The sequence below is a fragment of the Aplidium turbinatum genome, chromosome 17, assembly GCF_918807975.1.
Source record: "Aplidium turbinatum chromosome 17, kaAplTurb1.1, whole genome shotgun sequence".
NCBI classification, from domain to species: Eukaryota; Metazoa; Chordata; class Ascidiacea; order Aplousobranchia; family Polyclinidae; genus Aplidium; species Aplidium turbinatum.
This window is the reverse complement of record NC_137488.1, coordinates 3352313-3424401: the sequence shown is the minus strand read 5'-3', so window position 1 is coordinate 3424401 and position 72089 is coordinate 3352313. Positions and strand designations below refer to the sequence as shown.

At 37.0% G+C, this 72089-nt stretch overlaps 1 protein-coding gene and 1 long non-coding RNA gene across 2 annotated transcripts; one reads left to right on the top strand and one right to left on the bottom strand.

Moving 5' to 3' along the window:
- Positions 1 to 4839: 4839 nt before the first annotated feature.
- Positions 4840 to 6638, top strand: LOC145786120 (uncharacterized). Its single transcript, XR_014291278.1, has 4 exons — positions 4840 to 4950; positions 5828 to 5984; positions 6200 to 6291; positions 6410 to 6638. It is a non-coding gene; the product is annotated as an uncharacterized LOC145786120 (long non-coding RNA).
- A 36273-nt stretch (positions 6639 to 42911) lies between these two features.
- LOC145786561 (C3 and PZP-like alpha-2-macroglobulin domain-containing protein 8) lies at positions 42912 to 71706 on the bottom strand. The gene is made up of 36 exons (XM_082598237.1): positions 71603 to 71706; positions 70919 to 71185; positions 68722 to 68899; positions 67665 to 67827; positions 66232 to 66284; positions 65919 to 65936; positions 65506 to 65560; positions 64722 to 64835; positions 64233 to 64429; positions 62763 to 62990; positions 62268 to 62438; positions 61164 to 61292; positions 60279 to 60486; positions 59960 to 60114; positions 59622 to 59771; positions 59038 to 59303; positions 58803 to 58856; positions 58355 to 58580; positions 57281 to 57431; positions 57020 to 57132; positions 56008 to 56152; positions 55191 to 55538; positions 54800 to 54889; positions 54284 to 54460; positions 53776 to 53857; positions 53350 to 53581; positions 52782 to 53037; positions 51773 to 51909; positions 51227 to 51445; positions 50449 to 50560; positions 49945 to 50096; positions 49441 to 49621; positions 49151 to 49252; positions 48471 to 48671; positions 44283 to 44416; positions 42912 to 43516 (listed from the first exon to the last, which is right to left on the bottom strand). Exons 2-36 carry the CDS (start codon positions 70993 to 70995, stop codon positions 43463 to 43465), a joined length of 5328 nt encoding a protein of 1775 aa, XP_082454363.1. The 5' UTR covers positions 70996 to 71185; positions 71603 to 71706; the 3' UTR covers positions 42912 to 43462.
- Positions 71707 to 72089: the final 383 nt, after the last annotated feature.

Sequence of the window (72089 nt, the reverse complement as noted above, 5' to 3'; positions counted from 1 at the left end):
TTTGCAAGCAATGAAACAATTTCATTAATGCTTTCAACATGGTCTGCATTGTGAAAATATACTTATCGTTGCCTTCCACCACCTGCGAGGCGGAGCGATCGTTTAGTGCACTCAGGCGCATAAAAACCTACTTGCAATCTACCATGACGCAACAGCGATTGAACCACGTCCTAATTTTAAATGTTTATCAAGCTGAAGCTTCACGGTTACAACTTTAACAGTTGGATTGACAGAGCTGCTGTTCGCAACAATACTTTTGCCAAATGTTAAGTGTCAGAGCAGCAACGTAACAATAAAATTCATGACATACCTCCTGTGCTTTGTTTTAAAATTGCTTTGTAAATTATCAAGCTACAAATCAGGTGTGAAAGACAGTTGCATCTACGAAACACGCTTAGTAAAGATCAAACAAAAACATGCAGTTTAAAAGTTTTTAGGTTGCCATGTTGTGCTATCCGCCACCTCGTGCAAAAATAAAAGTCGGCGCCTATGGGCTACAGTATACCCAATTTGCTTGGGTGCAACCTAATTTGTACCATAAACAATTCGTACCATCAGTTCGTAGCCTACCTTGAAAAGATCAAAAAAAAAAATTTAAAAAAGCCGAAGTCGCTGTTAGGAGTTTCCGCAAACAAACAAACTGAAAAGATCGAGAGAAAAAAATTGAACAAAGCCGAAGTCTCTGATCGCAGTTTCCGTTTTTCTGCAATTTCCGCTAACATTTTAAAATTTCCGGCAATGATTTTAAGAGTTTGCCGAAGTCGCTGTTCGCAGTTTCCGCAAACATTTTAAAAGGGTTAGGGTTGATCGGAGTTTCCGCAAACATTTTAAAATTTCCGGTAATAATCCTAAGAGTTTGCGGAGTCGCTGATCGCAGTTTCCGCTAACATTTTAAAAGGTCAGGGTTGATCGGAGTTTCCGCAAACATTTTAAAATTTCCGATAATGATCCTAAGAATTTTTGTTTGTTTGCGGAAACTGCTATCAGCGACTTCGGCAAACTCTTAGGATCATTACCGGAAATTTTAAAATGTTTGCGGAAAAACGGAAACTGCGATCAGCGACTTCGGCTTAGTTCAATTTTTTTTCTCGTTCTTTTCAGTTTGTTTGCGGAAACTCCAATCAGCGACTTCGGCTTTTTTTAATTTTTTCTCTCGATCTTTTCAGTTTGTTTGTTTGCGGAAATTTCGGCTTCGTGCTATTTTTATCTCGATCTTTCCAGCCAGAAAATTTTAAAATGTTTGTGGAAACTGCGATCAGCAACTTCGGCTTTTTTTAATGTTTTCTCTCGATCTTTACAAGGTACGAACTGACAGTACGAATTAGGTTGCATCCAATTTGCTTAACCCGGTTTATAAATGGCATACTGCTATTCCTATTTACTTTGCAGACTACCAACTTAGGTCAATGTTATTGTCCACCATTTGGAGCAAGCAATCATGTTAAAAAATGCTCAATTGTGGATAAGGCAAAATGTACAATTGTACATTGTATTATATATATATATATATGCAATAAGAGTCCTTGGTTGTAATGGTAAGAAATACTTTATTTTTATATTGCTACAAATTTTATGTTTATGGCAAGAAGAGCATTTTGTAGTCAATTTCTTTATGACAAGTATTGATAACTTTTGCATCAAGTGAATTACACTGGTCTACAAAAAAAATTTTTTTTGCTTCATGAACTTTGAAAACTGATTTAGAGTAACTTTGGGGTGCTGAATCCGAATCTGACCTCAGATTTATCCTATCACCTCAGGTTTGTGAGATATGATAACAACAAATTGTTACTTTTGTCAAAAGTAGAAGATTTGGCGTTGCGTTTACCACCAACATGTGCAGTGCTATAACGAAAGGTTAGTGTTAGATGGCCAAAACAGCCTAAATAAGGTTACTGGACAAGCATTGACATAGGCCTGCTTAAATCTTTGTGGTTTCATGCAAAGCATTGACGGGGGAGGGGGTCAGTTATACTTTTAGCCTCCCTTTTAGCTTGTTATTACTGCCTTGTTAATAATGTTGCTTAGAAAACAAATTGGTATCAAAATTAAAGTTGGTGGGTGTATTTCAGCTACTTATGCACCGGCATCCAGGCCGGATAGCGACTGTCAAAACAGCGACTGTCATAATGGCGACTTCATAATAGCGACTTCATAATGGCGACTTCATAATTTTTGGATTTATATCATGCCAGTCAGCAGGTTTTGACTTGGAGGCCAAATTTCGAGGTCGCTGTTTTTAATTAATCGAGTTCTTGATGAATCGCTGTCGTGTAGTCGCTCTATTGACAGTCGCTGTTTTTAATTAATCGCTGTCGTGTGGTCGCTCTATTGACAGTCGCTGTTCTGACAGTCGCTATTTGGAACCCGAGCCTTATGCACCACATGGCCTGGCTTTGTGGATATAGCAAAATTGACAATAAAGTCAAAGTTTGTCAAATTATGGCTTTTGACAAACTTTTTTGTGTTTCTTGAGAGTAATTTTTGTCAAAATCCTCGTAGAAGCATTGTTAATCAGGAACTGCGACACAATTAAGCCATATTAACCCATAAAAACAGGAAATATGTCACAATGCCCTCTTAGATCAACACTAACTTTTATCACAAATTTTCCATTGTTTAAGTTATTCATTATTACGTATTTAAATAGTTCTTATAAAACACGTTTTTTCGACAAACGTGGTCTTTTCGAAGATCAACAGTTTGGATTTTAGAAATAGCTTACTGACATTTTGTAATACAGTAGAACTTGGATAACTCGTTTTCGGAAAACTCGTCAGTTTGCCCAAGTCGTCAATGATTGCCAGGTCCCGGCAGAAAGCCTATCTTTTGTACACAATCAAGTTCGGTTAAGTGGTCATCGCATAATTCGTCAATTCGAATAAGTAGTCACTGTTTTTCTTCCCCTGGGACGTAAAATTCGTCTAAGTTGTCATCCACCCAAATGCTGGCGTGGCATTTACAGACTCTTTCGAGAAGAAATTACTGCGCTAAGACGTGTGCACGCACACACTCTATCGAGCCAGACGCACATGCGTGGAGTATGTAGGTCTGGTCGATTGCGGGTGTGCGAGCATCGCACACGTGCTCTGTTGCCGATAAGAGAAGCGCTGTTCACCACGTGCGTGATTCATTTGCGACAGTACCGTTTCGTGTAAACAAAAGTTGCAGCAACGCAGGATGACGAAGAGAAAGGTAAAGTGCTTAAACTTACAAGCTAAGTATGAAATTGTAACGAAATTCAAAGAAGGCGAAATTAGGAACAAGACTAAATTTTCTGAAGAACATGACCTACCAAGGACGACGTTGAACACCCTCCTAAAAAATTCAGAAAAAATTATTGCGGATTATGAATCTGGTAAGAATAGCACCTCAAAAAGGAGAAAAAAACACAACGCTTTCCACTTTGTCTCACTTTACCACTATCGCATTTAATTAGGTCGCGGAGCACCATGAAATTAATGCGACACGAAAAAATGGCAAAATTTGGCTGTTTGCATTGGTCGTCAGTTCGCGTAAGTCGTCACTTTTTCTGTTCCCCCTAGAGCAGTGGTTCTCAACGGGGGCGGTACCGCCCCACAGGGGGCGTTTTGACTTTGTAGGGGGGCGGTATGATTACTTCGGCTTAAGGGGGGGGCGTTTTGATTATTAGGTGGCATTCTGGTTGAACCCATCTACCGCCCAGCGTAACGATTTCATCAAAGAGCTTCTATCTTCGTGGTAGCATTTCCTACCTCATACCTGGTAGAAAAGGGATTCAGCTGTGTTGTTCTGCTACTATGCTACATACCAAACTGCGAAACCCACTTGACATATCCATAAGAGGTGATCTTCGAATGTTTCTCACTGACTTTACACCAAATGTGAAGAAACTGGCACTTTCTCACCAAGTCCAAGGTTCACACTGACTACCAGTAGGCCTATACTGTTTTCATGCTCGCAAATATATATTTGCTTTTATCAAATATAGTTATCGTACTAGTCTCTAAAAAAACCCTTAGTCCTTACAGCCTGTTTCACCCTAAAAGGGGGACCTTCAAAAGGTCCTTATTCTAATAAAAATAGAATTCTATTTGAATAAGGACCTTCTGATGATCCCCCTTTTAAGGCAAAACAGGCTGTAAGGGTTTGGTTTTAGAAATTGGTAACTAGCCTATATTTGATGTAATTCGCTCTGCTTGGCTTTTTGCATGGCATTGAGCACTTTTGTAGTATTAATACTATTTATTCTTTTATATTCACTTTTCGCAATTAATCGTTTTTGTTGGGGGGCGGTAGCATTTTTCCAGTTCATGAAGGGGGCGTTGGACTAAAAAAGGTTGAGAAACACTGCCCTAGAGTGACGAGTTATCCAAGTTCTACTGTACAAAAATGCCTAAGCAAGCTAAATCGTCTTCAGCAAAAGTTAAACAGATTTGGCGAGATTTTCCTGGTGAATTTAATGCAACTCCCGGGGGTGATTTAAGGTAAATTTTTGCGAGTTTATAGTGAATTGAGATAAAAAGTATTTTGTTAAAAGCGACAGGAAAAGTAAACGCTATCAAGCTGGATTGGAGCGACAACTAGCATTGCAATCAAGGCAATTTTTTTGAACAAGTCCCTTTTATTGAACACGTTCGGGTCTGAAATCGACAAAATGTTATGTTTGGGTAACTGGTATCAATTCAAGGAAGAACTGTGGCCTCCTCAAATTTCGTTAGGTCAAAATAAGGTCAAAATTTGATAAAAATAAAGTCAAAAAAATTTTTTTAGGTCAAAATAAAAATGGCCCTATTGATAACCTATATTATTTAGTTTAACCTAAATGTTTATATTTCAGATGACTATAAAATTGCTTTAGCTATGTCGGAGAAAGAAGAATAGGCCTACACTTTGAACTTGGAAAAAGAGGATCAGATCATCAGAAAACGTACAAAGAGAAGAGTAGAAGTCCTAAGTTCTTCTGATTGGGTAGGTTGATAATACACACTTGTTAAAGTAGTTTAGAAAAATTTATTTATGAGATTATAAATTTAATGTAGTTCTATAAATCTATATTTATGGATTAACAGTCACTAAACTAAGATATCAACATATCATATCTGTTCCCCCTGTTAGGGTTCGTCAGTAAATACCTCCCGACGAACCCTCATAGGGGGAAACAGACTGTTGCGATCTAACTTTAGTGATTGTAAATCTATAAGTATTGTTCAAACCTGTATTGTGTTATTACCCAAAAATTTTAAGCTACACAGTTCCATATATGTAGAGAGTGATCAACGTATGTAGCACAGTTGATACTGGCTAAGGGAGAGACTCTAAGAACAATTCCGTGACAGCACATGTACAGTACAATCTCACAGTACACCCATTGTTTGACCATATAGCTGTGCTTAAGCATTAATTGGTTTTGCGTCTCTCTACCAGCGAGTCTCAACTGTGCTACCTAGTACCTACGTTGATCACTTGAAATGTCATAGACTAGCACGGCTGTCTTATATATAATATTATAGAACACTGCTTTGCAGTCAGTGTTGGACCTATTTCTGTCCGGATTGCTTTTTTTTCGCTGAGACTTTGTTCTTTTAACCTCTAATTATTAATCATGAAACCCCGTTTGACAACTGTTTTTTTTCTCGCTGAGACATTATGGTACATAACCTCTATTATAAGCTAATTCCTTTCAATATACATATGCCCCTCTGGGATTTTAGAAATCTCCGAAAAAGGCTGTCTCCGAAATGGATTCTCCCAATAGTACCAGGCCGATTTTTTAATGCTAGATACTACACAGAAAACATGTTCGTTGTAATTGAAATTTACTGTAAACTTTACATTTTTTGTTTAGATAGTGATGATGATGAAGAACATCAGACAAAGAGGCTTGCATTGAACACTTCATTTCCTTTACCGATACCGCCGCAATAGACATCAGCCACATTATATTCCCTTTGACAACAATTTCGAATCTATAGAGTGTCAACCTTTAGCTGTTGACATCAATTGTAAGCGCTCGTTATTTTATGTTATATTTTTTGGTTGTAATACAACTACTGCTAAATAGCTAAAGATATGTATTGTAATACACCAAAGTATATCAAATTCATTTATTCTTTTATTTTTTCGACATGGTACATCATAAACATACTTTGCCTAAATATCTTTGCTTAATGTTATTAATGATAAAAAGAAAGATTAATAAATACCTTTTCTTTTTCAGAATATTGGCTTACACACAACAAAGACGGAAAACTATTTGAACTTTTTGGTGCAATCACAGATTTTTTTTTAATTCCCAAAGGGTCTACACAGGTAAGGATAACAACGTTTATCAGCGATTAAGGAGTTGTCATTTACGCCTATTTATTTATTTGATTAACGCATTGTTATCTTCCCGAGTACACTGTTTGCACTGTTCTTGTTTTTTCAGAAACACAAGAAAAATGAAAAGAAAATCATGTCGGAACAGGACCAACTCTGCGAGCCGGACGGGGGGTAGTGAGCCAATTTGCAGCAAGACCTGGTCCTGCTGACCTGACATTCCAACCTCGTGTAGGCTGGCTCGTCTCTACGCCGACGACATTACCATCACGGCCTCACTCACAAACACTAATACTTGAGTAGTTTTCGCATTATAAATAAATGTTCTTTGATGTGTAGTTTTTGAAGTTGAATACGTAGATAGTTGCAGTTATTAACAAGGACGATCTATACTGCAATTGATAAAAATAATGGCACAGTGACACAATACGCATAAGTTTTATAGATAACAAATACACAGGTGTTAAATTGTTGAATTCAGATATGCGGAAATTAGGTAGAATGTGGGTGTAAAATCCACCACCAAAGATACGTGTAATACACGTGAAATAGTGTCGACACATATACGTGTATTACACGTTAAAATTAACGTATAATACACGACCAAAGGTACGTAGAATCTACGTGTATTAGTGTTGTAAGATACGCGGAAATTGAGTAGAATGCGGGTGGAATCCACCACCAAATACACGTGGAAAACACGTGTATTAGTGTAGTCAGATACGCGGAAATTTAGTAGAATGCGAGTGTAAAACACGTGAAATCCACCGCCAAATATACGTGGAAAACACGTGTATTAGTGTTGTCAGATACGCGGAAATTAGGTGGAATGCGAGTGTAAAACACGTAAAATCCACCACCAAATATACGTGTAATACACGTGAAATAGTGTCGACACATATGCGTGTATTATACGTTAAAATTAACGTATAATACACGACCCAAGGTACGTATAATCTACGTGTAATACACGTGAAATTTCTAGCTGGGATGCTCATTGACTCCTCAAGAAAAGTATTTTTGGTTATACTTGTACGCTGGTACCATCCGCGGGCCGCAGCGATATGCCATGGCGGGCCGCATGCGGCCCGCGGGACGCCATTTGGTGACCCCTGCTCTAGACCACCTGTTCCCGACAATTTTCACCAAATCAAACGTCATATAAAAACCGTTATGGTCTACTTAACCTAGCTGGCATCTTACGTCATGGAAATTGCTAGAAAATGTCCAAATATTGCACCATCGGTCGTAAGACCTGATGAAATATTGCATCACTACCTTTGAACAACGGTTTGAATTGCGTGACAATGTCTTTCATTATTGCGTCACAGTTACTGTCTACGTGCATTTGAGATATCGCAAATTATTCTAGTCATTCGTAAAATTGTTTGTTGGAAGTCAGTCGCAAGTTTAACTGTTTGCTTGGTGCTTGCTAGCTGGACAAATTTTCCGTCTTTTATCTAAGTAATCTGTTCTGTAGTGACAAGTTTTAGTGGTGTACGGCGTTACATCCAATTTCGACAGCCAGGTGGCTAATTTTACAGAAATACAAATTTGAATAGACGTTTCAAAGGAGTGTTTCTTTTTCGGTCATTACATACAGACGAACGGATCCGGGAACTTTATGTTACAATTTTCCCACGAAGAGATTATGGTTTACCGCTGTGACCACCACCACAATTACGCAAGGTGGATTCTAATCTTTATCCGAGACCTGGAAGGTCTTCCACTTAGCATCCAGGCAGAATTTAATATGGGACACTGGACAATAAATCAAAGCAATCACCGTTTCTCATCCTTACCTATCGATCAAGCACACGAGCAAGCCAACAAAAGGGTGAAAGGAGTTGGTGACATTATTGGTATCACTGAGAATCGTGACATGTTATAGAACGCTGGATATTGACTGGCCCAGAAATCAGCCGTGTCTTTGAGGAGTTCAGTGGTGTAAATGCTCACGACGATGATGAAGAAGAATTCCCTCATCATGAGGAAGGATGTGCATCTCAGCACCGATTTCTGCGCCATGTTAAAAACCTGATGGAGGTGTTGCTGAGCAGTGGAAATCCTTTTGAGGAGTTCAGTGGAGACATGGTTACATTAGATGACAAGATGTGTGAGTCGGCGGTTGCTACTGTATCTGTCCATAAATTTGAGTCTTTGGGACAAGAGCAGTACAATAACTTCAGACAGAGTGTGCTTGACTCCAATGACACACCTTTTACAGCGCCGATCAAGCGCAACAAGTTAGTGTTCTTCCATGAGAAGAAAACACAAAAAAAGTCAGCAATTAAGCTGAAAATGCAGCACTTCAAATGTCACGCAGAGCTTATTGGGCAAGCTTTTCTTGTATTAGACAGCCGTGGGGGGAACTTGGAGAAGTTTTTTCAGCACGAATCTTCCCTATACCCACCTGCGTTGTCTTCTGAAAGGTCCCTCAACTCTTGTACCAAGTCAGATTTGCTGGTATATATCACGGAAGCTAGTGCAAGTAGCGCAATTTCTGTCGACGAGGAGTTACTTGCGCCAGATGTTTACGACTTCATTATTATTGACGGTGGAGTACTGATACACTCACTTCCTGGTACAACTGTCCAAGGCAAGACCTTTGATTCATACTTCGAAAAGGTATTTTGCCCAAGAGTTCGCCATGACTTGAACCGATCGACAAGAGTAAACATTGTCTGGGACCAGTATCGTGCACTGACAATCAAAGGAGGCACAAGGGAAAAACAAGGAACAGGCATCCGACAGCGCGTATCTGGTACCGCCAAAGTCCCAGGAAATTGGCAGAAGTTTCTAGCGAATGTTGATAACAAGAAGGAACTGTTCACATTCCTGTCGAAGATAACAGAAGAAGAGTTCCCAAATGACAAGAATGTCTACATCACTGCAGGTTATCAAGTCCACCATGTTGGGAACGGTCCACCAATGAATCAATGCAACCATGAGGAAGCTGACACGCGTGTTTTATTACATCTCCTCCACGCACTCCAATTTTCGTCAATTGGGATGGTGTATACTGGAGACACAGATGTTGTCGTAATCCTTCTGAGTAACTTTCATCGCATAAAGGCTCTGAACCCGGCAGCATAAATTTGGATCTCATTCAAAGCGGGAAAGAGAACCAAAATGATCTCCCTGATTACTATTGCCATAAACCTAGGCACGGCAATATGCAAAGCCATGGCCCTTTTCCATACATTCACTGGATCAGTCAGTACTTCCTTCAAGTTCAAGGTAAGCGATCCTGCTGCGCGGTGATGTACGAAGTTCCATCCCTTATGGAGCAATTTGCAACTATTGCCGACACTCTATTCCAAACATCCCAAGGTTGAAGGAAGTGGCAAAAAAACTTTGTCTGTAGATTGTATTCAAATGAGGACAATGATGTTGACCTCGTCCGAATGAAGTTGTTCTCACAGACAACTAGGGACGTGGAGAGAATTCCCCCAACTAGTGATGCTTTGGATCAACATCTTAAAAGAAGTGTCTTCCAAGCAAGCATCTGGGCAACAGCCTACATGTCCATGATGCTTGTCATGAACCCAATTGACCATAGGTGGAAGGAAGAGGACGGCAAGCTGCTTCCCATTTGGACGACGCTGCCCCTCGCCAAGGATGTGTTCCATCTAGATGTGAAGTGCTCTTGCACAATTACCTGCTCTCGGTGCAAATGCGTAAAGACTAAGTTAAAATGCACACGCCAGTGCAAGTGCACATGCAAGAAATAGCTGGGCTACACAACAATTTTCAATATTGACAATTGACATGTATATAAAATATACAATTATTTCAACATATGGGTCTTCGTTAATTTGTTAGCCATTTTCTTATTGAATGTATTGTTTCGAGGAGTTTTTTCGAGCAATTTTGCAAGCCTTTTGTTATAATTGAGTTTGCTGCATGACCCTAAACCAGGGGTCGGCAACCTTTTGAACGCAGCCTGCCAGTTTTCGAATTATGTGGCTATGTGCTAATGTTAATGACTTATTCGCGTGCCAAACATCTTTTAGGTGCGGACAGTTTTGCCCTAACTGCCCTAAACTACAGTATACGAGCTGAATCTGTAGCCTATTGATGTAGAAATTTGGCATTCTTGCGTGCCTTCGACTAACTGTCTGGTCAACTCTGCATTGCTTCGCTATTTCGCAGTCATTCGTACTTCTAACGCAGAACTAACAAGATTGTTACACATTTATTTGGAACTTAACTCAATATAAGAAAACATATTGCTCTAATCGTGTTTATTTTATTTTAACTGAATTACTCATACATACAAACCTAGGTTTTGAGACCAAAATCACCATTCTAGGTTCAATAATATAATAGTTACGAGGCATAATGTGAAAAAATCTGGAAATCGGCCGCCATCTTGGTTTTTGGCGGCCATTTTGTTTTTTTTTCATCTGACAGCTTGACACTCGAACCAAAATTGTTCCATAGGTCCTAACCTTCAAGTTGGTACTAAAAACAAAACTTTTCCATCAAGTTGAAATGAAATTGAAAAAATGCACAGGCATGGAACCCCACTAATAGGCCTATAGTTTGTGACTGAAACTTGAGGCTTAACATATTTATTTCTAAAATTTTGCAAAAACTTGCTTTTAAATAAACGTTTGATGCTAAAATGTTAGCGCTATTACAAGTTCTTAAATTCTTCATGTCTTCTTAATGTACAGTACCTTTGACTTTCAGTTTTCTTGCATTCTGTAAAAAACGCAACACTGCAGTTTGGTACGAACGCGTCAAAGTTTTCGGCCGCACGTTCCATCCGATTTTCACAAGTATCATCCAGGGACATTCTCGGGTACTGTCCATTCAATTTACATTCTTTGAGTTTTCTTCCTGTTAAACATAGCATCTTTTCACAAATTGGGACTAGGTGGGCAAATTTTCAAAAAAGGGCACTTTTAACGCGAGAGTTATGTTAAAAAGGGCACTTTTCGCGCGTAAATGATGGGAAAAAGGGCATTTTTTTCCCGAGCGTAAAACATGTAAGCTTAAAAATGTAGATTTCTCAGGAAAATTGTGGGTAAAAAGGCATATTATACCTAGACTAAACTTTTGAGACCCATAATTGATTTCTATATTCATGCCCGCCCACAACATTTTATAAATAATAATGTAATAAAATTTAATCTAGCAACATTTAGTTGCAGAGGTCTCTTGTACTAAAGTAAAAAGAAACAACTACAATAATCTATGAAATACAAGTGATAAGATATTATAATGAGTTGAATCTTTGCAAATTGGATCATTCTAAAGAGCTGGTATTTTATTTTGATGAAAATCTGGAAACAAACTTCGGTAATTCAGACATTTAGAATCTCACACAAAATTTGAGGTGGGCTTACCAGGGGCTCCGAGAGGGGAGGAAGTCGGGCAACTTTTCCTCCTAGGATAACATTGTCAAGGAAAAACGAGTAGTTTTTATTGTTTTCACTTTTGAGGGGGGCCCATTTTTGCTCTTAAAATAAAAATGTATGAACTTAAAAATGAATAAATTTTGAGTGAAATGTTTCAAGTATTTTTCGATCATTGTAAATGCTACAATCAAGAACAAATCGTTTTCGTGTTGAGGTAGGCTATATTAAATTTCTTTAAGGCGTAAAATATGCTGCTTTAAACCTATTGATTTCTGTATCACTGAACAGTTTCTGTTGTTTTAACTTAGAAACTGATTTTGTTAAGCGTGTAGCCTATTTTTGCTTGACCAACTGAATCTTGACTCCAAAAACTGCGTTCGCCAGGCATATTGATCTAACATGTCTGGAAAAGGTGTCTGGAAAGGTGAACGATGTTCAAGCAAGATCAAAGGAAGTAAACCTTTCTGCCTATTTTCTGATGGATGGCATTGCTTAAATCTAGCTGGAGTTCATAGTGTAGCCTACAGTGTTGTCCAGATGTCATATCAATTTAGGAGTAATTGATCGACTGTAAGCTTAGCCTATGTCTTTTTCGATAGTAACTCGGCCAGATAGGAAATTCTAAAGAAAGCTGTCCCATAGTCCAAGTTGACTACTTGAGCTTCTTACAATCTATGCTTCTTTACACGATGTGGATTGCAGTTCCAAACGAGATTCACTCGACTAATCAATTCATATAGCGATAAAGAACTGGCAGAACTGTTCAATGGACAATCAGAAGAATTGAATGAAATTATAGGAAAATGGAATCAAAGTTAGAGAAAGCTGGAAAGAGTAGGCTGGACTTGGCTACTCGCAAACTTAAGTTGTTGTAGGAACTATGAAATGAAAAGAATTTTCTTTTATTGGGGACAGAATTATCCAACAACTCCACTTCACCAGCTCAATCATACAAATGATATTTATTCTACCGTGTGCTATGTTGCAAAGGATTCGCTAGCTGTTGGTAGTTTATTAACAAATGTATCAACAAACTCAAACATATTGCCGATAAGGTTGAAGTTTTATGGAAATATCATCGTATGTCTGATGTGTCGTTGCGGGCATGTGGAACAAATTTTAAAAGGTTATCCCTTACAATAATGAAATTTTGAATAAGTTGGTACTTTCGAAAGAAAGTTACACAGTAAACTTAACTGAGCTGTAAACCGGAACGCACCACCTCATCATCTCTACTCAAAGATGCTGTGATCCGTAACGCTGCATTGCAAAAGGTCCGAAACGGATTGAATGATTTGTTGAGCTATTTTCAATGCCTGTATTGTGTGTTTACAATTTTTTATACAATTTCTATACTAAAATTACCCGTTAGAACAAATTCGATTAGCATCATGATCGAAACCAATAGCCTTGGCTACTGGCCTGTCACGTAGATTTGTCAAGGGGAGGAAGCCGTTATCACCGACCCAACAACGGCTCTGTTCCACGCAACAAACAAACAAGAATGTGTCACAGCTAACAAGATCATCAGCAAACAAGCTCGCACTGCCCAAACATTAGATAGCCTACTGGTAGGTGGGGTAGGCTACTCTCAGCAACCCTGGATGTTCACACTGCGAATCCAACATTCAGGACATCGATCACTTGGTCAAGAAATGAGTGCTCAACCACCAAATCAGTGGTGGATATGGAACAGCACATCCTTGCAACGCACATGAGATGTGCACACCATACGACCTTAGGCCTACCAGGCTACAAGTTTTTCTATACAAAATAGTGAGCAACAATAGCAATTTTGCTGCAAGTGTAGTCGAGTGATTTTTGTTGATTTTCACATTGAAAGTTTTTTTTTCTTGACGATACGTAGCCTAGTTAAATTTGAATTTCAGAGGAATTCAATTGTACGCTGAGGAAAGCCAAGTTCAGCTTAAAGCATATGACGCAACGCATGATACAAAGTGGTTGCTTTTATTTTTGCTGAAAATTATTTTTCCGAGGCCCATTTTTTGTATTGTTTCCCGACCAGTCCTGATTTCTCTCGGAGGCCCTGAGGCCTACTCACAACAAATTGCTAATTAATCTGCTTGAATGGAAAATTAAGGATATTATGAGTATAAGGTCAAAGGAAGGCTCATAAGTTCTAAATGTATGCTGAAGCTTTCCATTTAGCTATTCATTCTTTAACTTGAATAAAATTTGGATCTAACTTAAACAAAAATTAAGTCTTAAAAATTGCCCACCTAGTTTTAAACTAGGTGGGCAAAGAAAGGGCTAGGGGGGCAAGCATTGCCCACCTAGTTTATATGTGAAAAGATGCTATGCTGTTAAATAAATTGATATTTTTGAAATTGAGGTTTCTGCTTTCACAAACATTTCATAATAGCAAAGCTGGATAACCAAATTCAACTTGATCGTCTTTTTTTTTTACCGCAGCTGCTATATGTTTAACACTTATGATGAAATCTCTAGTTGGGTAAATATTGCCAATTGCAACATCTCATGGTCTTCTTAAATATACTAGCATCAAAAATGGAAGGACACGATCTCTAGCCTAATCTCATTAAAGTGGTTCGTCATATCGTTATGTATTTTGGTTTAATTGCATTGCAACGATGTACTTTGTTTTCGTTTCCCTCAGGTCTTCTCTTTTGCTTAGTATTCATCCGCCTGCTTTTGTTAATCAGCGCTTCTCGTTTTGAATTCAAGTATATTTTGGTGACACGCCCTTTTTACAGTACAGTTTCTTTCTTGCGAATTAAAATACAAGTAGAAAATCTTTATATGACTCTGGTTGAATGAGGTAAAAACACAACAATAACCTTACCCTCCTATCGCTAACAAAGCAAGTCAGCTTTTTAAATGACCATAGAGTTTTTTTTAGCAGCAACTAAAGGAAGATAGTTACAGCATTGACTGCACTTTGTGACAACTAGAAATTAAATTATTTTATCCTGTCTGTGCCAACCGAACACAACATCAGTAGCAAAGCAAAGCATAAATCAAGACTTGTTGTAGCAATATTTATACGACCAGGACGGATTTAGCTGATGGGGGGCCCGGGGCACTTTTAGATCGGGGTCAAAAAAATGTTTAATCCAGCACTGCACAGCATTTTGCAGAAGCTTCAAAGGATGAAAGATAAAAAATAATAACACAAAATCACATTTTTTCCACGTCGAGGGGCCCTTCAAAAGGGAGCCCGGGGCACTTTCACCCTATGCCTCCCATAAATCCGGGCCTGTATACGACCACCCCTCTTTATAGGGTTCGCACAATAAGCTTGTAGTCTATCCAACTTGTTGTTTTGAAGGAGAAATTAAAATTGCTTTAAAATCTATTAACTACTTTGTAACGTACTGGTGTAGACTTCGCTGAACATAGTGCTCATTTCTTCCTGTGGTTCACCAGCATGTGGTTCGTCACCTTGGGGTTCACCTGCTTGACGTTTCTTACGTCTTCTGACGTCGTCGTCGCAATCTAACGTCTCAACAACTCGCTGAGGGTTCGACTTGCTACTCAATGTAAGTCCAGCATTCTGCAACAATTATGCGGCTTCAACAAACAATTGTAAAATATATGAATGAGATGATTCTAGTGTAAAATAAGTCAAACGACTGCTAGCTGTTTCAGGTGATAACCTACACTTATTTCCACGTTTTGTTAATCAGACATGACTGACTTTTATGGGGTTCAATCAGAAAATGTCTACCTGTCTACCACGGCAGAATATAGAACTATGATTTAAATGTTATCAATTTATACCACCAAATAAAAACTTTACATGAAAGCAAACGGGATGATCACTGACGACTATGATGAGTCATAAAGAATCATCTAAACGCACCACAGCTCAATTTACATTGCGGACTTTCACCTGAACCAGCATGTAAAAATTTGGCTTATTTTACAGCGGAGTAGCGTATCATGCTGTTGAATCAATTGCAAACTATGAAAGCAATACTTTACAATGAAAGCAATACTTTGCAAATTACTAAAAATCACAACTAAATAAAATGTTTATTCCTGTGAAGAGTTCAGGAGTAGGGTTTGTATAACAAAAGTGATGATAGATAAAGGATGCCATTATTATTTTTAATGCTATTACTACCGTACTATTATTATAATTTATAAATAATTAAGTGACACTAAGTGTCAGTTTATGACCGTCTTCATAATAACTTGTATCTTACCAAAAACACTCCTGGCCCATCACTACCTCCGTTCTTAACGCAACCTTGATCATAGCTTTCCATTTTATTGAAGAAATACTCTGAAGTGAGACCGATCTGATTGTTCAGAAAGGAAACACTTTTATCCACCACACTAACACTGACCAAAGCATTTCCCGAACCTGAAAGTGTAAATCGGCTGATTTGTCAAGCATCGGAGGAACAAAAAGTGTAGCGGAAGAACGTGACTTGTGGAAGAAAATGACAGCCAACCTTCGGATCGAAGACGGCACGTGATGATGATGATGGAAGTGAACACAATCATTTAAATGAACGCTTCTGCCAAAAGATTAATTGATGAGATAAATTGTAAACTTCATGTTTTTCAATCATATAAACGTAACATTTAATTGTCCAGCATCCAACTAACCTGCGATAAATATAAATAAGTTTTCTATTAAAAGATTTTTATCAAGTTGGCACACAATAACATCGACGTTGGCACCAGAGGCGCTCTTCAAATGATGTCGCCCGACGCCTACGTTTGATTCAGTTTGTTTTATATCCGACTCGGGGATATAGTGAGCTCACTCTACTCACTATGTCTCCGATCCGACTATAACAACAACCATATAAGTCAAACATTAATAAGATTCAGAAAAAACTTCTGATCAGCGATCAAGTCCAACAACTGAGATATTTAATGGCTTACCTCTAATCTCTACCATAAGGCATTCACCAGGCGAAGCAACCTCAGGAACACGAATAGCAAGGCTCTGTAAAAAATAATGATAAAAACACGTTTGACAAACAGACGCTTGCAACAATTAACAAACCTGATCACATTGAGCCTTCATTGTTAGATTTTTCCCTGCATATGTTGCTGATGGGGACAATTTTCGGAATGAAGTTCTATATTCCCAGACAGCAAAATCCGTCATTTTAATTTTCAAAACGTCTGCAGACGTTGAATCAATGTAGAAATGGCAGATTTTGCTGTCCGGGCAGCCTTATTTGATGACGTCATACCGTGTTGCATCGGTCTTGTACGTCAAACCAAAATGAATCAGAAACCACTTCGTCATTTTTGAGATAGTAAGCCACCACTCTTGCAGACGGGACCATCTTCTCAGTGACTAGAACGGTCTCTGTACTTTTTGTGGATTCTCTGCTGGGTCTGTTGACTCCGACCAATACTATGCTTCCTCTTGCCAGCACCTGAGTAACTTAAATGTATTATTTTGATCTGGCATGATTGTGAGTAAACTTGTAACCGTCTTCAAACTACTTGGATAGAATTATTTGTTGTTTTGCATTTCTAAGCCAATTACAACAATATTGCGGACTTTTCGTAAGAAGAAAACTTTCAGTGATATTTTCACAGTGTTCAATTAAATTTCTTTTGTTAGCTTTTTTGAACTGAATTGTAATGTGAAGTACGACAGCAATTCCTAACCTTTAACGTGGCAGTAGACGATATCAGTTGGATTGCAACTGCTTATGAAACAAAGTGGTTTTTATAAAAAGCGCACTATAGAGTATATTGTTCGTTAATCAAAACGTATTTTGTGTGGAATTCAAAGAAACAACTCAACAAAGCAAGGTTTCAACAAGAGCTTCAGCAACGTCTCGAACCTCAATATACAGTAAGGCATGCTCAATTAAGAAAGTGACAGACGTGTTTTTGAAGCAAGTCTACTGCAAAAATGTTCCCTTGAAGAGCAAAATTTAGATGTAGGACATGCAGGTAGGTGGACCATTACGACAGCTACGGGAGCATGGAACTTGTTAGCCATGCAAGTGACGTAATCGACCTTTTCAAAATTTTATGTAGCATAAGTGGCAACATCAAGGACTCATTCAAACTTAAAGACTAGGAATACAACGTGTGAGAAGAGGTTCCTGTTACACATCCAGTATACAGATCTAACCGTACAAGATGCAATGAAATATACAGAGTGAACATTAAGGTGGTAGCTCTGTAACGATTAGGATAGAAAAAAAAGCTTGTTTTGTTGAAGCGGTAAAGCGTTTGTACGACATCAGAAACAATACAACTAATTTTAATTTTAAGTATTTTTTGCTATATAATGTTTGGTAAGATAATGAAACAAGTCTTTACTAAGGACAAAGTAGGCTACCATTAGCTTGTTTTAAATTTACACAGGCTTACTATGCAAGAAAAGTCAGTATGTAATGTATACCATGAGTATAAATAAATTATGTCATCTTTAATTTTGCAGAATCTGTACATGAATCATAGAAATAACATGCATAACACACAAAATATACATAACATTATAGTAATAAAGAAAGGGAAACAAAGGGAGGCCAAAAATGATTTTGACAACAAACATCTCCAAATGAACGAAATTAAATTATGACAAAGCTGTATAAAGATCACGTAATCGTGAACAATGGCGTGTTGCATCCAATCATTAACAGCAGGAAAAAATGATTTAAATCAGCGTATCTTACTCCTCTGCGTGTTAAGGGTCGAAAAAAATAAATCATGACATTTATGTAGTTGAATGAGTTTCGCTTTTAGCAGCATGATCGTTGCTTACTTCACAGTGTAGATTCAAACGATCTGTTATAGCCTGATGCTGCGGGTTCTTTTTGGCAATATCAAATTACACTAGCTTTCGGAACACAGTTCCCTAGTCATGTGCTATGACGAATGGTGTTGAAGTCAGTGAGTGGTTTTTTAAAACTCAACTCAACAGCCGGCAAACAAAACTCAACAGCCGGCAGCCTCAAGCTAAAACAAAGAGCCATTTTAAAAAACCACTCTTTGACTTCAACACCATTCGTCATAGCACATGACTAGGGAACTGTGTTCCGAAAGCTAGTGTAATTTGATATTGCCAAAAAGAACCCGCAGCATCAGGCTATAACAGATCGTTTGAATCTACACTGTGAAGTAAGCATGACATTTATGTTGCACAAAGACAGTTTTGTTACAAATTCATTTTTACAGTAAAGTCCGATTATTTTTTACTTACATAGTAACGAATTTCTCCAAGAGACAACTCATTAAAGTAGAAGGTGAGTTGTATCTTGCTATTGACTTGATAGACTTTGTTTTCAGATGAAACCTAATAAAAAGTCATTTTATATAAAGAAAAAACTTTAACTGATGCACGTACATAAGTTTACAAAGCTACCACGTGAGCAATTTGTCATGCTATTTTCTCATCAGTTTTCTTTCCTGGTAAGCCTATGAAAAGTACTAACGATTAAAGTTATAACACTAGTTATGTCACTATTCATACCAATTTCTTCTAATTTTATTTTTATTTTAGTTTAAAGTGATTGTATTTGACCTACCTGTAAGTAACGACTGTTTGGAGATGTGTATGGAAGTACTTGGATATCTGTGGTTGCTTGTTCTGCATCTAAGAGGTTGCAGCTCACGGTTTTTACATGGAGAGTCTGTAGATGCAATCAAAGGATGAGCATCAATATCAGCAGTAACTTTCCTCTTGCGTTTGAGACCGAGATTGTGTGTTCATCAAGCGTTGTTAGGTCTACATAGGCTATCTATCCTGGGGTCGGTATACAGGACAATGGTAGATAATGTGGTGTGCAGTTTGAAAATCTGAGCCACATTCACAAGAAGATGGTAAGTAAGCGAGGCCCTATTGGAATATGTTACTATTGAAACGGCCTACCCCAGTTCGCAGGCGATTGAGCTTCACCCATTTTTTCCGAGGTAGTTCTGCTCCTGGTGGGGTAGCCTATTGGTATTGGGAAGGACTGTGAATTGAACTGATCTCGCGACTTCTTTCCATTCACAATTCCTAACTTTGGAAATGTGGAAGTTGCAGATAGCTGCTGCATGGCGGGAAAAAGGGCGTCGCGATTTCAAGCGCTGTGTTCTTTGGAAGTGTTAGTTTTGAATAATCTGGTTGAGAAGGTGGTCATCCCTTCACATAAGTTATAATTTTTAAAAACCAGACTACGTACGTGTTTTCCCTGCACAGTCTAGCTGGGGCAGTGTCTGAGTAGTAATAATTTGTAAAGATGCGCAAATAAATTTACTTCTTTTATGTCTTGCAACCTATTGATAGTTTTGACCATGTGAACAGCACAAATCCTGTGAAGAGAAGGGTTTTGTAACCATGTTCTAAAAAAATATTTAAATTGTTGTTTTCAAGTTATCGTTTTGAAAATTAAAATGTTCAAACCTGGTTTGACATATCCAGTTGTCATGTAAACACTTCAATTTAAATGCATTGACAGAGAATTCAACAATAGTTCTATTTTGACGCTCTTAGTTTGAAGTGCTGAAAACGAAAAGTATCTAAGTCACATTTGAATGAAATAAATTTAGAGCACTGCAAGCAATTGTACCATAAACCTTAAAAGCACTAGCAAGATATCTACACCAAAACAGTACCTTTGAAAACTTAGATACAAATTTTAGGTGCAGATATCTTGGCATTGTGTTCTATGTTCATCGAACAAATGTTTAAAGTGCTCTGAATATATTCTATTCCAATGTGACTTAGCTAGTTTCATTCTTACCTTTTCGTTTACTTTGAACCATTTATGCTTTGGAACAAGAACAAAAAAGCAAAGATTTTAAAATTTTACGTTGATAACTTACTTGTGTCATATTTCCCACAAAACTAATTCCCAAATCAATTTGTCCGCGATCATTGGTCATCACAAAGCGGTCTGCATCATCTCCATCAACTAAACATGATCAATGAGTTTAAATCCTAACAATTTTAGCAGCCTATGGAAAATAAGATCTTACATTCATACCATAGTTGCAACAACAAAATAGTAGAAACTGAAGATTTACTCTGAAAATGAACGAATTTGATTTCTTTTTCTTATGAAACCAATGAAAAGTAATTAGGCCAAAGCTTAGACAAGGCAGCAATTGATACCGAATATTTACCATTGATCTGCACTGGGACATCACTTGCTGGGTCCTCTCCATATGATTGCTTTAAGTCAATCTAAACAAAAAAGCAACAAATATTAAGGCTGTTGGTCAAGCGACAAGAGAATTTAAGAACTTGATTAGGAACTTATAACTCTAAATTTTGCATAAATCTGGTTTTTACTTTGATAAACTCGATTAAATGAAAATTGTACGTTTTTACCGAAAAGATAATGTTTCAAGCCACAAAGTACGGAACAAGCGACTTTACAAAGTTTTTAAAATTTGACAAAGTGTTTTGAAGGGCAAGTTCTTCATACCCACTATCGCACTATCTGTTTTTTCAGAGCTTAAACTTTTTTATGTTTATTTTCCCTAAAAACTTTCCTTGTTTGAAATTCTAGTGCTCTTTCACACCCCAAAAAACTATATGTTTTTTCTAGATCCGATGCTGAAACCAGCGCATTGAAAGATCATGCCATTTCTTCGTCTACAAAGTATGGCGCTTTTACGACTAAACTATCCTTAGACCAGTGGTTCCCAACCTTTTTTGTTGCGTTCCTCCCTTTGCCTATTTTGGAACTATTCATTCCTCCCCATATTACTAAAAACAAAAAAGGGAGTCCTAAATTTTAGAAACCCTAGAATTTTAACTAAAATGGTTTCTCTAGAATTCCCCCAGATTGTAATAGACATCATTATGTTAGGGTTCTAAGACTCTTTCCTCATTCCGATCGGAAGTAAAAACGGGATCAGGGACCGCACAGCCGGCGGTCTATAAAAATTACCAGATATGCCAGTTTTTGGTTTGGCTTATCAAAACCATCGTGTCGATCATCCTCATTCTGCGCAAGCGGAACCCAAGGTATGTGAAGGTTTTTTAGTGGCGTGTTGGCCAGTGGCGTAGCCAGAAATGTTTTTTTGGGGGGGCCAAATATTTGATGGATCGAAGAGAACAACAAAGTGTTTGATTAAAGACATCGCTACCTCATGTGCAGTGGCGTACCCTGGTCGGTTAAGCAAGGGAAGCAATAAAACTGGTGGGAGGTTAGAGCGTGCCGAAGGCACGCGTATTCTAGGGGGGCCCGGGGGCATGCTCCCCCGAAAAATTTTTGCAAAATTACACTAAAATAATGGATTATAGCGCTTTCTGGAAACACTTTTAGGGTAATATTTGTATGAAATTTATTAGCAAATAAACAGCTATTAACTTATTAAATGTAGCTCTTGCACACGAACGGCAAAAACTGAAATTCCTCCCCTGAACTGATGAAATTCCTCCCTAGGGAGGAATTCCTCCCCGGTTGGGAACCACTGCCTTAGACGTTCCTGCACTGTCACTAACAGCATCATTTTGATAGGGTGTTTTTTATTTCAAATAATTTTAATATTTCACTGTCTTTTACAGCACCGTTATATACATAGTGCTGACAATATTGACATAAATAAAAATTAGTAAAAGTTTGTCTAGTGCACATTAGTGAATGGAATAATTCCCCGGCAATAACACTTCAACAATCGGAAACTTCACTCTGTCAATCTCGGTAACCGGCCCTGCGTCAAAAGCCTCTACAAGTATGCGAAACTACCAGGAATAACCAATCAAGGCTTTGTCAGTCCGAGGATAAAGATTCAAAACCAACCAACCAACATTGCAATCACATAGGCTTGTTGCAACACTTTGAATTAAAGAAAAGTAGAAATGTATATTGCTTATAACACCCTTAAGATGTTATTTCCAAAGCTTTAACTGGCAATAAATTTACCCTTCTATTTTAGCCGTAAACTGTAAAAAAAACTAACCCTTTTTGTTTATCATTTTGACAGTGTGCACCAACATAACTCAAATGTTTTTATTCTTAAAAGTTTTTCACTTTCTTGAAAAACTACAATCCCATGATACAGCAAGCAGTTTGGTTCAATCTACAGTTTATTACTGAAAATTGAAAACTTACACGCAATTGGTAGGTCAGCTCTGGTGCGTAATAAGCTGAAGTTCTATCCGATGTGATGCGATATGGTGATGAAACAATTGGAATCTCAGGAGATATTGTAGATTCCAGCTCTCCAGAAGCAGCATCTGCTCATCCGAGCATCAAAATTATAAGTTAGGTCTACCATCGATCTAATAAATGTTTGCATAACGGCTATGGTCTATTTCAGCTGCAAAAGAATTTTAACATTTTTAACACTTCAAGTACAAGCGCAAGACAGGATGAATTACAGTAGTTGTTAGCCCTATAACCAGTAATGTGAAATATTTTGACGTCATCGAATTGCTGGACTGAAAAGTAAATAGTCAACAACCAATCAGCACCAACATAAATTTTCCATGACTCTACGAAAAATTTTAGAGCCTACGTAAAACCGTACAATCGATCAAAATGCAACCTTTTGATAGAATGCGACACAGTTTTTAATCTTCGTTGGACTTAAATTCAAGTAGCCCACAGTGTTGCTTAAAGCGGTGGGATGGCGTAACGGATAAGACCTTGGCTTTCCAATTATGCAAACTTGGTTCAACTTAAGCTGGTTGTTGATAAACACCGCTCACCTCTATCCAGGGTGTAATAAGTTGGGAGAGCGTTAGTTGCTGAAGTAAAGGCGGCCAAGAGAAAGGAACAGGCCACCTTACTCTCGTTAGTGCTAAAGGCTTAGCGTGATTAGAACCTTGATTAGGTTATCTTCATATTTTCCGAAGCTCATTAACTGAGTTTGAGACTATATTTCTTACCATTAACGCTGGCTTCAACGATAATGGAAGCCTTGTTGGAGACTAGTGTGGAAGCGTTTTCGCTTTTATTCAGAATATTCGCGAACGTGTCAATCAGGGGAACGACGAAATGAAATTGTCCATCAGTGAGCTTCTCCTGGAAGTAGATAAAATAATGAAAAGACTCATTGTTATGCCTTTTACTTCAGGTTATGATTTACAGCAGGTCCATACAAACTCTTCCAATTCCGCGAATCTAAACATAGTTTCGAAGCACAAGGCAAAGTAGCCGATTCATGCTGCTACCGTGCACGTATTTGTAATCTGCAAGTCGCTGCAACAGATGAAGTGTTTTGACCGGTGGACACTTTAATCATGGGACAATTTGCTCTATAAACCATCTGACTGCAGTTATTGTGACCCTTCTACATTTAGTCAAAGAGTGGATTGTTGCTTTGAACTTTGCTTGGTAATTAAAGAAGAAAAACACGTAATGTGTCACAATCAATGTGCAAGGCCTCGCGACGGGCTGCTTTGTATTTTGACCGAACGTGCTGTTTTGATTGTGGATTTCTTGAGCGATGCGCTATTATCTGCTACTGTCTTGTAGTAACCTCTGATTGCGAAGTCTTTATTATGTAACGTATTTCCAGAACATTTTACTCTACGTGCAAATCTGGAAGCTTCTTTTGTTTTTCATAATTGTCAAATGTCGTTTGTCATGACGTCATAAGGATGTTTACCAGTAGATCTTTGATTGCGAAATCTTTATTATGTAACGTATTTCTAGAACATTTTACCCTACGTGAAAATCTAGAAGCTTCTTAACTTGCTTGTTGACGAGTAGTGCAACTTGACAGAACAATGAGTTCTTATGATGTAACATTATATAACCTTCTCGAAGTTACTAGACCGAACTACCTGCTATAAATAGTGGTGTAATTTGCGTAAAATTATTATGAGTTGATTATGAGAGATGATTATTATTGTAGTAGTGGTAGTTGGCAATAGACGCAAAGATTATTGTTGATCGAGAGTTGAAGTTATTGAATACGAGTAAACCAAAGCTGATGCTAATATAATTTCTGATTGAAATTAGAATCGTATGAGAAGCTTTGAGTGGATTACGTTAAACTCGATTAATAGTTGTAAGCGTTGGAATCTATTGCTGTTCACTGTTACTATCACTTTGATTAGTTGCTGGAAGTGGTAAACCATTCGTTAAAGTCCTTCAAGAATTTTCATTATCATTTCACTAGTAGACCTATCTGACATTTAATTGACTGCTTTTCGGTGATATCCCATTAAACTACGTCATTAATCCTTTCCAAGTCTCTGTCCTGGTAAGAGATAGAAAGAAATCGTGACATAATGACAGGGGTGAGAATCGAACCCCACTTTATCGAAATGACTACCTCCCTAACCCTGATGCTTTCAAACCGCTAGACCACGCTGCAGACAGCGAAGCGGTCACTTAATTCAATTTCTATCAGAAATATTTCGAGAAGAACGCTCACAAAGTGACGTGCATAAAACACTCCATCTGCTGCAGCGACCAACACAATACAAATACGCCTACAGTGCGCTATCTGTGGCAATCGACGACATGATATCTATGCTTTAGCGGTAGGGAGACAAAAATTGCATTATTTTCACAATGTTTAATAAGGAGATATGTTTGAAAGGTTAAAGATAACAGCAGCAGCAAAAACTATTACGCATGCGCAGATAAAACTAAGCAGCAGCATTTAACATAACATGCACAAATAAACTAAAAACTACAAACGTTTTCGGCTATAGGACCAAATTGATAATGGTAATTGAGGTGATCTTATTTAAATTGTGGTTGTAGGGTAAGAATAACTTTGTTTGATCGTAAATTCTTAGTGTCGACGATCAACTTTCAAATACTTTGCAGCATGATGTTTCAAGTTAAAATTTCGCCGGCATAAACAATCAAATTAACACACAATTTCTATCATTTTTTGCAAACAAGGGCAGAGACTGAAAAAGTTTAACGATATACTGCAGCATGTGTGATACCTCTGAGCCGCCTAATGAATAACAACGTTCAGGTGAGACTGTAACAGTAATTCGTAACATAGCCTACGCTTATTCGAATTGAAAATTACTTACTGTCAAAAAGAAACCTCTCGGTATCTTATAGATTTCGGTAGGTACGCTGTCCGATGATTTCTTTAGCTTTATTGAAATATGCAAGCTTCCTTGAATGGGCTCTCCGTAACTGGCAAACAACAGAAACCTCTTGACAGACTATCATGTGCATGATGACGTAGTATTCTTTAGCAAGCTTTTTTCATTATCAAAAATACAAAATACACTCGACTGTCATTTTTCCGGAATAAATGGTGCCAAAACCGGTCCGGATAAAGAAAAAGTCCGGATAACACAAATGTATTGATGTAATGCAAATAAAATGGGCTTCTCTCTGTTGTATAAGTTCGCTGGCGGGAACCCTGGAAATTGCGTTTTTATACCATTGGATTCTGAGCGAAAGCACAGTGTGCAAAGCAAAAGTTATATGAGCTTAAACAAATATCCAAACCATACCTAATACGCTCCCCCCCGATGCCCTAAATGTGAATAATTTATTGTCATCATCATAATCCATCGTCGGTTTGTTCCCCACTAGTGGGGGTGGCCGATTGTTTCCGCGCAGCAATTTTTGTTGCTGCGCGGAAACTATCAAATAAATAATTTTATAAATAATTACTATCTATAATACTATCTAAATACTATCTATAAATAATTTATTGTCTTTTTAGGTAATTGTTATCTTGAGGATTTACGTCAAGCATGGGGAATACGAGGTCCGAAAAAGAAGAGTTGAGTAAACACAAGTTTAGAAAATACAATACTAAGCATTTGAAAATAAGACAACTTAGAAACGCTTATGGTAAACCTCAACAATCAATCAATCATTTTATTTTTCGTCATTAACGCGTCCGGGACGAAAAAGATACTAACTACAAAAATCGATATAGACCTACTAGCACGTTAATGAACGGAAAAAGGTGGCAAAACCTTGAAAGGTTTAAACAGAAAATATATAGCTTGATGTTTTAAGTACTTAAACCTGTAATTTCTTTTTAGGGTATAAGTTCTATGCGTAGGATAGATTAAAGTTGCAAGCATTATGATGGTTAGATGAGTGCGTAACAAAATTCGCTTTAGATTAATTTTAGAATACTTTTTCACTACTAAGTAGGGCCTATTGGGTTACCACTTCTGTAAAATCTCCTTTCACTATTAACGCATTTCTAACGATGACTCGTAATAGTTGAACAAGTTTTACCTGTATGCAGCATTTATGCTTCCACGGATACTCTCGTCTCGTGCAAGAACAAAAGGCTTGTTCATGTTCACTGTGACTTGGAACGTTGGTAAAACTGCAACCAAATAACTTCAAACGATTTTTGTTTTGAAATGATTGATTTCACATTACATCATTGTTCCATGAGGGCTAAGCAATGACTTCTAGGCAGGGCCGTTTTACTCCCTCCGTATACCCCTCCGCGGAGGGCATGACTGTTTAGGGTTGACTCATGTTAGTTTTTTTAATGTCATTGGGCTAATTGAACAGGAAAAAAATTGTGCTACAGAACCTTAACATCTGATAGGTTACATCAATTGGAATTTGTATTGAATGTCATTTGATACGACTATTTCCAATCAACGAAACCAGGAAATCTATGCTAGTTTGCTTGAGTATGTAAAAGAAGAAATAATAGCGTACTATCCTATCACTTTCTTGGAGAATATCTTTCAACTGTTGATAGAGTAAGACTAGTTCAACATTAAACGCTTATGAAATGGCAAAGATATTAAATATTGGCAGCCAGTATCGTTGACAGGGATGGTCCAAGATATACTTTTATACCCGAGGATGGAGCCTGAATTTGAATGGAAACTCTACAAAACCAATTTTATTGGAGCTACTTTGTTGTGTTAAAGTATTTTGCATTCACCCCAGCGTCTATCTTTTTTAAAGATAAGCATAGCATCATTCCTTTTTCCCATATTTTTAATTTTTGTATTTCAAAAGTGATGCAATTGTAAGTTTGAAGACTTCGTTTTTCATTGGTACTTGGTCCAAATTATCCTCTAAAAATTGCCCCTGTTGACAGTCCCCTGTTGGAACTAGTCACAGAAAGAAAATAAATGTTTAATAGAAAAGATAAAGGGACCTGAAGGTATAGGCCGAATCGTATTTATGAAATTCATGACCAATTTTGTTTGTAGCTGTATCGGTTTGACAAAGCACAAAAAGGGGTTTATCACGGCCTACTAGAACACGGCCAAATATGTTGCTATTTGGAAAAATTTCTAAGAGTCTTAATTGTTAGAATCATAGCCATGACAAACCTGTCATTTTCCCACTTACAGAAGTATGTAAAGTAAGCAATATTTTCATCTAGACATATTTTTGGCTTGTTTTTCTGAAGATTAGATATGCATGTTAAGCACAATTTACGCAATAACAATGTAAAATATGTATTTCCAACTGCATCCTGGTAGTAGTCTCGTCATACAGAGTTGTTAAGTTTTTTTGTATAGCAAGATCTTTCGCCAATAGCCATAGTTTCCTTGCAAAACTAAACTTAGCGAAAAACAAAACAAACTAAAATTTAAATTGGCGGATCAAATGAACAGCTTACAACATAAAATCCACAAAAAATCCTTGGTATTTTAAATGAAACATGCAATTGCACTAAAAGCGACACACCAAACAATGTTACTACCGTACCTCCAGGGTGCAGTTGGAAAGTCTTACAGATTACGTTATTATTGTGTAAACTGTGCTCAACGTGCATACCTAATCTCCGGTTAAACAAGCCAAACATATGTCTAGGTGCAAGTATTGCTTATTTTACTTCCTTCTGGAAATGGGAAGATGACAGGTTTGTCATGGCTATGATTGTAACAATTCAGACTCTTAGAAATTTCCTCAAATAGCAACATATTTGGCCGTGTTCTAGTAGGTCGTGGGTTTATGTAAACCAATAAAATCGTTTTGAAGGTCAGAAAACGTACATATTACCATATCTGCCAAAAGTTACCAGAAAATTTCCAAGATATTAAGAAAGCTAAGGCTAATTCATGTACGGTATTTTCTCCTTTTCAACCTTACAGTTTACCATTTGAAATGATCTCACCACTCGTGGGTCAACGTTTTGTCAAAACAACAGAGAATACTCATCAGTTTGCACATTGCTTTAATCATTAAAAAGATTGATATAAAACCTCAATCATTGTGTGTGTCTAACATTTTGTGGTAGACTTGTCATGCCAAAGGCTGCTAAGTCGGAAAGACTTTGGCGTGCTTTTAACAAAAGTAGGTCTTTTAGCTTTCTTTTTTAGTTAAACTCCATACCCCTTTGCACTTTTATGAAATCAAAAGACTGTGTGAGTTGTGGTTGGCAGACTGTAATGTAAAATACTGCATTCTCGGCATATTAACTATTCTTTTCTAGGAATTGTGAGAGTCGATTCTTTGCTGAAATGATGAAGAAATTTTTACTTTCTCTTTATTGAAAGAGCTTGCGGGATTTTGATTCGTAGGATTTTGATTGCTCTATCAATTCATATGTAGGTGATAATTGCAGCAAGTCTGTTCTCTCAATTGGTGGACACGGAAAGGACCAAGCGGAGGTACTTCGACATGTTATGAAAGCGAGAAAGACCGTTTCTGTTTGGGCGTTGGTTCAAGCCGATTGCTCAGTAGTTGTTTCAGCATCAAGAGGGACCTGGTAGATGCTCTGACGTCATCGTTTTTCAATGTATAGAGCAGACTTCTTTCCCTGGACTTGCATAAATCGAGAGTGGCCGCTTGACTTAAAATCATCATGGTTACATTTTATCTCTCCCTTGTTATTTATTAGTATGACGCAATGTACTTTCCTCATTTAAAGTAGGCCTATTTGAAATATATGTTTTTATGAAGTGTGGCAGTTTTGGTGTTGGAAATATTTCTTTTTCACCATCACATTAATTTTGTTTGCAGCAACAATCAAAAAAGTTCTGTAGACGGAAGTTAGCTCTATTCGTGCTGTTATGCAGATTTTTTGTTGGTTTTGTGCAGATAAATCAATTTCGAATTACCTCTAATCGCATTTAACGGAAGTCAGCAACATAAACTACGGTTAAATTGAAGTGGCAGTGGTTGATCTAGAGGGGGGGGGGGAGATTAGAAGGACCACCCTTCTCTCTCCTAAAACACAGAAAATTAACTATTATTCACGGTGTATTTGCAATGTTGGATTAATGCCAAACTGCACATCATTGTACTTTGTTGAAATCACCTCCTCCCCAAGTCCACTGGCTGGATTCGTCTCTTAGTCGTGGTGTGGTACAGTCCACTTTTAATACAAAACAAAAACGCAGAAGATGTTTTTAGTTAGACACTACAATCCTGCATTTGGGGCTGTGAGGAAAAACTTTACAATGGAGATGTGAAGTGAAGTTTTGCTGCCAGATTTGCTCCTTATAACTTACAGGTGCAAACTTGAAGTTGGGTAATTTTTCTGCACATAACAACTCTCGTTGCCAATTTTCTTGATTACTGTTTTACAGCATGAATGTTCAATGATGTTTGTCGTTTACCGTTAGAACGTAGACAACAGATTTTAGATTATTAGATGTTTTTTATTCGTCTACGTCACTGAAGTGAAATGACACTTCTTAAAACCTTTTCAGTATTCCACGTTAGGCTATGACTATACGATGGCATACCAACTTATAGGAATGACATCTTACCATAATCCTTGACATCAAAGCTTGTTTCTGAAGTGGTTTCGTAACCCTGAAAAAGTCATCAGCAAATAAGTAAAGAAAACAAACTTAAGGCCACACTTTGTGATGAAAAATGCGAAAATCAATCTGTAATGAACGATTACAGATATGTATCGTTTTGTTACGTAAAGGTAATTTTTAAAATAAAAAGTCATGACTGTGAAAAGCTAATAAGAGATTAATTGTGAGAATCTTTAGGCATCCTTCGACTAAAAAAGCTTCTTTGACAGCTTAATTCGGGTAGTTTCGCATACTTCGAGAGGCTTTGAACTACTGAAGCAGGCTCAGCCACTTACAGAGTAAAGGTCGGCGATTGATGTTCAAGTGCTGTCTGTGAATAATTCCATCCACTAGATGTCGCTGAATGGAAAGTTGTCCGTGAAATTGGTTGTTAAAGCACAAACCCGAGAGTCGAAGCAGCCCTGCTTGATCTTGTAGTTACTTTCTGCGCGAAGTCGTGCGCAACTGAGCTAACGGAGCGGAGGAATGTACAAAGCTGCGTACAACTTACATTGGAATACGCTGTTACTTTCCATGCGCCCAGCTCTGAATTGTGGGGAATTTCATAGAAGTCTTTAATAAAGTGGTTGTTGGCTTGAAGGATCTTTTGTTTCTTATACACTCCAATACCTTCGACACCATCAACATCTGGAGTCTATAGGTTTAAAATGAAAAGGATTGTGTAATTATAGTTTGTCTGCACTTGAAACTAAAAAAAAAAGAATAAAAGCTAAAAACGGTAACACACTAACACAGTGATTTAATAACTCCCAGTGACGCAAAGCATGCAAGAATTATTACAATGCCCAGGAAGCAGTGGAAATTGGAAATGTTATATTGAGACTTTACCTTAGGCAACAAGTGCACAACCAGCAGAAATGCTGTTTTGATTTCTAAAATAGAAAATCAGCTAGGCCTACTTGTTTGAGAAAAGTATAGGCTACACACTAAAGCATGGAACAGTTTGATAGCTCAAATGGCCGTTGAAAATGTAAAAAATTGACTTTTCAAGCTCAGCATAAAGACAAGGAAAGAAATAATCATCAAAATAAAAATATATTTACAATAGTAGCGTATCTTGGCATATACATTTTAGCTTGAAGATGATTTACATGAAGAACCCTCTGGTTCAATAATGATTAGATTCAAGGCATGTTTATCTTCTAAGATTGGTTCTTATCATAATATCACTGGTAGAGGTTTGCAAAAAAGCATGAAAGTGTTCAATGTAAATTTAACTTTGTATTAGCTAGGAATTGCAAATCGCAAACGCGGTCTTTACATTTCCTCAGTGGCGTCTAAAACTTAAGAAAAGCAAAGACATTGATCATCACTTTGCTTTGGCAGTGCAAAGTGATATGATGAAATTATATTTTACAAATTTCAGCGCCATTTACATATGCAGCAAGAGAAAATCACCAGCAAAACATCTTTCTGCAGTGTCATTGTAACCCACCTTCACCGTGATTGTAACTGTGGCTTGGTTAAGTCGTTGCATGGATTGTCCAAGAAGAAATACTTTAATGAACACAGTATCGCCTGGTCTAATAAAGGTTGTTACTGGAGCGAAATTTGTTTTTCAACTTTTGAAATACAAGACAAAATAACTGCAAAAAAGGATTTTCTAATATGCTTTGTGGAGCTTATATTTTAACCGTTTGACGACATGAATGCTCGTTTTGCAATTTTGTTTCAAACTTTAGAAGTTTTGAGACTGTTATCCACTGAAATGTTTGTTGTTTAACGATATCCTAAACAAAATCCACCATTTTTACATTGATTCAACGTCTGCAGACGTTGAATCAATGTAAAAATTATGATTTTTGCTGTTTGAAATCTTACGATAAATAGGTTTTTGTACTTCACATTTTCAAAGATTTAACAAGGCCCAGTTTGATTAATTAATTAGTCTTTTACTGTAACAGGAAACTGTCGACATTTCAATTATTCACACTTGCTTTCCACGAAGAAACACTGTTGGCAACATTGCAATCTTCATGTCAGCATTGCCAAATTGTAACAACGTAAACTTTGTCTACTAACGTAAAGCAAAAACATGCCCCGATGCCGTTAATAAGGGAATGATTAAATTGGGAATCAACCTACAGTACACAATTTAAAATTTATAAATACCTTGTTTCCGAAACATTTGCAACAATTAAAAAAAGATTTGTGCTTATGATAAATTCATATGGTGTCGAAAAACTGATGTTCAACACTTTCATTCTTCTAAATATATCACGATTTAGACGAGAAATCAGCTTAGAAATACAACATCATTGCATTGGTTGCAAAAACTTCACTTGTTGTCTATCAAGTCTACTCAAAACAAGCGAACAAGGTTTGTAGGCTACTCACTTGTACACCGGTCGATTTGTGACAACAAAAATGTATCCACTTTCCCTGCTGACGAGAATCTCCAACTCCTTTGTGAAGTCACTGTTGCTATTTGCTACTTCGATAACAAGGAAGACTTTTTGTTGAAGGCCAAATTTAAGAATATCATACTCTTGTACCTGCATTGCAAAAATGTACATCAATAAGCCACAATACAAAAGCCACTTTTCGACTGACACAGACGAAGGATGATCGAGTGATGACGATACTTTTGAAAAGAAGAATCAGATTGCGTCTTCAATTGTGATTGTCCAAGTTGTTCTTACTCTGCTTTTCAGTCTTTTGATTCTGACTGATGGTTATTTGTTCAGATCATAGCATCTTTTCACATATAAGCTAGGTGGGCAATTGCCCACCTAGTCCCTTCGCTTACCCCCCTTGCCCTTTCTTTGCCCCCCTAGTTTGAAACTAGGCGGGCAATTTTTAAGATGTAATTTTTGTTTAAGTTTGATCCTAGTTTTATCTTATAGCTTTGGTAGAGAGATACTTTTTGAATACCACAGACAGATAATCGATAACAGCTTTATAAGATTGAATTGCATAATTCAAAAAATCATACATAAAATAAAATACAGTAGCTACATAACTTCAAACGTTTTCGGCAAAACTTTATGCCCTCGTCAGAAAAATATCTTAATTCATCTAAACAAAAACAAATATTCTATCTCACTATCTTGTCTCATGACCACACTCCCGCATAGTTATGACAGATTGTTACCACCTTTTGTGTTTGTTCATCAGTTGTTGCTTGTACGCAGGTCAGTGCAGTTTTATTTATTTTCAGTCATTTATTATTAACATTTCACGAATATTTGTTTTTGTTTAGATGAATTAAGATATTTTCCTGACGAGGGCATAAAGTTTTGCCGAAAACGTTTGAAGTTATGTAGCTACTGTATTTTATTTTATGTATGATTTTTTGAATTATGCAATTCAATCTTATAAAGCTGTTATCGATTATCTGTCTGTAGTTTTATCTTAAAACAGCAAATCTGTAGTTTTTGTTCATTCTTATGGAACACTTTACTTTTGCGATCTATCAGCGCTACCGAACGTGGGAATTCGTTGTAAGTTATTTCATTGCAGTTATCTTTATATATTTATGCTGTAGCAACATAGGGTGGCATCACTAGATGCCTACATCATTTCTTAAAAACGAAACCTGCCTGCCAACGCAACTACTTCGCGATTCTCACAGCTTTTACCATTAATGACTCATAGACCCAAGAATTTGACTTGAGGGTGTAACCCTTAGTAAAAATAGTGCTTTCCAATTTTGATAAAATTGATTCGGCAATTGCTTAACGAAAAATGATAGGGATATGCTTTGGTACGATGGGAATCGTCGTATTTTTATATTTTTAACTGGCTATCAGGGCTAAAATTGAGTACAGTTTCCCTTTAAGTAGATTTTGTTTTGTAACTCTGTTCATTTACTTCTTTCTGGCTTAAAGCAACTGAATTTTCTTGTTCTTTCTAGGTAGGCCTATGTGTAATAAATAATGATGCATCAGAATTAGCAGGTATATGCTGGACTGAGCAAAAATGTTTTATCAGCTTGTTGATGTCTCGCTGCTAGTTATTCATTATTGTTATTGTATAATATGTGCAGACTGCTCTGAAGTTTGACAAAACTGCAACATGATCTTCTAAATTTCCAAAAGACATGGAAAATGATTTGCAAGACTAAACAACAGCCAGGTACCCAAACCTTAGTTATCAATGACAAAAGAACAAGAAAAGGGATAGGACAAGCTGAATAACACTAACAGGTTCTGCACTATTTTTCTTTTCAAAAATAATTTGTTATTAGGAATAACAGTTGGGAGAAAACTTTGCAGCTTTTTTCGATTGAACTTTTTAGATTATAAAAGTGATCAAGTAACGTTTTTGATACTCTTCACATTTTGAACTATTTTATTTCTTTGGCAGTTAAAGAATGAACAGCTAAATGGAAAGCTTCAGCAAACATCTAGATTCTAGAACTTATGAGCCTACCTTTGACCTTTCCTATAATATCGTGAATGTTCCATTCAAGCAGATTATTAATATGTGTTGTGAGTAGGCTACCGTACCTCAAATTTTGTGTGAGATTTTAAAAGTCTGAATTTTTACCGAAGTTTGTTGCCTGATTTTCATCAAATGAAATAGGCCTACTAGCTCTTTAGAATCATCTAATTCTGCAAAGATTTCAACTCCTTATAATATCTTAGCAGTTGTGTTTCATAGATTATCGTAGATGTTTCTTTTTACTATAGTAGGGGAAGGTGGGGTGAGTTGGAACATGGGGCGACTTGGAACATTACAGTTTTTCAATGAAATGTTTTACTTATAAATCTATGCTGCCACCTACAGACAGTATGTGCCACACCTTATCACACGTGTTGTTTTCGTTTGATTTGTTCAAAGTTGTGCGGAGATAGGAAGGATGATATGTTTTTCAGTGCTGAGAGTAATTTTTGAGGACGCTAAACAAAGTTTAATAAACTTATAGCTGCGTTTGTCAACTGAAAGTTCTTTTGTGCAATGATTAGCAGTAGTCTTGTACTTTAAGTATTGCATAGTCAGTTTTGTTCAAATAAAGTGTAGATTGTAAAATTAGATTTTTTTCAATGCCTCCATTGATGGGGTGAGTTAGAACAGTGGCTGTGGGGCCAGTTGGAACATGTTCCAACTCACTCCACTGTATAAGAACTTAGAAGTTAGTCTAGGAATAATGTTGAACTGACTATGTTCAGTTACAACCTATTATATTCACTACAACCTTTTCAATTTAGAGTCTGCAAAGCAACACAGTTAGAAAATAATGTGTGTTTTTATACGAAACGTTTTTGCAAGCTCATCGCCATGAATAGCCTATATATTATTATGTGACATTGCATGCATGTGATCGTAAACAATGACAGCTATTAGCCGGAACGAATACGGCTCAACTAGAAAGTATAACTTTCGAAAAATATACACAAATAAACACAATAAATTCACGTTTTCAACTCGCCCCATTGCATGCTCCAACTCACACCACTAGTGGGGTGAGTTAGAACATTCAGGTTTGAGATGAGTTTATAAGATTTTATTTTTATGTGAGCGTAATACAACTTTAAAATTTTGCGAAAATGTTTAGTTTCCATTAGTCTCTCCACTTGTGAAGTTTTAAGAATTTTGAAAAAGTGAAAGCGGTTCTAGAGGCAAAACAATAATTTTTGTTCCAACTCACCCCACCTTCCCCTACAAGAGACCTCTGCAACTAAATGCTGCTAGATTAAATTTTATTACATTATTATTTATAAAATATTGTGTGCGGGGATAAATATAGGAATCAATTATAAAAGTTTAGCCTCAGTATAATATGTCTTTTTACCCACAATTTTCCTGAGAAATCAACATTTTTACTTATTTTAAGCTCGGAAAAAATGCCCTTTTCCCATCATTTACGCGCGAAAAGTGCCCTTTTTAACAGAACTCGCGCGTTAAAAATGCCTTTTTTGAAAATTTGTCCACCTCGTCCCAATTTGTGAAAAGATGCTATGGTTCAGATGTCAATTTAACAAATGTTAAAACCTCAGTTGCTTACGTCATATCGGCCCAACTTACAACATTGGATTTTTTTGTATGTATAAAAAAACATGCCCAAATCCAAAAAAAGGCAAATCTTTGTTAATTTAAGGTTGATATATTAGAATAGGCTTGCTCATTATCTTGTAGCTATGGCTAGGTGTATCATGCCTGTTCCAGGCTTAGGCGTTTGTGCACAGTTCTTCCATTTATCCCAGTATTTGACTGCAGGCTATTAAAAATTGTTCTGGTTGTAACGTGAATGAAGAACAGGCTAACAACTATAAAGAATGATTTTAAAACAAAAGGTTTCATATAACTGATTACCATTATTTCCAGTTCAACGGGTTCTCTTGCAGTGATGCCATTCAAAACAATGCCATTGATGTGGCTGAACGTGGCTCTGTCGACTCGTTTCGGTAGATTCTGAAACGAACGTTCACATTGCATCACTTCAAACAATTGGTTTGGTACTTCTACTACAGCAATAAAGTTTGCAGGATGCACCAGGTCAAGGTTCAGTTTCGACGAGAGCAACTCTTTACGACGCTCACGAGTACCGTGAAACTGTAACCACTCGAGACCAGAACGCGTCCGACTTGGATTTTTTTTTAGGTTGCGCTGTTTAGCGATATGTCGTACAGCAAAGTTAATGGTGCCAATAATTTCTTTGGTTTGTTTTCACACATTGAACGCATGTCAGAAATGAATTATGATATTATTTTAACAGCTTTACTTACTCTTAGTATAAGTCTGGCTTCACACAGTTAATATCGTGCCAACTACAAATACATGAACACTAAGACTGCCCATGAAGTTGTTGTCAAGACAGCAACAAAACTAAAAATGCAGGTAATTTCAGGGTAACTGTATGGGGAATTGATGAAAGAAGAAAATTTTTACATAAACTATAGTGGTATATCTGTATTAGATGAGTTGGCCACAGACTTACATAACACGGCATTGCCGTTCTCATCGTTTACTTCATTTATTTTCATGTCAAAATCGTCCTTTGTTGAACATATTTACTTCCCTTAAGTCTGAATATAAGTTGGTTACCTGTAAGTAAGCTGAGACTGTAGCTCTGGTGTATCCATGCAAGTTCAATACAACTTTCTCCCGAACCCCGATCCGAAATGCCTTGGGAGCCACAATGGTATGATCCAATCTGTAATGGATGAATAAGTAATCTTGTGGATTGTGGAAGTTTTATCATCAACGAAACGCTTTAGGTCATTTGGGAAATTCAAACCCTATAAAAGTAAGTTTTGACCACTTTCCGTTGCTGCAGTCTGAAATACTTAGAATCAAATGCTTTAAAGCAATTTAGAAACCAGTGCTGAGTCATAACTGCTTCTAATTTTTTCCATAGTTCTGTGTTGTTCATCTGTTTTACTTTTCATTATTTTAAAAACTGCATGCACTTTGCTTGACAAGTTTTTGTATGCGCTAATAGATTTTTCAACCATTTCTTTCAATCTTTAAATGCACCAGTATCACAGTGCAAGTGCAATGGGTCAAAAGAACATAATATATACAGTAAACAACGTTTTTATAGGTACTATAACATAGCATATAATATATATAATTTATATATAATATGCTATAATACAGTATAACATAATTACCCAAGAGAATTGCCCAGAAAAAGCAAGCATACAAAAATAACTAGCACTTTCATTTTTTCACACGCGTTGCCTACAAAGACCCTGTAATGAAAAGATGGTCATCGCAGACAAGACTATTCTTTATATAAGCACAAACAAATAACTTGATCACGATTTGGAGGGAAACCTTTCAAAAATAATGGCTTCAACAAAAGTGAAACTTGCAAGCAATCATATTTCATGTCGGAGTCGCAGCTGACTTCTGAAATAGTTTAGTATCTTTGTTGCTTAGTGGATACTTTTAGAACGGGTTAGGCTTTTACTTTGCATAACGCCGTTTCTATTTTCATAATATCGATTTGATTTCAGCCATGAAAGTAAAAACATGTGTGGAAAAAATATTTTGGCTAATTGAAAGTAAGTCATCTTAAATTTAAAGCATTAGCCTACTTGTTATATTTACATGCTCTTTAGCCTTTAGTTGGTGTGTTTCATTGAGCCTTACACGAAAGTGGATAAAAGACGTTCCAAAAGATTTTGAATAACAGAAACTCAAACTTGGTTGAGAGAACACTCAGACTCAGAGACATTGAAAGTGCAGCAGCACACAAAGATGTAAAAATACAGGTCGATACTTTGAAGTACAGTACTTGGTGGAAAACTAACTCAACATTTGCTTGTCCTTTTGGACTTTATGATGTTCAGACTAAAATGTTGGAAGTATGTCCTGGATGGTTATTTCAAACTGAGCAGCCTACGTTGGAAGAGCAGTGTCCAACTGCAGAAATCACTTGGACACTGCTCTTCTAACGTAGGCTGCTCAGTTTGAAATAACCATCCAGGACATACTTCCAACATTTTAGTCTGAACATCATAAAGTCCAAAAGGACAAGCAAATGTTGAGTTAGGCCTATGACATGCAAAAATAATTAAGGAATAATAAGGTGGTGCTAAAAACTGCTCTGCGTCTACGTCATGGAAAGAAAACTCCACAAAAGTTTGTACCACTTGTACACGAAGGGAACTTACGTCCAAGTGAAACTGTTGCTTTCTAAAATTGTTTCAAACTGGATGACTTTAATAAAAAAATTGTTCGACAAGAGTACTACAACAATGAAGCTGTATCACTCTTCAGCAGTGTGTTTGGAAATTCATTTGAAAAAAAATCCAAAGAAACTCCTTCCCTCACCGACATCAAAGCCCGCATGCCATCAAGACCATTCTCATATCATCTTCAGTACGCGTTTCATCATTCATCATCATCACTTTAATGTCATGCTCAAAAATATAATTAATGTAAATTCCTGAACCCGTCAGTTAATGAGTTATCGAATCCTATTTCAAAACCATATCACTGTCGTTGTTGTGAACACTTCACTTCATTTTATTTAAAAGCGAAACAATGTAAATAGTTTTTGTATTACAGTATAAGCTATAAGGTTCAATCGTCCCAGCATGGCTTCATCAACTGTCACACCTCCAGTTGCTTTAGGAATGTGGAGCCAACTGGTTCTTTCAACTAATTCATCTATTTTTAAACTGTTGGGTTTGGTGGCCCTGCTTAATTTACTTATCTATGTGACTTTTAAATCTGCATCGCATGCACGTTTTAAACTTCTGTGGTTTTGCCACTTTTTCCTTTTGTTGGTTTGTTCCTGTAAACTATTAGTAACTTTATCATTGGTGTTGTTTTCCGACAAAGAAAAATAAATTGAATTGAATCGAAAGTATTGACATTGTGCTAAATGCTTTTGATGACTCTCAAAGCCAAAGTTCAGGAAACTGTTCACCTTTTGAATTTCTTTATTGTGTAATAAAGTTTAATCGCCCTTGCACTTGTAAGTGTTAATTGTAATTGTAGGACCATTTTCACAAAAAAATGTTTTATTTTTTCTATCTCGCTTCTAGGTTTGGTGGCTGTGCAATTTTAAGATAGTGGCAACACTGTTTTGTCGATGCATATTTTAAACTTTTTGGGTTTTGCTATCTTTCCCTTTTGTTGGTGTGAAATTCGTATGTTTACTTTGCCGTTCTGTACATTCTTGCGCAAGCACCAAAAAAATGAATAAATAAATTGAAATTGAAGGATGAAGGTTTGTAATGCGATGTTTTAGATACAGTTCGCTTGATCACCGCATATGTTTGACATTTGGTAACAAATATAAGTAATTTTGTTTAACTTTATAAAAGCAACTAAACGTGCATAGTGTATAGCAGTGTTTCCCAATCTTTATCGAGCTATTACTCAAACATAGTAACCATGAACGTACTATTCATGGGGTGTTACCCTCAATATTACACTTCGAAAAAGAACTCAACCATTATGCTCATAGTTATATCGTTTTATTCAAGTTTTAGTTTAAACCCTCTAACTGCCAAGGGCTCTTTTAAAGAGCTCAAACCCTAAAAAAATATACACTGTTTGCAATCGCCATAAATCTGGTCTTTGTCAAAATGCTTGAGTCTTACTTTTTTAGAAAGAGAAAAACTTGTAGTTTTTAAAAGCTGAAAATTTACAGGGTTTTTATTTGATTTTTCCTGCAATATTCAATCATTTACATAGAATTTTTAGTTTTTTTGCAAAGTTAAGTTTATTCCGGTTCCTTTTCATAACAATCAACACCACTGTCACAGTGTTTGTATGAACAGTCTGACACTTGCCTGACATCTAGCGGTTGAATTTAACCCAGTTTAAAGATTTTTGGATATTAAAACATAAACGAAAAAATTTAAAGTTTTAGTAGTTACTAGTTAGTCAGAAATTTTACTCATTTAAAGCATTCACAGGAACAAAATACACAAAATTTGTAAACATTTTCGAAAAGACCGTTGAAAATACCACAACTTTTGTGTTTTGCTTTTTTCGTGGCACCTATCGTGCTCAAAATACAGCGGCTCAAATCAAAGCCTCGCTCAAACCAAATTCTGGAAAATGCATCAAAAATAGCTTGGCAATTAAGGGTTTGGAGAAGAACATATATTTTTAGCATGGTTGTGGTGCCGCGTTTCCCCCAGGGGTAATTTATCCCCAGGTTGGATTTGGAAACCACTGGTGAATATGGCTCACCGGCTGTTTATTATGCTATTTTCCAATAAAATTTCCTTCTAATTGTTTGTCAAATGCCTGTAGTTTACACTTCATGTGATCTGTTTTCCACCGTATAATTTACTTGTAATCATTCCTGTGTCACTCGTTCAGTTTGTGCTTTTCAGTCTGGAGTGTCGTTAATATACATTTACAGTTATAGTGCAAAGTCAAATTTACCTTACAATTTTCATTTTATGTATATTGCAGATATGTAATTCCTGATGAGGACACACGTACGTGTCGAAAACGTTAGAGTTTATTTTTAATTATGTTATATTTGTGTATGTAATACATCATGTTAAACCCGCTGAAGTTACTTTGTTTTATTTTTCTATGGTTTCCAATAAAAGTAGAGTATTTCTTAATGGTCTAGCATTAGACTACTGGATGAAAGTTCGATAAAGATAACGTTATTCCGTTTGCTGTCATGTTTTTCGCTTTCGATTCAAAATTTATTAGTTTAGTTGTTTCATATTTGTATTCAGGTATCTTCGCTGTACGCTGAGCGTGTTAATTATGGTCCTATGCAAGTTGTGATCTCTGGCATATTGCAAAAGTCACCAAACAACGGCATGCTCGCCAAATCACACACGTGCCGTCAGTTAATCAGGACTGATAGCTTACTTGCGTTTGCGTGTTAAAATAGACAAAACATAAGACTAGGCTAACGAAATGCAGTTTGTTAGTTTTTGTAGAATGTAGATAATAATTGGCGCATCGTGAGCAAAAATTCTAAAGAATAAGCGATTGTGTCAAAAATGCTATCCAACTCTTCCCCTGGAATCATATTTTATCTGTTATGAAAATGGAGGTCTCTTCTCTGTCATTCATAAGCTCTTATTCAATATAACAATTTATAGCAAACAGATCATCTGCTAACGACATTTGAACAGCACATAATTCTATGCATTTGACGTTAATAGATGTATTTTTTTACATCATCTAAAAAAACAATGTTTGATTTAATTTATCATTTTGGTTTGTAGTCACTTTCCAATGCTCGAAAGTGATTTACTCATTTTAATAAAAAATAGGAAAAAAAGTATTAATTATAAGAAAACAAACATAGCGATACTAACACGACTTCTATTGTCGCACGTGTTTCAATAAGCACGTAACACTTTTTTAGTGCAGATGGGGCAGAACTCCCTCTCTTTGTAAATTTTTATCGTGTAGGAGATATGAGTCTCCCACGTATCAAAGCACAAAGCCTCACACTCATCACAGACACGACTCTTCTTCAGGCTGGAATAAATCTTAGTTTTCTACTTTATAAGAACTAGTCGATTTCAACCTATTCCCCCATATTCTATCCAGTTAACCTCAAGCACATGTTCCTTTCTAGCTCGCAAACATCATTTTTACAAGGTTTTTAACGTTTCTACGTCGTCATTTGGTGAAACTATGCAGCCTACAAAGGACGTATTTTTGCTAGCTAAGTTAAGCTCGTTTGATGTTGGTAGGTCATTGCATTTTTCATAATTTGTGCATTTTCAGCACTACCTACTAGCCTACTGTAATTAACGTATGAAGGTATAGATAAAATTCTTATGAGTAGTATTTGGAATGAGAGCTATTTCAAGGGGATTTTTCAATAATAGGAAACGCACTAATAAACTTTAATCTCATTATTTTAAAATCTTTTTTTTTAATCTACACGTCGGTTATTTTTTTACTTGATTGCAATACGAAGGATCTGGGTTTGCGCATTTGAAGACATGGTGTACACTTGAGCAATATAACCTGCGCATATTAATTTTCAGCTTTTAAAGTTTAGTCCATTCAGGGCCATTTGTCTTTAATGACTGCTATTTTGATGCCACTGCATTCCCTCTGAAATCATCTCTCTTCGTACTCATAGAAAAAACACAATATTCGCAAAGAGGCTAAAAGTCTAACCAATCAAACTTAAAGAAATACTTCAATTATTGAGTTGACTGCAGAACACTGACAACCCGACATGCAATCCACATGATAGCAACTATTCGACTCAGAATAAGAAGCAAAGATTTTTTTATTTTAATTTCAATGACATGTTTCAAAAGGGCGAATAGATATATTACAAAACTAAACACACAATCTTCTACTTTTTAACAAACATCATCCAAAAATGGGCTGAGCAACATCTGTCGGCCAAACAAATTCATGTTTAAACAAAACAGCACAAGTTTGATTTTAATGTTTTAAACAAACAGCAATTAAAGAAAAACTTTTAAACAAATAATTTATTTTCAAGTCGTTGTCAATTCCCCCCTCCCCAACAAACAAAAAAGAGCATTACATATAGATTCATAATTGGTCATAATAAAACATTGTCTTAAGTTTATTTGACATTTGTAGGAAACAAACAGAGAAACTGGAAATCGATAAAACGAGAATCGACGTGGTCTAAAAATAAATAATCGTGATGTCAGGATTTTTGTACAATTAACGTGACGTCATCAAATCTTCACGTCATACTCTTGTTTTGACCAGACGAACGAAGATCTTCGCCAAACGAAGTTCTTCAGCGTAATTTAAGCTTGACTGACAACATGTTTGCGTCACAATTGCATCACGCGCTGGGCAGCTCGTTATCCGGAGCTTGAAGAAGTGGAACAATCATATCCTGTAAAAGAATAGTTTTACGTTGCATCGTTTGCACTTTTTGCAATCTCCCTCTGCGACAAATAACCCGCTCAAAAAGTATGCTTTCTCTGTAAAAATTACTGCACCAGCAATACTAGGTCATCCAGTATTTGTTGCATTTGTTTACAAAAGATCAGATGATAGATGGCATAAAATACTTCAAAACATAAAATAAACCGTTATCACTAAGCTCATTTTTATGGAGTTGCTCTGGGCTTTCAACCATGTTATTCTGGTTTGAGACCCGGCTAAAGTGGATGATGCAAGTGGCAGAATATCAAATGCACGTTATCCCCTTCGACCACAACAAGAGCATAGATAAAAAAAAAACTGGGGCAGAGAAAAGAAGTAGTTTAACAACAGGGTTTTCCTAAACGACAAAATGACATTCGAAAAAGTAAATTCGTGAACCAAGACTTAGATGATGCTTTTTGGACTTTTGATCATTATTTCACAAAAGGCCGCATGAAACAATTTTCATTGTAGCTACACTAGCCCCACAAGTATGGATTGCAAAATCCGACTCTCGACAGATTTTAACCTTTAAAACAATCATGTTCTGTTTCATGTTTTTATGTAGTATATGTAGTAACTATAGCGCACTATGAATTTTTTTGCGGACCACGTGTGACTTGTGAACCGCGAGGTAGACGGCCTTTTACTTTAAGATTGGTTATGTCTATACGCTTAATGGCTGGGATATAATAATAAGACTACGTCACATCCTAAGACGTTAGCCTACTTACCGCATACGATGCGTATGGATCATCAGCCGCAGCTTCCCCTTGGATATATTGGTATCCTTCGTCATCATGTACTTCATTCAAATCATCGCTTATCGGATCGAATGGTGGAAGGGCCTCTAGCACTGAAGGTTCTTCTGTCAAGTATAAGAACAGTGTTGAGGAATTTGATTCCATTCAGGCTCGCTATGTCAGTTGTTAATGTCCTATGGTGTCATGCACAAGTAACCGATGTGAATATTAATCGGTTTCCACCAACGCTGTGAAGTAGCTGTCAGCAAAAGTTTGAAGTGATCGGAGTCGATAAAAACCACGACTTTGACTCAGGCCTGGTACAAAAAGAGTGGTAGATGAATACTTTTACTTACAAAACGTTTTACCATTGTTTTGTTTAGGCCTAAATAAAAATATAAATAAGCTCAATACTAGTTTAAGGAGGTAGCACTTAAATACACGAACGACCACAGAAAAAGTGGTGCTGAAAAATAGATCTGTTCAAAACCTAGGCCACGATGACCAAAAGGTAAGATAAACTATTCTCAGCTAAATCACGCCAATTTTGATAAAGACTATAGATACCATCCCAAGGGTTCATCATCATCAATCAAGTTTATTTCGGCATAGCTCCACATTCTTTTCAATGTACACATCAGGAGATATAACAAATAGCTTTTTTGATATGTAAACTACACCATGGAGGCACCGAAAAAACCATGCGGTTATCTAAGTCAAGGTGCCCCCACATGGGATGTTTTACTGGATACAATATATAATTATATTAACAGTACGAACAAAAAAACACAAAGAGAAACAACAACAACAAAAAAGGAAAGAAAAAAAATAGTTATCAACAACAGTAGCCTAAAGCAACAATATAATCACAGAATGGCACTTAAATGGGTCAGTAAGTAGTAGCCTAAATCAGTTTAGGATGTAAACAATGCCAAAAATCAGCTTTAGTAATTTGAAATGAGTTGTTTTTTATATTCCTTTTCGAAAGAAGAAAACGACAACAAAAGCTCTTTGATCAGAATCATTTGCTTCAAAACCGAAGTTAGCAAAATCACTAGCTACTTCAACCCCCTACACTGCTAAAACAGGCTCATCTCAAGACGGACTATATAGAGGCCATGACAACGTACAATGGGATTGTTAAAACTGGGGGCAGATAGTGACGTCATAGTGCCATTGTCTTCAATGAAATTTCTCTACAGATGCTTCCATTTTGCAGTGCGTTTAGTTCAGGGTAGTCAGGAATTATCTTACTTTAATGAATATCGGTACAGTAGCCTACTTAAGTTAGAACTCTAAACTTGGTAGGAATGCGATTTATCGGTGTCCTATATCAGCATAAGGATGAAATAGATCGATATTTGAAACAGAAATAGCCTACTTTGATTTGTTTTGGTATTTCAAAATATGTTTTTTCAATCGTTTTGAAATCCAAGCAAATTTCATTTGGTTGTGCGTTTAAAACGATAGTGAAAAACTGGAGAATCTCAGAACGTAGGCCTAATAAGCCTAATAAGCTGCCGGACTAAATTTGACCCAACACGTCTGACGTCTACATGAATGAGAAAGTGTCCTACAAGTCAGCAGTTCTTGAGATCACCAGCTGAGTGTATGAAACTGCCATAAAAAAACTACTAGACTAGGCTACTAGTTTGAGAATCTCAACTAGCCTACGCCTGTCAGTTTCTGTTAGATAGAAAACGAATAATTTACTTTTGTCTTTTCCGGAGTGTTTTTTTTTTCATCATTTCATTTTGATTTGAAGCAAATTATACTTTTCTTTGCTTCCCCTTAATCCATATTTCGGAAATTTTTGCAATAAACAGATTAAAATCATCAGTCAAAAAGTTTTCCAATCCCCAGTGCTATTGCATGATAAGCTGCTTTTTCGGTTGTAATCAATGATTGTTTTTACGTTCATGGATGATTTGATGCGAAACAGGCAAACAGCATAGCTTAATTGAATTGCTGGTCGTCATTTGAGCTATTAGGGCGGAGGGTCTACCCTTGAGCAACTCGGTTACCTTACTAGTAATGAGTCAGGATGCACCGTAAGTAACCTACCCGTATTTCGAAATATGTTTGTTTCGAACAGCCTTGATGGATAGGCTATTTAACGTCCTAATACGTCTATATTTGATTCAATCTTATATTTGATTTGTTTTACGTTGTGAAGCATTGTTTGTGATATATTAGTACTCTTGTAAATATGGTTAAGAAGTGCTGTGTCTTTAATTGCAATGGAAATTATAGTGAAGAAAATAAAGTTGCAGTGTTTAGACTGCCTAAAGTAAATGCCAACCGGAACGTGGTAGATGGCTTGCCTCTATCCCAAGGGATAATATTTCCGATGCAAAGGACACCGTCGTTTGTGAACGCCATTAGCCAGAAAACTATCCTACCACTATCAAGTATGGGAAAGTAAGACCTTTGTATCCACCATCTGTGTTTACCTGTGTCCCTTTGAATTTAATTCCTTCACCACCATTTCTTCCAGAAGTACTCAAAGGGCGTTAAGTGGAACTCGCAATCAGCCTGTTGATGAATTACCAAGTTTGACAAAAGTGACATTATTGTAAGCTTTGAAAATCTCCTGGCTAATGCTTTTAGTGTCCAATTTCCTTTTTTAGCAGGTGATGATGTTGTTGTAGCCTATTTCGGGCTCATCTGACGCTTGTTTTTCAATGCAAGGAATTTATGCAAGATTCCGGCATACCTAAGTTTGTGTTGACGATTGATGACAATCTGAGCTTTGAAGCATTTCATTCTGAAGTAAAATGCTCTATAACGTCTCTATCAGCAAGTAAATGTTCCAGATGGTCAAAAATTCAAGAAGCTATGAGATTCTTGCATTATATGGAGTTATCTCATCAACAAAGTATTCTTTTGCAACAGATGAAATCTATGAATTTTATGCCAGCTATAGAAAAGAAATAGCCTACACCGTGGAAACAATCGTTAGGTCCTTCGAATATTTTTCTTTGTCCAGACCAGAAGCTCATACAACCAACTGAGACGGAATTTCAAGTTGCCCAGTAGCCTACTAGAACACTTACAAGACTTGCAATTTTCAAGCTTGGGAATTAATTATCATAGACTAGTTAACGTTAGTTTATGAGCTTTTCTGGATATTCATGAATTTTTTTCTTGAGTGTTCTCATTAACACTAAGTTACCGTACTATAAGTCGGATTAGCATATTAGTCAAATTATATACTAAAGATGATCCGTATCAGCCTTGTCTCGATATTGACTTGTTTATAAGGCTTAGTGAATGATAGTAATAAAAGGTTTCTGCAGACTCTTAACCTCAGTTCTGGCTTCTCGGTGTTATGGGAATTGCTAATCATCAATGATTGTAGGATCCATGTGAGAGGATTCAACCAAACGTATTGATTAGTGAATGATGCCTTACTTATTAGTGAATGATAATTAGTGATTATTAGTGGTATTGATTATTAGTGGTATTAATGATTATTAGTGGTATTGATTAGTGAATGATGCCTTACTTATTAGTGAATGATAATTAGTGATTATTAGTGGTATTGATTATTAGTGGTATTAATGATTATTAGTGGTATTGATTAGTGAATGATGCCTTACTTATTAGTGAATGATAATTAGTGATTATTAGTGGTATTGATTATTAGTGGTATTGATTAGTGAATGATGCCTTACTTATTAGTGAATGATAATTAGTGATTATTAGTGGTATTGATTATTAGTGGTATTAATGATTATTAGTGGTATTGATTAGTGAATGATGCCTTACTTATTAGTGAATGATAATTAGTGATTATTAGTGGTATTGATTATTAGTGGTATTAATGATTATTAGTGGTATTGATTAGTGAATGATGCCTTACTTTTTACACATTAACAAATAATCTTTTAACTAAGCGAGTCTAGGCTACGAGTAGCTGGTGCATTGTTGTTTTTTTTAGATGCTTTTTGCTAGTGATGTTACCACTTTTTTAAATATTTCAATGTTATCATGGCTGATCCATCGCAATTTAGCTTTCGTTTCAGTGTTATAAATATTAACGTTCAATTGAAGACAATGGCACTATGACGTCACTATCTGCCCCCAGTTTTAACAATCCCATTGTACGTTGTCATGGCCTCTATATAGTCCGTCTTGGCTCATCTCCATAAAAACAAAATATACTTCTGCTCGTACCTTGACAAAAGTAGATGTCCCTTTCCTCGATGATAATTCCCAGTTCACACGAAGCGGCGCGCAATCTACACTGGTTGATGTAAACCACAGAATTGCTACCACAGACAGGAGGACCTTCAAACCCACAGTCGTGTGAACAAGTACATTCTGCGTAGTCATCTTCACAACCCAGAAGGCTGGACTCACAGTCGCTTGCCTGCTCTGATATTGAGATATAGAATCATTTAAAACACGTTCATTAAAAAGTTTCTTAAATTTGGACGGGGAGTTGTTGAAATTATAAACTCTCTGGAAAGATCAAAGCAAACAAAAACAAACGCGCAAACTTTTGAGAATAGTGATAGATGTAAATAGATGAATAGTAATTACTAGGTATGGCGAAGAAAAAACAATAAATGCTATTGATACTACAAAAAGTGCTTAATGCCAAGCAAAAATTCAAGCAGAGCAAATTCCATCAAATATAGTTATTACTTTCTAAAACCTCTACAACCTGTTTCACCCTAAGAAGGGATCATCAGAAGGTTCTTATTCAAATAGAATCTATTTGAACAAATGCTATTTGAATTGAAATTCTATTTGAATAAGAACCTTCTGATGATCACCAGCAAAGGTGAAACAGGCTTTAGAGATTATTAGAAAATAGTAACTGAACTTGATGTGAGGCAAAGAAAATGTACCTTCAGCAAAGTTCTGTTGTGTGTCATTGCCACTCTCCATCATCGAAGCACTTGCAGCATACATAACTTCGGTTTCATAATCTATTGAATAATTATAATAACCTCACTGAAAGTGGAACTTCTGCTAAACAAAACAGGATCAGTTTCAAAGTACGAGGTCAAAATTTATATTGATAATGGGAAATTACCTTGTCAGATTGTATAAAATCAAACGAAAGAAAAATTCAAACAATTGAATAATAAAACAGCGTTGGCAAAAAACAATGTGTCATGCTACTTGACCAATTTACCTGGTTCATAGTAGTCGTATATCTTGACTGATCTCGGCAGTATTTTAGCAGCGACGTATGTTTTTGTAGCAAAGAACTTGATACATGTTCGACATGTGCTTGGTATCTCATCGAAGTAAAACAGAACTTTTTGGTCGACAACTTCATAACGTTTCAAGTTGATCGCTTGCACGTTCAGCAACTAAACGGTATCCAATCATGTGAATGTAAGATATTGTATTTATATGCCGTCACCTCACTCAGACTTAATGGAAGCTCCGGCTTTGTGAAGTAGTGGGCTACTGGAGTGATGATTGCAATGTGCAAACATGATTTACCGTACATTAGTTCCGGATCAAAAATCAATCTCATACATTGCAATACTGGTACGTTGAATGAATTCTTACTGCGGGGTACAAGAACACCAAAGAGTTATCTCTCGTTTGGAAATATTTATTATGAAACAAAACATTAACATGTATAATTGTATAACTTCATTAAAAATTGTGTTCCACCTGTACCTACCTCTTCTATACTTTCTAAGTCCGGTTGGAATCCAGTCAAAAGATTAAATTCCAACACGGCCATGTTGGAGGAGCCATGGTGCAGCCACCTTACACAGGTCTTCATCTCATATTTGACAGCATCTGGTAGTCCTTTCGGTTGTGCTACTTCGCCTGTTTTATGTTGACAAATATTAAATCTTTGCAATTCATTCACAAACCTATTGACAAAAAGTTTTATTAGGCTATAGTAAAAAAGGAAAAGGGTTTTTGTTAGTGGGCGTAGATGAACGGAAAGCTTATCAATGTATTGAACATTTGAACCTAACGAGAGTAAATTGAGCAGTTTCTCTCCGCCACCTTTTCTTAAAAAAATACATCTACCCAATTTATTACACTCTGGATAGAGGTAAGCTGCATTTTTCTCTAATAACAAGCTTAAGCCGAGAGTCGAACCAGGATCGTATGATTGGAAAGCGAGCTCCCAATTAGCCAGGTCATCCCACAACAGAAGTATTTTTCTCACCTTGCTGGATATTTTCGTCATTGGTGACCTCATCGATGACGACATGATGACCGACTTTGATGAAGAAAGCATCTTGTGTCTCGGGGTTCGGGATATTATAAGTCACGTCAATCTGAACAGAGGTTGCATTTCAATTCGTCGAAAAAAAGTTAAAATTATTACTTTCCTTCGCATGTTGCTAACGATAAACTACAATAAATTGTCTATAAATACACCAGTGAGTAACATTAACTCTTAATAGAACTTACAATCTAGCAGCTGCGATGATATGAACAACATCAAAGGTTGTAGCTTCTGGTTTGAAACATGCAAATCTACCACAACATTCTACTGATGTTTGTAAAAGTCTTTGCTGAGTCTGATGCTAACTGTTCCCACAACCAGTTTAAAGTCAAAGCATTTACCACTCTCCTATGATGTTGTTGTTTTGTGTGTGCAATTGTAGAGTGTGTTACGGTTATGAAAGAAAAAAACTTATTTATTTTAACCTTTCTTGTGTGGCAATAGCTTGCAATAACGGTAAACATTGCAGCTTGGTAACTTTAAATTTTTAATCGAATTTAGTAAAGTTTTTGTCGTAAGTAGCAAAGACAAGAAAACATACAGATTTCATTTGTCTCATTCATTGGACAATATCCTTTTTCTAAATGTTACAAAAACAGCACCACTTTGCATTGGCTGAGATGCAGTAGGCCTAATGCAAAACGAAGAGATCGAATTTAACACACAACTTCACAACAAAACGTTTATTTGATATTTGCACGTATTCTCGGGGTACCTGCAGCAAAGCACACCCAACCCCACTGGCCTTTACAAACATTGCAGTGGGCAGGGAAGGTATCGTGGCTGTTTGTAAGACTTTGTCATTTTCGTTGTTGAGTTCAAACTTCTGGTCATAATCGGAGTTAGTTGACGCAAACACAATGTTTAGGTTGATGCCGCCAATAAAGGATAGGATAGCGTACTCTGACAAGGCTTGCAAGGCTACACAGGTATCCTGAAATACAAAAGACAGCAGTTACAAAACATACGTATTTCCTTTGTGTGGTTCATATAGCTTATGTATGTTTTGTGCACCTTACCAATTGAAGCTACACTTTTGTTTGTTTAAAAAAAGTAGAATAAAGTTAAAAAAGTTTCTAAACAATTTCTTTAAGAAATAAATCTCACAATAATTAACATATTCATACAGTTGAAAATTTCATTTAATTTGACATTTTTAATTCTGATAATTTGATAACATTCCTTCGACGCCATAACAGGTAAAAGTTAAAATTGAAAAAGTTCTGTATGAAAATGTTGGACTCCTCTCGCCAAACTGCACCTGAGTGGAGGAAAATCCACCAAAGGCATTTCTCTTCGTAGACAGCCACTTTACTATTGGCAGTGCATTGCTACGGTTCTGAAGGTTGGTGTATGTCAGCAACGCATATCCTGTCATCTCAACTTCAGCCGACACAACTAAAGAAAGATAAATGATACAATTCATCTACTAAACATAATCCAAAATATTTGAAGATAGAAATACATCAAAACAAGATATTACACGTATAACACAAGAGTTTGTCAAGATAGAATACATCATTAAAAAAATATACTTTCTATATTTCCAAACAATTTTGGACAGTTTCATTTTACAAAGGTTTGCTACACTTAATAAATAGAGTCACCAAAATGTAAAATCGTTCCTTTGGCTTTCACGGGCAGATTCAATTGAAGAATGACTACACTCTTAAATACTACAGCGTTTCCTAAACGCTGATACTTTGCATTGAGATGGCCCTTTTTATTGCTGAATCATGATAAAGAAAGCCTTTTGTATTGCCGAGTCATGATAATTTTGCATGGTTGTACAGGTTTTAAAAAACTTACGAAAGGTCAGTGCATTGCAGTTGTACTGTAGCTTAGAGTTTTGGCCTGTACTTGAAGTGTTGTTATTCATAAATTCTTTCAATCAATGGAATAAGTGGAGCGAGGTGTGTTTTTAAAGTACATTGTTTGACCTCTCACTCTCAACGAGTTCAAAAAGTTACTTCTTTCGATATTTCTTGTCATAAAAAGAAACTTTGATAAAAACTTACAAAATCTGCACTGTGTTGCGTAAACCTAGTTGAATAGCAGAGTAGTGAGAGCCCTGGTAGGGCACTCGAAAGGGCGCTGGTTCGACACCGTTCACTAGCATGCGGCTGAGTCTTAGGCAGAACACTTAAAGACAGTCTAAAAGTGGACACAAAAGTTGGCTTCCTTGCTTTCCCGTTCATTTAATTCAAATTTTCAACCACCGCAAAAACATCTGTAGCCTATATCACGTTCCAAGTAGGCTACTTTCTTACCTGTCTGTTTCATGGAGTCAGCAAATCCAAATATCATGCTCTCATCCGGTGGTGCGAAATTGTCGTTCATCGACCAATGCGTCTGTTCGTTTTGGTTAATGGCGGCACTTTCCAGTTTCATTAGAGCTTGCATCGCGAAGTCACTTTTCAACAAAGTGAGAGCATACGCAGTGAGACTGATGGTGTAAGAGTCAGTCAACTCATGGACTTTGACCTCGAGGAATTCCTGAGCTTTCATTATTGCTATTTCTTCATCCTGAAAAGCAATTGATTGCACCAGCTTTTACATGTTGCAAACCTCCTCGTGGTGAGTCCTGGTAATTCAAATTAATGAAGCGAATGGCAACAATCAGAGACCGCAACTCACAGGGCACCTGAGGTGGTAAAAGGATAAACCCTCGGCCTCGGTGTCCAATGAGAGAAATTCATCCAGAAACAAGAGCTTTTACATTATTGCTGTATATTCTTCATGCTTAAGTTAAATGTTTCACTAAATGCACTGTGTTTCAAACACGTCATCATATAAGCTCCCGACATCTTCGCGTTACTAATAACACTACCATCTCACCTCAAGCTCTATTCCTGCCTCCAGAAGAGCAATTGTGACGTAGGCAGTAAGTGCGACATCGCTATTAACTCCCGATTGGATGTCTTTGTTCCAAATCTTCCCAACTGCAGGAAACGCTCCATTTCTTTTTTGCCAAGACACAATCCATTCCTTTGCTTCGTTCAGTTCATTCGCATCGATGAAGATAAAATCTCGAGCTTGTGAAAATGACTTCAAAACAAATGACGTCAACCTGTAGATGACGTAATCATTGATTGAATAAAACTTTCAATATCCAATGCAGTTAAAAGATAAATTAGCTCACTGCTTCGTTTGTTTGAACGTGAAAAGTTATTTGTGACGTTAGAATAGTTATGCGAAATTTTACCATAATAAAATAAAGCAAAGCCTTGAAACAGTTGAGCAACTCGTGGTGCAATGACTTACCACATGCTCCCGGTGGAGTCCCTATTACCGAAAGCGCTGTAGGATCCATCAGACCTTTTGTATGTCAGCTGCCGCTGGTAACCTTAAAAAAACAATGACGAGAGTAAGATCGATTGTAAACTAGTCTGCATAACACCGTTGCATAACTTGAAACTAGTTATTGTTGGGTTTTTGAATGCAAAATGGCTGGATAGCCGAATGGTGAGAGCAATCGAAAGGGCGCCGGTTTGACACAGCGCAAGAGCATTCGGCTGTGTCTTTGGCAGGACACTTAAAAGCGTGTCTAAAGATGGACACGAAGATTGGCTTCCTTGCTTTCCCGTCCACATAGTCTAAATCTTCAACCACCAAGCCTGGATACGACAAACAACAAAACAAAAACAATGCAAAATAAATCAAACAAAAACATTTTTTTAGTAAAAACAACCTCCCGGTCACTACTACAAAAGCTGCAATAGATAGAGTTAGTTTACATTGCTAACAAAAGACATTTGGTGGTTCGATCTACCTGTTTGCAAGTAGTGGGTTGCTTCAGTGAGGACCTCTTCCGTTAACTGCCTCGTCCCCTTCAAGTATTTGAGTACGTACACATTGGGCGCAAAGTTAGCCAGGTTTTGCTCCCCACATCCAAACGGAAGACTAAGAAGGTTGTTCAGGTTCTTTAGTGTTGGCCCCATGACGTCACCTGATGACGTCAAACAGAAAGCAAATTGAAAAGTTACTTTCTCAAGGTTGCACAGCTGAGTGTTCGTCGGCAAGGTCTCATGACGAAAGTTCAAAGTTTTTTTTTTACCTTAGATATGTGGTATGACATAACAAAAGAAAGTGCAATGACGTTCTTAATCAATAAGAATGAAATGAAATGACATGCGACTGCGCTTGCATTTTGGTGAAAGATTGAACATTTAATCTACTTGTTTTTCTTTATCTGTTATAATACAATGCTAAGTTGCTTGAAATTTTTCAGTTTCTTGTAGGTACAGTAATGGCCAACACGGCACCACTCCATAGCAATCATGCTCACCTATCATTGAAGCAGTCCCTGTTGCAGACATCGGAACCGTATTCCCAGGAAGACTCAGATGGAATAGTTCCGTAAACGAATCTTCAGATTCTGTTAAATGGAAAGAAATGGAACATCGCAAAGTAGCCTTATTTGTTCTCATCATACATAGCCTACAAACAAGAAACAAATCTTTAAATATTCTCTAATCTCCAAAGCACTTGAGAGAGTGCAGACTCGATGATCTACTACGCCTTCAGGGCTACGGTCTTTCGCACTCTATCATTGGATGCACAGTTGCACACTGTACGTGTTTGTTTTATGTATGTTTCGCATCCAAACAAAAAAAATGACCACTGATGACTCCTAAAACACAAAGCAGTGTTTGGAGATGATTAGTCATCAACCTCACCTTGTTTCTGCCAAAGTCTGAACTCTCCGGTTGCGTCTCCACTCGTGGCAAAACCAACAAAGCTGATGTTGCTAGCCGCTGTGTTGGTTGGCCCTCTCCACTGCATGAATCGGGACTCGGGACTTGGAGAAGTTCCGGAGCCAACTTCAATGTTCCCACTTGTCCATGTGATCCAGAACGGTTTGTAAGCGTCTTGTGATAAGATCATACTGGTAGCCGCTGTCACGAGATGCTGTGAATCACGAGAAATCCACGACCTCTGGTTATCAGAACCTCCAAGGACAATGTGGTAGGAACCACTCAACAGCCTCTCTTCGTGGGATAGTACAATATGAACGTTACTGTCGGCTGCACACAACAATGTGGGGGTTAGGTTTGGAGTGTCATTAATTGTTTAAATAGCAAGTGTAAAAATTATGTATAAAAACTAGTAAGAACATGTTTCAATTCATAGGAATAATTACATGCAAACTAAATAAAATCGTGATTCAGTCATACATGCATAGATTGTATCTGACGAGCATCCAAGAATGGAATCGCTTTTATAAGTTAATACCGACAAGAAGAAATCACGCCGAAGTGAAGGTTTTTACAAACATAGTTTTTGAGCAGTGTTTGCACTACCAATGTGAAATCATATGAAACAAAAAATGTTAGAGGGTTAAATCAAATTATGTTCATTGCGTGTATCTGATAATAGCAATTTACAATGAAAAATATTACTATACCCAGTGGAGTGGGTAAATTTAATTTTATATTTTGATTGTACAGCAACTTAACTATCAACCAAAACTTTCTAGTTATATGACTAACAAACCTTTAACAAGGAAATCAAACCCGGTGATGTTATCGCTTGGTAGGCTCACAAATTGAAAGGTGAGACTCGATGGAGTCGAAATATTGATCCGTTCGTTCGGGCAAAAATACACACTATGGGTATATTCTCGCTTAACTCCTTCCGCCTATTAAATACAAGCTTTCTTAAGCTATCCAGGTCAGTAACATCTATGCATTGCAATTACGTGAAAGAAAGGATTCTGCTTTCACATCTAAATCATAGTAAAAACCATGCTCGATTCTCCGCTGCTTTCGACCAGGTGTACAGAGCTTTATGGACATTGTTTGTTTCACTGGGCTTTTGGTCACTAACTACGAACAAAAACGCTGCTGTTTCTTTTCATATCATCCCAAGAGGCTAGGGATGAATTTCAGTGGCGCTGACTAAGCTGATGGTTAAAAGATTTAGATCAAGTCGATGGGAAGAGATGCCAAAGACACAAATGCGTGGAAGGCCTTCAGCCCTTCATGCCGTGGACCAAGCGTTCTGTATTTATTTGGTATGGCGACGTTTGATTAGATTGATATTTATTCTCGGACTGGGAAAGGTTCTTTTAATCCTTGCAGTTTCGCATACTTGCAGAGGCTTTGAACCACTGACGCAGGCCCGGTCACCGAGATTTGACAGAGTGAAGTTTCCGATAGTTGGTGAAGTGTTGTTGCCGGGGAATTATTCTATCCATTAGGTGCCCCTGAATAGAAAAAGTTCTGAAATGCGTTGCTCAAACGCACACTCCGAAAGCCGAACCAGCACCGCTTGATCTTGACTTGGGCGCGTAAACACAGAGCTAACGGGGCGACATAGTCACAAATCGGCGGTTTTTTCCATTGGTTTAGACTAAACGTACCGAGCTCCATGCTCAGGAGTTTCCTTCATTGTTTATATCAACAGTATTTTCCTGTAGGCTACTGTTTGAATAGTTTGATTGAAGAAGTAAATGTCTCATCAATACAAACCGTGCAAAAAAGTTTAACAACTTAAGCAATGTTACCTCGACCAATACTTGTCTGGTTACGAAGTCAGATTTCAAAATTCTCTGCTCTTCTTCTTCTCCTTCGTTACTATGGCAACAGGTGGAGGACCCAACAAACGCATCAGCAGAAGCTGCGTAATAATATCGTTTGTTTAAACATAGAAGCACAAAAACCTTTCAAAAATCGTCTCATCACTATTCACTATTGGTAAACGAATGGCATATTGTCACACAACACCCGATTATCATAATCTTAAATCATCAGAAACTACGGCCTACCGGAAATGCTCTTTTTTCCAAGATAATCAAATCTTAAAGTCATTCGTGTCACATCTGTTGTATGCGGATGAATACACACTCGCCGTTGCAAACGGTTGCTTCCGCGATGACGAAACGAAATTCCAGGTGGAAGTAAAACTAACACTGAAGCCTAAATAAGTAATAAAATGTTTACAAAAAATCTAAAATAAAAACAAATTACATGGCTACTCTATCTCTTAAGCTAAACGCGTTTATGCGAAATAATGGAAGCCACATAATGGAGTCAATCACATGTGCTTTTGCAGCTGTATATGCTTGGTAAAAGGCAGTAAGTTGGCTGTATTATGGGAATTGGGAAACAAAACTTTTTCATTGCTTAGATTTTTTTATTCAATTTATTTGTGAGCTATTAATGCAAATTAACTCCTCGTATTTAGCCTAGAGAGAAAGCAGTGGCAGTGTATGTTGGAAATGTATTTTCGTTTGTTTATAATCGACTTAATTTGAAGGTGTGCTCATCATCATCATTAAAGTTGACCGCCCTTGACCGAAGTAAACTACTGTGACAGAATACAGGCAACCACTCACATGACGGGGTGTAAGATAGCTAATGCCTCAATGCAACTTAGCCGGCTAATTCAATGAGCTCACACATAATGCTCTCTTTCAGGCTGATATTTATGTACATATTTTATTAAAGTAGATTTGTGGTGACGAGAAGCAAACACCTCTCAGGCGATGCGCCAGAGGCATAAATACGCTGAAAATTATCAAATAACTGTCAATAAATAAAACATTACAAACATCCATAATACGTTTTCGGTAGCACTTTGAAATTGCGAAAAGGGGGGATTGTAAAAATTGCATGTGCTGATATAAATTGAAGCGAGCCTTTCTATATTGCTTGATACGCTTCTCTTGCAACATCGAAAACTTGTTGCAAAAACTGTTTTTATGTTGGGTAAAGTCAAACAGCTATTAATATTGTGGAAGTAGCCTCAACGATTAAATTAGTAGGAAGTGCCTAAGTATATAAGCCAACAAGTGCATAAGCCAAAAGATAAAATAAGCAAAATTCTTATACAGCATTACCTCAACGCAAACATTTAAATAGTTGTACACCGTCAGTGGGATTTGAACCTCCTCCCCTCTGACTACAGAATAGGGAAGATTAAACTCCACAAAGAACGGCTTGAAACTTGGAAGATGGTAAGGTTCGGCTAGTCCGATGCCGGAGTTGGGATTCATAGACACAGCATCGGCTTGCCAGGTTGTGATGGAGTCTGGAACCTTGACGGTGAAGTTTCGCATTCCAGAACTAAAAATCACGCAGAAGAGTTGATAATAATTTATGGAAAAACGTTTTTGTAGTGGCCAAAACCAAAAACTTTAAAATAAATTTTGGTATTTTAACAATTAAACTGTAATGAGTCTATATCTTGTTAAGAAGATTTTTTTTATATAGCCTACACTACAGAACGTAGTCAGAAAATGATCGAAAATGAAAGCTTAATTATTGAAGTTATTAGTGCAGACTTACCTAACATTGAAACAACTCCATATCCATGTTTTTGGAAAAAACGTTCGTCTTCGTCTGGCAGCACCGAAAAAAATAGACTTTGTTAGACAAAAACGCTGAAAATTGTATGGGTCTGTTTTAGCCATAATATCAATGACCTTAAAAGCTTAAGGCCGTGAATTGTGAAATTGAAGAGTGTAATTTTTTTAAAGTCCGAAATTGATTCTTTTACTTACACTAACCCAAGAAAACTAACCTTGCCACGGTCGTCTGCTCTGAGCCTAATGTTCTAGCTTGGTACAAGTTGCTTGTGTGTAGACGAGTGCTTGATTTATAGTTTAAGCCAACCACGTTAGTCATGACGATCAGTCCTGATTCGAGGAAGGCGTATTTGGCATCGCGCGACTTAGAAGCATCCCACCACAAGTTGGTGTTCCTCTTCGAACGAGAAGATCTCCAACGGAAGTCTGTTTCTCCGTAAGGTGAATTGTTGATGTCATAATTCACTAGCTCTTCGAATATCTAACATTTGCAAAAAGAAAGTTGAAAGTACTCAATATTTGACCATAGGTTACATTTACAAAATAACCTTGGTCTTAATTTTTAATGAAAGTCAACAGAACATTAGAAAATATAACGTGCACCAATGCAATCTCAAAATAAGAACAGAGGCCAGACAAATGTCTCATTCCCTACGAAGGGTGGCTACTATTTCTCCAACGGGAATTTTCAAAATGAAGCTCATCTTTTTAAAACATAAAATATTGAGCTAATGCTGGTCTGGTGCTATTTCACTCACGAAAAACTATCAACAAGTTGCAAATAAGAAACTCAACCCACATCATCCTGGTTCAGCATATAGCCTGGCTTCATGATGTGGACGCTACGATCCACCATCGCCAAGCAAACACATGATCCTTCATCAGTGGATATCTGCAGGTTGACCTCTTTACCAGGTGATGTTTCGGATGGCGATGTAGTGACATTGACCTAGAAATGGAAGTTAAAATAATGTCAACCAGATTAGTTGACTCGTAGTTGAGACATTAAATGTTACACGTTTGAATGCTGTAGTTTTTAAAAGGGGGTGACAAGCGCAACAAGGCCACAACACCGAAACATGTCACAGAACTAGTAAATATCAGAAACACATAAAATAGCTTTACAGGCACACCTACTTTATTGTTTAGTTTTGGTTCGACTGGTAACCGGATACTATCGGTAACTCCTTCACCGTCTTCTCTGACGTAATAAACCAACATCCGGGATATTGGAGCCATATCGGACGTGACATTGATCACAAAGGAGGTTTGACATATTTCGTTGTTGACTACTAGAAAACATGTTTGCTACGTCAATGGAATTAAGTTTCGCTACAAGGCTAAATGTGGTTTACACAACAGGATCTGTTTTAGTTAAACACTTGCTTCAAAGGAACTGTCTGTTTCTGATTAAATTTAAACACAAATACTTTTCATTGCGTCATGCTTTCTTCACCTTCTCCATCATCAGGTGGCAGCTCCACAGGATGACCTTCAAAGGCAGTCGGGGATCGTTTCTTTCTGGAGGAGACTATGTGGCTACTTCCACTGTCCACTACTTTACTTCCAATTTGAACTATATTTCCCCTCGACAATATCTCGTAGAATAAAGTGAAGTTGCAAGGACAGCTTGACTTGACATGCACCCTGGCCTGGTTATCAACCTAGTCAAGAATATTAAGACAAGGTAAATTTCATAAACACAGATAATGGTAGAATTTGACGTTTGAGTCATTAAGTTCAGTTGTCTTTTGGGATCTAGAAATTACTAGCAAGCCGTATGGTGTACAATGTACAGTACATGTAGCATGCACATCTCATGTAGCCTACTCTGTTTTAGATCAATCAGTCAGATGTTTGAAGGTATTGCCACATGAACAGATTAATTTATATCCGCCGTTGGTTACTGAAAAGCAGCTAGTTCTTGGTCTCATAGACACCGAGACCTTCTAGTCCGTTTGAGCACAGAGAAATAAACAAAACGTTGCTTAGTTGACGATTCAATATTTTCCTTACTCAAAAAAGGTAGCACTGGTAATCAAGGACTATAACATGTAAACGCATTTTAGCAATTAAGCTCTTAGTGCAATAATATGACCTTTTTTCGCAGTTTGCGTGGCCTACTGGATATTATGAAGTCTTTTTCTTCTGCAGACCACTGCTGCCCAAAGACAATATACGATCTTCTGACCAACCAGATGACGTCATATTTTATACTACTGCCCACACAGCCAAATCTACCATATTTGCATTGATTTAACGTCGGCAGACTTTAAATCAATGTAAAAATAACGGGTTTTGCTGTCAAGATGAGTGGTTATAGCAAACAAAAAGTTGGCACCTGAAGAAAAGAGGATGGACCTTGCGCCAGTATGTGGCAGTTACTTGGAGAATGCCAATTGTACAAGTTTCTATAGACGATTCTAGAGTGAGACGTGATGGGTTCTCCTCGAATTGCTACAGCTTGTGCCTATGGAAAATTCAAATCGTATGTTATATTGTAATAAAGATATTGTTTCTACAATGCGTAAAATTGATACTCTGAGATTGCATGATAATATCGGCGGCATTATTCGCTATAGCTAGTCTACACAAAAAAGAAAAAAAATGCCATTAGAAAAAACTTTTGAGAGAAGTAGGATCATAGATTCCAGTGAATAAAAAAATTTCAGTAACCTCTTAAGTACATGTAGCTCCACATAAAGTGAAAATTATATGACTTATAATTCTTTTTTGTTACTTCAAAGAAAATGTCTAAAAAATATTGTTTACTGCAGACAATGGCCAATGTTTCGATCTTATGCATCTCATCCATGGCGATCTATACTACTGGCCATCCCAACGTGGCAACAGCCAAAAATGTGGGGGCCTATTAAGTTTTGGCAACTAACAGATATTAGGCGTAAAAAAGGCGTTTTTGCATGAATTATTACTAAAAACAAACACTTCTGGATGAGAAAACGAATTTTTTAACATACTGAGTGTTGTGAAAGTTGGGTCACTCTTGATTTCGTGTACCTTGATTCTGTTGATATCTTGATTCTCATGGTATTCTTAACATGTAGCTATTGTCCTGCTTTCTTGCCACTTATTTAATAATATTACATCTTAATTACGTTTTGGCACTGTATTTACAATTTTTAGGCTAAAAAACATTACTTGACCAATGAGAATTGCTGATTTCATGTTGTAACACTTATCTCAGTCGGTAAATTGAAATTTCGTATAGGCCCCCACATTATTTGGCTGTTGCCACGTTGGGATGGCCAGTAGTATAGATCGCCATGATCTCATCGCAATTAAATGAGAGTAGAGAGTTGTCTTAGATCGCTTCATGGTTTCGGACGAGATGATGGTTAAATAGTTGTTATAGATTCCAGTCTGATTCTCTGTTAAAGTTGTCAAATAAACATTCAATGTCCACGAAATTACTTCACAAACTCACATCAATCCCAACCGTTCTAGTTCGAGAAGGGAGAGCAGGAACTTCGAAATGAACAATCCCTTTCGAATTCGACTTAATTTCTTGCTTGAAAAAGCTCTCCGAGTCGACTTCAACGTTGAAGTGCACTGTCACGTGACTGGCCGTGCTGCCGTCCACAAAACTGGACTTGATCTAACCAGCAATTGGGAAAAAATGAATCATTTTCATTCTTGTGCGTTCTGGCGTCACGCTGTCACAAGAAATATGGTAACAATAGTTGTAGCTTTGACAACAGATCAGTATTTGAACAACTGTCGGTTATACTTCAATGGCACAACATAACTTATGTTAAATCTTCAACTACCAGAAATCAGTGTGGGCAGCACAATAAATTCTTGGTACATGACATTTTAAGCTTTTTCGTGACATAAAATCCAATGTCTGCCAAGAAAATTTCCTATTTCATCTCGAGAAGACAATGCCCAAAAGATCAAGTAACTGGACGATCGCTTTTACCTTTCCTTTAAAGGGGATTCCCGGCTTGAAATGTTCTCTTGTATCTGCCGTGAACCTAACTTTAACTTTTTCTCGAGAAACCGGAGTGGAACCATCAAATGCTGTGAATGTAGAACCATCTTCGGATGTCACAGTGGCGTAGATGTGGAGGAAGCCGCGAAAGAAAGTATCCAAATCTTCCGGAAGCAGTTGGTTTAAACAAACTTGAAAGCGAACTTGCTGATTTATCTGAAACATACGTGCTTCTTTGTGCGTTTACAGTAAACAAGTTACCTGCAATGTGTCAAGGCAGTGTTACTAGGCTAAACTAGATAGTTTGAAACAAATAAAACTATTGGTTCTAATTCATGAAAACTTCAATGCAGCAAATGCCAAAGAACGTTTATTACAAGTTTAGTCCTTTCAAATATTTAAAGTTTAACAATGCAGAAGCAATCGAATTTTATTTCTGTGACTCAACCAAACAAATTTCTGGGAATTTGTTAGAAAGCTATATTTTGGTACGTGAAACGTTGTAGCAGAAATGACTTACGGCGATGTTAAATAAACTATCAAAAGTAGTCAATAAGCTCTGAAACAAAGGAGGCTTTCAGAAAGCTTAGGTGCGCTTGCTCGAAGAAGTCAAAATCGGCTCAAAGTCATGGCTCAAACCATTAAAGAAGCATTGAGGTCAGATAATCGCAAAATACAAGAAAACGGTACACATGCAAGCCTACTCATAAGCAGGAAATGTTCAGCAATAAATCACATAAACAATGGAAGCTGAAAAAGAGTTTTCATTGATTTTATAGAATCATTATTGACACTATCTTGTCATCCGTGACATCCAAACAAATTTGATCGTCTTTTCTTTTAAAAACACGTTTTCCTACAACAACATGTGCGCGGTGCACAAGCGCTACAATCGGTGTGCCAAAACCCAAATAGCACCGTTTATTTATCTAGTCATCAACAGATCTGTACACCAGCCAATTGCAGTATTTAGCCATTTACCTTTGTCACAAGTGGTGAAAGCAATATGAAAAATCTATTAAAATTGCTAGTCAGGGTAGTTCGATTTTCCAGTATTTATTTTATGACCTCAGTAAACGCGTTTTCCCCTAAAATCTTCCACTGTAGGCGGCCTTCATTTGTGTAAGTTTTGGTCAGCCCAAGTTTGTTATATTATTTTATTCCGGAAAAACACCTTAACCATTCATGATTAAGTCACTAAATTTAGCATAAATTAGTTTCTATAAGGCTGGAGTATAGATTTTACACAAATATGAAATGTATTTGGAACCGTCTAAGTTAGGGATTATGACCTGCACTTGCTGGTGACACTGCAATTTAGTGCATAAGCAATGTTGGCCAGGTTATGCCATAAAAAATACAGGAGCAAAGAAAAACAGAAAGTAGCAGTAGACAAACAGCCGCAACAATGCAATCAGTTTCAGTGTCGTAATTGTCCGAATATCAACACATACTTACGGGTACATCTCTAACTATCGGAGATCCAATATCCAGATACGTCGCTTTCGAGTAATCGGCACCGTGAACTGACATATTGACGATCACGTGACCAACTACCGGCTTTCCAAACACGTAGTTGGATTCCACTACAACATCCTCACAAGCAGAGCGAAAGAATGGAGGGGGTGAAATGATGACGTCAAACTTTGGTAGCACTGAAACCAGATAAAACCGGTTACAGACGATCAGTTGCTTTCAAAGTTCAGAAGAGAACTTTTAGAGGTTCGAAGCCACATAAGTTTCTTCCGAATAAAATAATATTCTCTCAGCCATCTAACTTAAGCGTTTTTAAGGTCTGGAAGTTTTAATAAAGAGATTGAAGTGATAGTAGGCTACTTCCAACAAGCTGGTACCCTTCAGTGCTCGCAATCAACAACAAACCAGCCAAGAAACTATCGAGCAACTCTTCAAACTGTGGAAGAGGTTTAATTGAAATAAAAGTTTTACCGTATTTTTTTATTTCAAAGGTTGTGTTGTAAGAATGCTGTTGAACTTCCGCATAAACGGTCCATTCTCCGAGTACCGGTTGATTTGAAAGCGGAAAGGAAATGTTGATAACGCCTGGAAATTCATATCGATTAATTTGTTTCTCGTGCAAGCGAAGTCTCACTTTTACGAGTCTACTCTGGAAAACGATCTTTCTTAAAGCGAAGCAAATAAAACTTTACAATATCTTTCTGAGAAATATCGACAAACTCAAACGATTTCAGTGTTTATAAATGATGGCAATGGCATAAGAAAGAAACAAACTGACAAAAAATATTTACTCGGCTTTGCTTTGTTGCCTTCAAACACAAGCTGTATTTGTCACCAGTGATCGCCCACACAAACACTGATAATACTTTGAAAATTTAAACAAAATAAATATCATCACAAGCAATTAGCGCTGTATCCAACTATCCATCGCAGAATGCGTTGCTCCTCAGCGCTTCACAAAGCAGACAGTGTCAATGCAGCTGTATAGAGGCGCAACTAAGTACATTATTATCCGAATCCGTTCCACTGCTCAGTGCCAAGCAGGAATTAGATTCAGTACCACGTTTTAAAAAGTCTTTGACCCGACAGGGTATCGAACACATGCCTATGGATTCAGAGGCAGACGCACTAAGCAAAAAGCCATCAAGCTGGTAACAGCGAAACAAGAAGATGAGAATTCGATTGTAATCAAAATTGTGCTTGTAATGTTTACATTCAAATTTCATGGTAATAACAATACACAAATATATCTTACCGCAGCACGTGGGTGTGACGTCTTTCCATTGCATCATTCTGACGCCATTCGGAGCCTGCGACGTCATAACGCTTTCATTAAAAATCAAAAAACTTAGTTATATAAACAAAGCGTAAACTTTTAACTATAGCAAACTGTACGTTATTTTGCTTTATCGTGAAATCTTATCAGATTCTCAACTATGCATAACACTAGCAATGTGGCGTGTTTTCAGTAGATGCGCAGTTTTCACAAATTACAGCAACCTCCCAGACAGCAAACCAATCGGTTTTTGCATTTCCATCGTCTACAGACGTTGAATCAACGTCAAAAATGATAGATTTGTTGTCTGGGCTTTTCTTGGGTCATTGACACAAAGGCAGCTGAGAGTGTGACAATAAATAGACAACCATCAACAACAGTCCACAACTCACCGTTACGTAAGCGGTCACCTGAAATTAGAATGAAGATTTAGACTTTAGATATGGCAAAAAAGCGCAAACTGCAATATTGCATTGTTTAGACAACTTTGCACTGGCACCTCACATGCCATTATGAAGTAATAAACTATTTTGCTGATATTCTTCAGTTTAAAACCAAATAAAATTATGAGTGCTGAGTTTTCCAGCTATAAACCACAAGCTTATTGTAAGTTGTTTTGTAAATGGCGTAAAAAGTTATTTACCAGCAACAACATTAAAGACAAAATATCGCTCATGTATGAAAGCAAAGTTCTTGCAAACTTACGGGCTTATTGACCGGCTTCAGGTCACGACTGACTGTGAATATGGTGACGTAAACTGAAAGTATATATTTGTATTTAAGATTAAAATCAGCTGATGAAGAATAAACTTGACGGACTGACATTAACATAGGCGCTTTGAGGATTTGGAAAAGAAACTTTTGAAACGTTGTTTTGCTGAGTTTGTTATTCTCAAGCTGTCAAAGTGTCACACTTACTGAAAACAATTAGCCACGGGTTCTTTTCGGTTTGTTTGGCATAATTATGTATTTACAAACGCGTCAAACAATTTATCGATTTAAATAGGCTACAAAATATGACATTGTTGCACAGCGTGCACAACTGCACAGCAGCAATGCTTTACAAAATTGTTTAAAACCCTAAACTTTAACAACACGAGTGTTAACGGAAATGTACAAAAATTATTACAACTGGTGTATCAGTTAATAGGTTTTGAACGTGGCATTTGAATCATCCACAAGTCTCAAAAAATGTTGAATTGCTGAATTGCAATGCTGTTACTCACTTTGTATCATCACACCGTGTTTTGCGAAAAGCTACTGAAAACAACAATCCTGAGGTTGTTTCATCAAGTTGTTATTACTTGTAAACAAGAACATCAGACAAGTTCAAACCCAGGCAATAACATTTTTATCCTTAAACAAAGTAGAAGTTGATGTAATAAACACAAACCTAAAAATAATAAAGGGCAACGTTGGATACAATGTTATAAGCCTACACTACAACTGAATAGCCGGCTAACAGTCGTTCACAATATTTCTGTAGCCAAGGGCCCTTTCAATTAAAGACTACGGACCCCCTAGTTTTTACGAATGGCTCCGAGTGAAAGTTTTTCAAACCTAACACTACACGTATGATTCATAGTGCTACCAGTTTAGTTATTTTTCCTACAATTAATGCGCTCAACTGACTCCTTCAAAAAGTTTCCATGGACTTTCAATGAGTCTTTGGAACTCAGGTTGAAAACCCTGATCTAGCACAGTACTGCCACTGCATCTCAGGTACCCCGGCTCGATTCCTGGTCGGATCGTATTTCAGAGATTTTAAACGATATCGACTGTGATTTTTGATGGGAATTAGTCAAAAGCGACCAGCTAATTTCGTATATTTAAACACAATTACAACACAAAAAATCTACAGTCATTAAAATACCATGGCCATTTGCTAATTACAAATCTAATGCAAAATATAATTCCGTTTCTATTTCAACTTAACAAGAACACTCAACTGTATTCAACTTGTTTCAACAAGCAATTTTGTTTCAATACAAACAGTAAGATTTCATGGATGTTTTGTGTTCATCTGTGCAAGGGATATGCAAGACAAACTCCAAATGGTGTTGAATAATCATGTTGTAGATCAAAAGTCTAAATGCAAACACAATAATACCAAATGGTCATATATTTTATGGATTTACCTGTCTGAGATGGTTTATAAATCGGCTTGTCCGTTTGAAGAAACGAAGATGACCCTTTGTCAATGATGGTTATGGGAGTGATGTTGAAGAACTGAAAGCCCTTGTGAAGATAGCAGTTCCCGCAGACTTTAATGTTAGCCTTCCCACTGTGGCCAGCAGGAACCTAAGGATCAATACTATCAACTATTACTACATCACAATGTTCAAGTTGGCCCTTTTCATTGATTCAATGCCTGCGAGTGTTTCCAGGCGAAACAATGGGAAAAAAGAGACGCGAGACTCAGCAACAAGCAAGTTTATAATTAATTAGCATTGAAACACTTTGCAACCAGCCTTCATTTCTTCCACAAGTATTGCTGGATATCGATGATCAATGAGTTTGTACATGGTTTGTAACTTGCAATGCATTGCGATTACAACAGATTAGCACGCACTAAACTTCACACGCTCGATGATTGTTTGAAGGCTAATTGAGATGTTAACAGGTAATTGAGATGAAGATGTTTGCATACCAGTTGATTCTTCAAGCTGCGTTAAGTAAACAACAACAAACGCAATCACGTGCACACCTTTGATTCGATGTGGGAATAAGTGAGCGCGTTAAATTAAGCTTTGCATTTGTTAATCTTCTTAAGGTCTCGTTCTTTTCACACGTTGTGGTTCTTTTAAGGATTAAATTATATCATTCGCCTATTTATCGATTCGGGTAATAAGGTATTTTTAGAATTCGTTGCATAAACGAATAAGAAAGACACGCAATGAGTTTTAAACCTAATTACACAAATCAACTGGGCGGCACTGGACGAGCTGGCTCAAAATCGTCACTCTTGGAAACAAATAAATAACGCATGTTGATACGCAATCTGCTGCAAGCGAAGATGGCGACTGAACGATGATGACGACGCAATTCAATGCTTAATTGCAAAAGCGCAGAACTGACTCAACGAGAGCGAAATGCATCCAAGTAAACACAAAGCGGTGCTTGCACATTTTGCATTATTATTTTATATCTTATTGTGATAAGCAACTAAACGTTTTATCAACGTTGCCATTTTACCTTTATCTTCAACGACCCCGCATCGATAATCTCTGAAGAAACGCTCGCGATGAGGTTCTCTCTAAGATCCACCACCTTGACATTGACACGAACAGCTTCCCGGTGATTGAAGATGCGGACGCTGATCGTGTGGTCCACTTCTGAACGGAGCACAGATGGTGCGGTCACAATGTAGCCACTGCAACAACGCAAGATATACATTACGTCACAATTGCAGCAACATCAATTGCTCGACACAACCAATGTTAGTTCATAGTTATCGCAACTTCAGTTTATTCAATGCTTTTTATATATTTTCTTGTTTTGGTATCTTTGCAATTATTACGATTATAGTAATGCATTTAATTTATAAATTATTATTCTTACAAAGTGTAAATAAATTCAATGTCACAATTTGGCGCAGAAAAACAAAAGAGAAAGCATCTAATTTCCAAGCAAAAGGCACAATTCCATCCTCAACGACACAAAGACTTTGAAAAAATAATCAGAAATTTTGCTTGAATCTACCAATTCTGTTTGTTGAGCTCACAATTGTCTTTAAGAAATTGGAAAGTTTGCCTTTAGACAGCATTTTCAACAATATTTTACTGCTTGACCAACAGTGGGGCTGGGTTCCGTAATTGTTTTTAATACCCAAAGAGCAAAATCCATCATTTTTACCTTGATTCAACGTCTGCAGACATTAAATCGATATAAAAATGATAGATTTTCTGTCTGGGTAATTGCAAAGTCGGTTAGTGATAGTGAGAAAATACTAACTCATCATTTAAATTACTTTCAAATCGATCAAAGTCACAAAAAGAAAACAGAAGAGTTTTGTTACCAAGTTAGTTGTAGACCCGGTACAGAATTTGAACTTAACTTTAAAAGTTTATCATGAAAGTACAAATAGGCAACTAAAGACCCTGACAGCAAACCAACGGTTTTTTACATCGATTCAACATCTGCTGACGTTGAATCAATGTAAAAAACGGCTGACTTGCTGTCTGGGGGAGGACATCACAAATGCCAAAGGGATGTAGCAGTTTGTTGAGAGTCAATTAAAAGATTATCGGAGATGAAATCGGAAGCACTAGGAAACTTTCGGCGCGTGTCAATATCATATATGACGCCACAATCAAAAGATACGACCACTATTGACAAAGCCTTTTCTTATGTTTTACAAATATTTCTGATCTACCGGCAAAAAGAACAATTCTAAAAGTAGGGTTCAGAAGACGCCAGTCCCTTTTACAAACAAATAAAATTGGGCAAGAAATCAGATTTTTCAAATATTGCCAGTAGTTGTCGTCATCAAAATTTTAGATGGAAGGTGCAAATACGTAGACACGTAAAGGATACGCACGCGCTTTAATGTTATGCACCAAAAATGATCAAAGAAAACAAATTAATCAACTTGAAGAATCCGGTGTGGAATGGTGACAAATAAACAGGCTTCGACATCAAGTTTCCCGACAGCTCGATTTTGAAAGACCGAGAAGTCAGACTAATTCTAAACTGTTTCTACTGTAAACATCCCACAAACAATTGCATTAATAACAGTTGTTGTCGCAAATCTATGTGCATCCTCATGTTCTCGTCTTATGAAATTTCTACATATTTAGAATATGCGATTAGTAAAAAAAAATTCCAAAATGATGTTAAATTTAGGAGCAAAATGGTTGGAACGTCTGCTCAACCTAATCAAAGAATAAAGAGCCAAAATGTAGATACTGTGATACTGTGATACTATGATACTGAACATGAGTTTACTAGCTATGTTTTGGGTTCTTGATTTTTTGATTATATTAAATTTAAATCCTAGAAACAATCAAGCTTATTACTTTAATTGCGTTTTCTAAGGAAATTGCTACCATAGCTCGCTTTATAAATTGCTAAATAAGGACAGTTTTGTAACTTTGCTTTGATATGCAATCTTCTTAGAACTTCAAAGATAGCTCGATTAATTCGTTATATAACAGTTGACAATCCCAGAAACTGTTTTAGCACAAAAAAAATAAAAATCTTTAACTTATAAATGAAAGTTTTTGACTTAAGAATACAAGTTGTGTGTTTCACGTTAGTAATGCAAGTAAACGTTCTACCAATATTAATTAAACTATTCCCCAGCGTTAGATGAACACTGTCAAACATGCAAGTAATTCTAATCAACAATTACGCTTCTCGATGTTTAGTGTAAAATACAAAGTTGTCTTACCTTTGATGAAAACTGGAAGAATAGTTGACTAACAAACAAAATCCAAAACAACCCAAGAACAGCTGACACTTGGACATGATTCGAACTGCGATTGCTCTCAAGCTGGACTTTTTGATTCGTCTTGCCTCGTCAGCATGAACTTTATATCTGACGAATCTTTCCTTGTGTTGGCGACCTATTTCGCTTGTTCACGCATCAATTCACGCATAGTGACGCACAACAATTGCTTCTTCAAACTTAGGTAGTAAAAGAAGAGTTGCGGTTTTCCTGCAAAAGCAAAAAAGTGTGAAAAATAGCGAGAGGCAAAAAGAATAGGCTCTTTCTTCTTGTCAACCTAATGCTTCATCAATTTGGCGTCACTATGTAACGTTTGGCGTCACTATGTAACGTTTGACGAATGTCTTTGAAAGTCTAATTGAATGCTAACAGCTCAGGCCTTAATTTTGGGTGTGCACTTTTGTTTACAGAAATGACTAAACCTCAATTACAAACTAAGCGATTGTTTCGGCCAGTTAACAATGTCCATCTAGAGCTGACGTGCAAAGGAAAATTAGCGGAAAAAAGGACCAGAAATTGGCAAAAAGACAGAAAATTGATGAAGCTACCCAGGCGGGCTCTAGTTCCCACGGTTCTTGTTTCAAATCGTACATGCAGGTAATGTAAATAGAAACAGGTCAACATTACCATGTACAAAAGTGGCTTTGTATGCAGATGGAGTTTGGAGAACAGCTTTAAACTTTTTCTTTGATCCAGTGGGGTACAAAAACAATGTACAAGATGAAGTATTCTGCAGCTAGAAATAAACCAGACTTATCCGATCACTGACTTTGATCTTGGATAATAATATAAATCAGCTGGATTAATAGCAAAAAAGCGAGAAAAGAGATTACTTGAATCTACTCAAGTACCGGTAGCAATCTATGCACAGCCGTGGTTTAATAATTTTTTCTTTGAATATTTTTTAATTTTTTTTCACCTATAGGTGAACATGAAATCCCCCTATAAGGGGATTTCTTCAAACGCAATCGCGTAACTTTGTTAAGCCAAGGAACAGGTTTTTGTTTCGTTTCATTGACACTAACTAAAACAAAAATAAGACAAACCAAAAACTAAAAAAATCTAGTCCTGCTCACACTATATTTACCGCAGGTACATGCTCGAAATCAGTTTA

Bases quoted from the DNA above. Each gene is read 5' to 3' on its own strand.
- LOC145786561 (XM_082598237.1), bottom strand. From the start codon at position 70,995: ATGTCCAAGTGTCAGCTGTTCTTGGGTTGTTTTGGATTTTGTTTGTTA. The intron at 66,285-67,664 runs GTAAATCCATAA...ATATACTTTCAG, and splicing joins TTATAAACCATCTCAGACAG to TTTACGTCACCATATTCACA. The intron at 49,622-49,944 runs GTAGGTACAGGT...GATACCGTTTAG, and splicing joins ACTTAGAAAGTATAGAAGAG to TTGCTGAACGTGCAAGCGAT.